Source organism: Alnus glutinosa, chromosome 9 (genome assembly GCF_958979055.1).
Source record: "Alnus glutinosa chromosome 9, dhAlnGlut1.1, whole genome shotgun sequence".
NCBI classification, from domain to species: domain Eukaryota; kingdom Viridiplantae; phylum Streptophyta; class Magnoliopsida; order Fagales; family Betulaceae; genus Alnus; species Alnus glutinosa.
In genome coordinates, this window is record NC_084894.1 from 8,344,507 (window position 1) to 8,416,365 (window position 71,859).

Sequence of the window (71,859 nt, forward strand, 5' to 3'; positions counted from 1 at the left end):
ATATATATATTATTTTAACAAGTGATTTATCATAAATTACGTCAAGATTAGGCTTTGATTCAACTTGGGAATTTCTCGTCCACAACTTGTTCAATAACTTGTTCAAGAGGCTATTTAATTCAAATTTTATTAAGTGATAAGTCTTAGACGTGTCTTGGGCCTATTGAGCCAAGTTGGCTAAGTGTAGTATACTAATTTAAGCTCATTAAGTGAGTTAAGGGCCTTAGATGATTAACCTAGTTAGGAGAAAGTTCAAATGGGTCATTCTGACCCAAGTTCCCATAAAAATATTTTTGAGATTTTTGAAAAGAAAAAACAAAATCATTTTCTAAGTGAAATTTCAAGACTAACCTTACTTTAATTACTTTATTACAAATTTAATAAAAATTAAGTTATACTATAATAAAATAAATTATAAGAAAAGTGAAACCATAGTTTTCAAACCAAAGGTCAAAAAAAAAAAAAAACTTGGGTTAAGCCCTTAACTTATTTAAAAAATAAAATTTATATAAGAAATGGGTGAAAAGGTCAAAGTAAGTTGGGATTGGCTTCTAATTAGGGTTTATGTGCTTAGCATTAGACTAACATAGTTGAACCTTATTTTTTATGTTTTAGGCCGTGATGATCACCTACTTTCTTAAGTGTATCATTGTGACGTCTCATATCGCATGTGAATGAGGATGTGCTTATATGTATATTCGTACCCTTCTTGATACAACGCGTTTTAAAGTCATGATGGCCATGAACCTATCAAAACTCCGCAGTTAAGCATGCTTTTGTGAGAATAGTACCAGGATGGGTGATTTACTAGGAAGTCTAATTCAGATGAGTCAAAAGCGGATAATATTATGTCGTTGGGGTGGGTCGTTACAAGCATTGATGTAAGTAGTATTCTTCATCCCTTCTAAATGGAGTTTTGAATTATCTAAATACTATTTTTTGATTATGCATTTATGAATAAATTACATTAAATGCTTAATTTATGCACAACTTATTGTTTTGTAATTAAGTACATATTAATCCCTACCTATTTGAAGTGCTTTGAATTCCGAATGTTTATATTGACATGATTTACTTAAAAAATGTCTTCGATTTTGATATTTAGTTTATCATGCCTATTTCATACATTTTCTCAAATTCAAATCTCTATCCTACATTTGTTGTATATTATCAAATTCTTTTAAAGTGTTCTAAATGTTTGAAATGATAAAATATTTTTCAATTGAGTTTGTCACTCACACATGCTCATTATAAATGAATAAAGTTTTATGTAAGAAAATGGTACAGCTCTACATATGCTAAGTTATATAATTATTGAAAGTTTAAGGAAATAAAAAATTAGCATGTGTGTGGTGGAACCATTTTTTTTTTTTAAAAAAAAAAAAAATTAAAAATTAAGATGTTTGACCTAAGAAGTAAGAATTAAAGAAGCATGGTATCAGGCTTTGATGTAGTGCACCATATAGAAGTTACGCTTACGCGAAAGCATGGTCATCACTAAGTTTGTCATGTTGTATGCAAGTACAAGTTAATCAATTGGTCAGGAAGCATCCACAATCACTAGTGTTGCTAAATCCTCAAAAGTTGGATTGTATAACTCCATGCATACATGGTGTAATAATATGTGACGCTTTGAGTAATATGTGAAAAGATAAACTTTTATTCATTAGAGAATTGTGATTTATGGCAAGTTTGATCAAAGCAATTGATTTATAAACTCTTTTTTCATGACATGTGTTTTATTAAGAAAGATTAAAATAAAGTGTTTTTAGTTCATCGAGAAAATTTATGTTATATATCATATGTTATCTGAGTTCTTAACTTTTTGCTTAAAATATTTTTGAGCCAACAATTTTTATTCAGTTTGGAATGTTCCATTGAGCCTTTTACTCGCTATTTGTTTTCCCCTTTACCAGGAACTAAGGCGATCAAGATTGGAGGTCATAATGTTTATGATCTTTTTGCATTCACATATTTATTTATAAGTAATGTTTATTGCACAATTTTTATACAATTCTAACAACTTTTTTTAAGATCAACCATTAGATATTTAGGCCCCACATGTAGGAAAATAGATCCAGTGGTTAATCATAAAAAAGAAGTTATTAGAGTTGTACAAAAGTTAAACGAAAGTTGTACAACAATCATTTCTCGTTATTTATTATGCCATGTTATGACTTTCACAAGTGTCTTAGGGCACCTATGGAAAATCACTGTGACTATTTTAATTATGTTAAGAAAATATTAATGTACTTTGACATTATGCTTCCATAAAATAATTTGTCATGACATGCATGATAGTGATTTATAAGTGTTATGAATTCATAAATCCTAATAGGTAACCTATGCACCTCTGAGACTCTAGGATTAACAAATCAGGCCATTTTAAGCTTGGGCTGCTACAAAATTTCCTTGATATATTGATAAAGTAGTATTTGTTGTTTCTATTATTGGAAGTAGGTTCGAAATTCGAATGCACTTTAGTTAATATTATGTTTTATTTGAAGCCAACAATTTTATATAATGGCAATATCCTACCTTCCAATATGAGGTTTGCTAATGCTAGTGAAAAAGTTTTGTGATAGTAAAAGAAAACTAGATGTTGTTAACTTTAGGAAAATTATATTATGAACCCTTTGCTAATCTCTTGCCCTTTTTCACATTGAGACCTCAATTTTAAATTTAATAAAAATTAGACTCGTGCTTCGGGTATTTGGAAATTGAGACCTCCATTATTTTTTATTTTTCGTTAAATAAATAAAAAAAATATTATAATACAAATATGCCTCACAAATCAAATTTTATAGTTCAAACTTAAGATTCGGGGGCCATGGCAAGGCAGTGTCTAGTTTTTTTTTTGTTTGCCATTCTCTCTCTCTCTCTCTCTCTCTCTCTCTCTCTCTCTCTCTCTCTCTCTCTCTCTCTCTCGATTTTAAGGGCATAATTTTATTTTCATATCATTTATATTATATATTTTACAAAAAAAAATACTAACAAATGTTTTGATTTACAAAAGTTTGAAGCACAAGTCTCGATTTCATTGTATTCTAAATTATAGTCTTAATGTCAAAAAACACGAAAGCACTATGGGGTTGTGACATAATTTTCCTTAATTTTATAAAATATTTTAAAAGGAATAAAATGTTAATAATATATATAACTATAGAAGTGGTTGTCTTAACAAATATCTCAGTTATTTATATTTAAGTCCTGTTTGTTTCGGCATAAAATGTTTTCAGCTATAAACATGTTTTAGAAAAAAGCTGGCTATTTTACGCTATTTGTTTGCAACTCTGAAAAAAATGGTACAAAAAATATTTTAAGGTGTTTGGTTTGTACAAAAAACAAACTAATATTTCTTATATTTTTAGATAAACATTTGACATATAATAACAATTTTTCATTCACAATATAAACTATTAAATAAAAAAGTAGAAAAGTATAATAAAAATACATATATTAGTTGATTTCCATCTTTATCCTCTGCACCTATCCCATCGGACCAATTGCAATCGTCCACCATTCCATTATCGGACAAGGCTTCATCAATGTTGATGGTGGTGATGATAAAAGACCTGATAGGATAGGGGCGGGGTCTTGGAGAGCATGACGATAGAGCGCAAGTGGACAGGCTATAATTTACTAAGAGCCAAGGCTAGGGCTCTCTAAAGCAAGTATTTCGAGGTGGACGATTATGAATGCCATCTCCTTGTGTACCCCAAAGGCAACTCGCGGTCTCTGCCCAATTACATCTCTGTTTACCTTCAAATCATGGTCCCTTGCAGCACATCATCGTTCAAATGGGACTATTTCGCCATCATCAACCTTCTTAAACGATTCCAAGACCATTCACCACAGCTATTTGCACATGCATGAACTTGAGAGAGAGAGAGAGAGTGAGAGAGAGAGAGAATGAAAGTGCGATGAGGGAGATATAGTGCAAGAATCAGAGGTGTGCGGTGAGAAAGAGGGATGCGGAAAATGGTTTACGATAATGAAAAGTGTAGACCATTTTACGTCTAATTTAGTTTATTTTTCGTGGTCAATTGAAAATGTTTTCAGCTTGAGCAAATTTTTAGCTGCCCCAAACACCCGAAAATGAGGAAAACATTTTTTGGAAACAATTTTACGCTAAAACAAACTAGGCCTTAATTAGATGCATTTTTCCATACAAATTCAATGTTACTTTAAACTCCTTATGATATAAAAATGTTTTGAGAGCTCCATGTGGTATGGAAAAATAACAAATAATTTTTTACTATAAACTCCCGTCCAAAATGTTGATGAATTTCGTTAGTGTGTCACGTCATATCTAATTATATAACGACATGTGTCACTCATAATAATAAAAAAAAAACTAAAAATTTCAAACCGAGATCGTCTAATGTATTCAAGATCAAAACTCTTAAAGAGGAAACCATAGTCATTTGCGGTTTGAGTGAACATGAATTCCTATTTTTCAATGATCAAAAGCTATTCACTGCATTCTGTCTTCATTCAATGCAAAAGCTCATTTGATCTTACCAAGTAGATGCTCCGGTTTAAGGGTTTGTTTGGGATTATGTTTGAAAATAGCGCTTTTATAGTAACAAAAAGCTTTTGCGAAAAAGCTTTATTTTTAAACTTTTCATAAAAGTGCGTTTTTGCATTTTTTAAAGCAACAAAGTCAAATAAATACTTTTTTAAGTTTTTACCAAAGAGACCAATTTTTGTTTTATACAGTTTTCTATGTACTAAAAGTAGTTTTTGAGTTTCTAAACACAATCCCAAACAGACTCTAAATCTCATGCGATGCTGAGGTCGAAACCTTGAAGATCACCAAGGTTTTTGAAACCCGGAGCATTAGTGAAATACTTGGGGAAATTGGGTTTGGGACATAATGCAATCTTGGTTTAGTTCTTTCTTCTTCTTCTTTTTTTTTTTTTTTTTAAGTTTTTTTATACATTTATATATGTTATTATTATTATGAATGACGAATATCCTTTTATAATTGAATATCACATGGGATATTAATGGAATTTGTCAAGATTCTGGACGAAAGTTAATAGTAGAGAGTGGAGACTTATTTGTTATTTTTACATACTATAAGGAATTATGAGAATATTTTTATACCATAAAAAACTTATTGCAAATTAACCTAACAATAGAGTAATTATAGACGTCATGCCCATATATATCTTGTGTCCCTCTAATAATGATGTGTCTTTTAAAATTACTAATAGACTTGTAATTAATCATTATTAAATTTTGATAAAATGATAATTTTAAAAGCCATATTATTGTTATAAGGATACAAGAAAAACATAAATATGACGTATAGAATTACTCATAATCACGTAGAATGAATTTACATCTTTTCCTAATTAAAAATCACTTATCCAAAATCTCTCTGTTAGTAAGGCCAAAGCTTATTTACAAAAAAAAAAAAAAAAAAAAAAAAAAAACCCTCTTTCGAATCGGGAAAAAATATCTTATTGAAATTCGAGTGTTCTTTGACTCGGACGAGTTGTATCAACTCGGTCTCAGTGAGCGAGTTCCGAGTCAAATGTACCATCCGACTCGCTATAATAAACTTGGTAGAGGAGTGAAGAGAGGCTGCAGTTCTCTCCTATTAGGGCTTTCCCTCTCTCTCTCTCAACCCCCAATAGCCGCATAGACATCTTCAATGGCAGTTATCAAATCCTAACCAGGTATTTTCGATTCATTTAGGAGCAAAACGTTTCGATATTGCAGTCTATTATTCGAAACGTCATGTTTTTATTCAGATAATAAACTGTTTTTTTTTTTTGGATTATTAATCGATTAAATTTCATCTTTCCTTTGGTTTATAGGAGCTGCACAAACCCTAATTCTCGCAGCAATTTAAACGAGGTATTTTATTCTTTTAGGTAAAATAGATGAAATAGAGATAGAAATTGGTTGCGATTGGATTCAAATTTGGGGTCCGATCAGATTTAAGCTTTATATCCGTCAAATGGAGCCTCCGGTGGCGAGATCGAGGGGTCGGCCCAGGAAACGGCGAAAAGAGGACGAAAACAACGCTCTGGGTCCCGACACCAAGAAGCGGGCCGTGGAGACGAGATCGGTGGTTCTGGTGGGACGGTACGTGCTGAAGGAATTCGACGGCAGTGGGATTTTTCTCGGGAAAGTTGTACATTACGACCAGGGGTTGTATAGGGTCAATTACGAGGACGGTGATAGTGAGGACTTGGAGAGCGGCGAGGTTCGAGGGTTTATGCTGGGCGATAATGATTTCGACGAAGATTTGGGTAGAAGGAAGGATAAATTGGATGAATTAGTATTGAAAATTAGGGCAAACAATAACAGCGCATCTGAGAAGAAAGCGTTGGGCTCGATAAATAGAGGGGATAAGGTTGAAACATCTACATTGAGTGAGGTAGAAAATAATGGGGGAGAGGTTGAAGGCGATGCTGATTCATCGAGTGATTCGGGTGAGTATGTGAGGGATAGGGATTTGGGGTTCGATGAAGAGACTGCGCCTATCCCACCACCTGAGCTACCACCTTCTTCGGGAACCATAGGTGTGCCGGAGCAGTATGTTTCAAATCTTTTCTCTGTTTATGGTTTCTTGCGGTCCTTTAGTATCCCTCTGTTTTTGAGCCCGTTTACTTTAGATGATTTCGTGGGATCACTTAATTGTCGTGTTGCAAACACGTTGTTGGATGCCATTCATGTCACATTGATGCGTGCGATGAGGCGTCATCTGGAAACGCTGTCATTGGATGGCTTGGTGCTTGCCTCAAATTGCTTGAGGTACGTGCTTTCATCTCTTTATGTCTTCTGTTGATAAAACTAATATCTTTAACTTCTGAATTAAATTACAGTGAAGTTGTTGTGTCAGAATTTTTGCACTAATAATGTTTGGTGGAATTAACTACTCACTAGTTTTCCTCTTGTAGTGTGGATGTTGGTAGTAATTTTTTATTCTGTTATGTTTGGTTGCTAAGAAAGGTAGGAATAGATTAGGTTTTTCGACATCTGGGTTTTACAAAACTGTGTTACATACTTAACTGTGCTTGATGCATCTATTTCATTCAATTGGGCACTGTATTTTGTTATTTTAAAACCAGAAGCACTGATCTCATAAGGTAATAATGCATATATTCCTTTCTCTGTTGGCAAGCAATTGAACAGATGGATTTTATTGATCTGTTCGTTAAAATCGATGTTGGGATTGGGGTTTCCATTCCTAGTATATCTTAAGTGATTTTATGAGATGTCCTTCATTTCTTTTCCCATGACTCCCTATTATATATCTTATATATTATAAGATATAAATTTGGTTTGTCATATCATTATATACATCTATGTTTTTATACTAAAACTATGTATGAAACATGCTTTTATTTCCAATTCCCACTGTTATAACTTCAGTTTTGTCCCTTTTTTTTTTTCAGAAGCATTGACTGGGGCTTGCTTGATTCATTGACTTGGCCTGTTTACTTGGTCAACTATTTGACAGTTATGGGATACACAAAGGGACCTCAGTGGAAAGGATTTTATGATGAGGTTTTGGTCAGGGAGTATTATTCCTTACCTGCAGGTAGGAAGTTAATGGTTTTGCAAATCCTATGTGATGATGTCTTAGAGTCTACCGAGATAAGAGTTGAGATTGACATGCGTGAAGAATCAGAAGTTGGATTAGATTGTGATACAGAAGCAACCAATCCTCCTGAAAACGGGCCTAGAAGAGTCCACCCTAGATATTCCAAAACTTCTGCTTGCAAGGGCAGGGAAGCTATGGAGATTATTGCAGAAACCCACCAGATAAAGTCACTTGGTAACCCAAATTTTTTGGGTTTCAAAGGTACTAAACAGGATTTGGATGCTGCTGATGTTGATGTGGATCGAAATGGTGATGAGTGCCGGCTTTGTGGCATGGACGGGACCTTGCTTTGCTGTGATGGGTGCCCATCAGCATACCATTCAAGGTGTATTGGCGTGATGAAAATGTTTATACCGGAAGGGCCATGGTACTGTCCAGAGTGCACTACTAATAAGATTGGGCCAACTATTGCAATGGGAACATCACTTAAAGGTGCAGAAATATTCGGCATAGATTCATATGAGCAGATCTTCTTGGGTACTTGCAACCACTTACTGGTGTATGTCTTCAATGTCTTTGTTTTAGCCCCCTTCGTTATTCTTAATCACATTATACTGAATGTTTGATAAACCAGCCTATTTGTTTTTAGTGGAATCATTATTGTTGTCTAGCTTTGTGAAGCACTTGGTTTTTGAACTTTAGTCCTTGTCCACCTTATCTCAGACTTGTTCTTTAATCCCATCTTTATGTGTTGCTTTAATTTTCTCATTTTTTTTTTGGTAATACCATTAACCCATTTGTTGGCTTATGATATTAATAATTGCAGGCTTAAGGCTTCTATAGACAGAGAACCGTGTTTCAGATACTACAATCAGAATGACATTATGAAAGTCCTGCAAGTTCTTTGTTCATCTGTGCAACATAGAGCTTTATACTTGGGGTTTTGTAAGGCAATTTTACAATATTGGTCCATCCCAGAAAGAGTCTTATCTCTTCCAGTGATGAATGAAACACGTATAAACTTAGCAAGCATAAAGAATTATGCCAACTTTCCTACTCTATCATTGCCACCTGGCAAGGAAGACCAAAAAGTACTTGATACGCTTGAGAATGAAAACTATTTGTATAATGAAAATCAAAGCGGTGTAGATTATGTGGCAGTATCATGTCTGCAGACCTCCTTGGATAGGACTACTCAGACTGACCTTCCTGGGTCTTGTAGCAGTAGTGGCACAAGACGACGAGAATGCGCACTTACGGATATGAAGCTAACTGAGAGGATTAAAATGGACTCTACCATTTCTAATGGTTCAGTTAGCCAGCAAGCTCATCCGTCTCACTTGAGACACCAAATTTTGGTTGACAGATCAGGTGCAGTGGACCTTACTACATGCACCTCCAGAAACAGCAATGACAGTTATAGTGGGCATATGAATGGTATTTGTTTTCCTGTGAATTTGGCCTCTCAAAGCAAAGAAGGTAATCGAGCAGGTTCTGGAAAGGGTGACAGAGATTCAGTTGATGATTTTTTATACTTGGGTTCTTTTTATAAACCTCTTGCTTACATAAATAACTATATGCATGGAGAGTTTGCTGCATCTGCTGCTGCTAGACTGGCTGGTCTTTCATCAGAGGAAACTCAGGTTTCAGACGCACATACTTCAGAAAATTTGAGGAAAGTTGCATCTTCCAACAATCTTTTGCAAGCAAAAGCCTTCTCATTAACAGCCTCCCGTTTCTTCTGGCCAAGTTCTGAAAAGAAGCTTGTGGAGGTCCCAAGGGAAAGGTGTGGTTGGTGTCTTTCTTGTAAGGCCCCTGTTTCAAGCAAGAGGGGATGCATGTTAAACCACGCTTGCCTGTGTGCCACCAAAGGTGCTATGAAGATCCTTGCTAGCCTTCGTCCCATTAAGAGTGGAGAAGGGAGTCTTGTTTGCATTGCAACATACATTTTGTATATGGAGGAGAGTTTACATGGTCTGATGGTTGGCCCCTTTCGGAGTGCGAGTTACAGAAAGCAATGGCGTAAACGAGTTGAACTGGCTTCAACTTTCTGTGCAATAAAAGCTCTTTTACTTGAAGTAAGTTCTTACATTTCCTGGTCTACTTCGTTATTTGGTGTATATTCTAGTTGGCCTATATCTTCTTCTTCTGTTTTTTCCTCAACTTTTTATTGCTGGTTTTCATGAAAAATGCGTGTTTACTTGATTTTCATCTGAAGTGACCATAATGGTTCTTCGCAATTGATATATTGAATTAGGGGCCAGGGAGCTCAGAGAATATGTTTGAGGGGGTTTAATATAGTTCAGTGTTTGCTTCATAATTCAGCGTTTGTTTCATAATTCATGATTTTCTTTCCCGACTCTAATTGTCATTCATGTGTGTGAATGCAATTAGAGCATCTTGGGGACCTGCATATATATTTTGGAGGTTGACTGCATCAGGTTTATGGTGAATTTTTTCTGTCCAACCATCTACAGGCTTTAAAATTACTCAAATTCCACGGTTGTCTTCCAAGCTGATTTGCAAAAGGATCTAACTGATTGTATATTAAAAATAACCCTTTAAAATTAGAAGATGCCTGCAATTTTTTGTAGCTGCTTTACCCACTGCCATGAATATGCAAAAGAAGCTCTATCGATTAGTTTTTTGTAGTACCCACTTTCATTTAGCTCAATCTCTTGCTTATTGGTTTCGAGCCCAAGCACTGAAGAGATTTGGCTAAGTGTGAGGGGAGTATGCTGAAGTCCTGAAACCACTGAGGAGCTAGCAAGTGCTAAGACTTGAAGTACTAGAAATCTACAGTTTAAGAAAAGTGTAAATGAAAATTTTTGCCCTTTCTAGTTAGGAAGTTCCTTTTGTATACTTTTTGTGTACTTAGGGGTACCGTACGCTTTGAATGAGATTGGTTTTTATTACTAATCTAAAGAAAAGAAGGTGGAAATGAAAACTTCTTGTTGAGCAGCCAAAACCCTTCTAAAATATCATATTTTACAATGTGAAAAGCCTGCTCAATCCCATTGATTCCCTTTAAAAGCTTAGCTGTTCCTCTCTTGCCAGAATATCCACATAGTGTTTCTGTTTACTGAGCCAGGCTTTTTTTAGCACCAAATTCCCATGCCAGCTCGCTCCACCTTCTTCATTGCATATGGAAGCCTCCAGTGCACTGCAAGTAAAGTGAAAACTAAAAAGCCAGTGCACTGTGATAAGCTCCCTTGCTAAATTACTAATGTTCTGTCAAGATAAGTTTATTTGTTACTATCTGAAAAAAGGGATATGTTTAGCAGGACTATACTAATTTGTTTAGTATTCTCTTCCAACATTTTAATTTGTTTCTCCATTGTGTTTTCCATCTTGTTAATTATTGTTTATTCCATCTTCACTATCCTTGTTTTGAATTTTGATTCAAATCTTTCAAGCTTAATGTATACATGTATGAGTTAATACTTATTTGTTTTATGAACTTCTTAAAATTTTGAAGTTTTCATAAATGTTTTTAGGAAACATTTCACAAACTTGAAGTTCATACTGGCATGTTATTACAGTTTTGGTGGTGTTCCATTAATCACCCTCTATTCCCCCCCCCCTTTTAGATACGTTATTCTATTGAATTGCCTTTATTTCTTCTTTGTGGAGTATTCTCTTTTGTACTTAGGCTAGTGTCTCCCTGACGTAGTGGATAATGAGGAAAGAACACGAACATGAGCACCTATGTCTCTTGAAGAAAAGAAACACAAACACAGACTGTAAATGATTGAAATTCTTCCAATTGATTCAAAACCAACTATTATAGAGCTCGCTGAATAAATAATAATTAAAGGCAATCCAAAAAGGAAAATAGAATCACTTAAAAATTAGAAAAAATACTTACTAAGGTAAGGATAAACTAAATATGGAGTATAGAAATCAAAGATATTCTTTTTTGAGAGATATTTTGGTGTTGACAAGTTGTAATTCCGCAATTGTCCTTTCCTTATTGGTGAAGATCGCATCTGTAACTCCAGGGAATCTCGTTTGCAAACCTCTTGAGAACAGAGTTTGCGAACGAGAGAATCTGCTTTCAAAATTAGCCCAGGCAGAATTGCTTGTTTGAAACCTCGTCCATATGAGTTTGCAAACGAGTGAACCTGCTGCCTCTTTCACATCGATCAATTTATCTCATTTGCAAACCTTGTCTAGACGAAGTTTGCAAACGAATGGTTTTGCCCCCCTGAAATTTGTCCAACTAGATTTGCTTGGCTGCAAATCTCGTTCGAACGAGATTGTAGCTGAGTAAATCCGCCTTGTATTCTTACTTATCAAAAAAAATCCGCCTTGTATTCTTAGCTTGGGACTATGCTACATTAGTTACCCCCGCTTGAAATGAACTCGTTCTCTAGTTGTAATTGGAAAATGTAACATCCGGTGGTTGATATAAGACCACATCCCATTGCTGGAAAATTCGTGAACAACATCGCTTGTTTGAAGCTCTCGAAGACTTGGTTTGAAACTCTTGAAAATACTGTTGGACTGCCCCCCCGTCAAAAGGACTAATTTCATGGGGACAATCCCTCCTCTTTCATTGGCTTCACCACTAGTTTCCTGCCATCTTTGAAAAATATGTACACGTTCTCCCGTCCCTTATATTGAGCGTCGACATCAAATTGCCATGGTCTCCCTAAGATCAAATACTAGGCGTGCATGTCAACAACATCACAAACGACCACATCCAAATAACTTCTTCTGATAGAAAACAGAACTCGACAGATTTCATTTACCTCTATTTCAATGCCCTACTTGATCCACCCAATTGTGTGGTGATGGGTGTTTCTCTGTTTTCATCCCCAACTTCGCTACTATAACCTTGGGCACAATATTTTTGCCATTGCCGCCATCTAAGATGACATCACAGACCTTCCTGTTGGCAGTGCAATGGGTATGGAAAAATGTTGTGTTGTTGTGATTGCTTTTGGTGTCGGCAACAATTTTCAAACTAGCACTGATCGAGAAAGCAGCTTGCTTTCATCCAGTCTAATGGCTTCGCCTTCGTCATAGGTGTGAAAGTTATCTTCTGCAGTACCATTCACTCCGCCTTCACTCCCTCCGAATTCGATCTCAATGAGGTTCACCATTTGCCTTCTAGGACATTGATGTGATCGGTGCCTAGGTTGGTTGCACTTGAAACACATGTCTGGATTGAGCCGTGGGCATGGATTGCTGGTTTTAGGCATTGCAATGGTGGGCTTTGGTGTACCATCCTTGCTTCTCTTCCCTCTCAACAGGAGCTGAGGATTGCACCTGTACCTTTTGCGTGTACGTTGGTTGTTTCCCTTGATCTAGTGCCAATCGCGTTGTGTCAGATAAATGTCGTTTAGCTGCTGACACTCTAGTCCGTTCCAACTGCATCTTTGCACGGGTCGTTGGATTGACAACTTTTTTTAAAGTGAACACGGGGTGTATAGACACCTTATCCTGAATGGCTACACGCAATCCCCCAACAAATCTTTGCACTTGTTGTGCCTTCGACTCCATGAGATGGTCATGGGCTCAAAATTCGATAGTAAGAACCGTGACTTGAGGAGTTGCTTCAGTTTTAGCCATGACATCATGAGCCCCTTTTCTTGTTGAGTACATGAAATCTGCAGCTGCTCCCACCAGGCAGAAGCTCTTCCTTTGAACTTGTATGCCACCTGAGATGCACATATACTCGATGTACCTCTCGACTTCTATTAAGTCTAGGAAATCTTCAATGTGAAGATGCTTGTTGGAAGAGGGGAGATCAATTTTCATCCAGTAGTTGTTGGACTACTCGCCAACGTATCTTGGCGCATCGTGTCCTCCATATACACCTCGATAGTCAGCACCTCCATAAGGTTCCTCTCCAAACCTGGCGCCGCTGCCCGCAAAGCCTCCATATCCCGAGCCACCACGCCTTCTGCCTCTATGTTCGGCACCCCCTCGGCCCAATCTGCCATTCCTTTTGAATACCACTCCAGTGAAGTCTTTATTGTCACTGAAATTTTGCTCATGAGTCGGTGGCCGAATTATAGGACCAGGAATATGGTGATGAACTAGATGCACTTGGATTCTGTCATCATCTTGGGCCCCGTCATTCTCATTTTCGAATGAATGCTTCTTGCTGTTGGTGCATTGATTGTTGTAGTTCCTGCTGCAATCGCACAATTGACTCCTCAATTGATCACTGGAATTTTGCTAGTTCAGCTCGCCAAGGAGCCTCCCTCTCTCAATAGGTGTTGTTAGAGGGGTTGCTACCATTGCGTTGTTTGGTCATCTAATCCAGATAAAGCTGTCTTTGATAGATTAATACTACTTGATGTAGCGGGTAGCAAGAAAAGAACACGAACTAGAGTGAATTTGCTTCCAAAATTAGCCCATGCAGAATTATTGCTCGTTTGCAACCTCATCCATACGGGTTTTGCCAAACGAGTGAACCTACTTGCTCTTTCACATCGATTAATTTGGCTCGTTTGCAAACCTCGTCCGGATGAAGTTCGCAAATGAGTGGTTATGCTCCCTCAAATATGTCCAACTAGATTTGCTTGGCTGCAAATCTCGTTCGGGCGGGATTGCAGCCAAGTAAATTTGCCTTTTTATTCTTTGCTTGAGACCGTGTTGCATCACTCCCTTCCCCCCTAACAAGTCATATACTCTCTTTCCACTTTTTAAGTTACTATAAAGATGTTATGTGCTTTCTTATATGAAAGGGAGAAATTCAGGGAAGAAGCTGATAAACAGTAGATTAAGGCTCTTCAAGAGGCCTATCTCTCCTACAAACTATGGGCTCTTCGAGAGGCCCGAGCTCTCCAGGAAATCTAAGACTCAATATTCTCTCTTCATACCTTCCTTCTCCACTCTATGGGTTCTTATAGGGGAGTAACTTTCGCCACCTCATCCCCCTTCTAGAGCCTTCATCCTAACATAATATGGTTAGCTTCTAGATACCTCCAGCTCACTACCCTTCTAGAATACCCCTTACATTGCCCCTCCCTTCAAATGCACCTTGCCCTCAAGGTGCGGATGGAAAAATACAAAGAAAAAGAAAAAAAATAAACCAGTCTAAATACAAGAGACCGAAAAAGCAACCCAAAACCCCATTTCTGGTGGACCCTACAGCATCCACACAGTAGCCCATGACTTCAGTCGGATGGGAAGGATGAGCACTGGAGGCCAAGGCATGAGCAAAGCCCAACTCATGCCGGTGAGAGGACGAAATACCAAACCAACTTCTGTCGCGTGGACCGCCACCTGTCCAATACCGATACGCCCTCCAAGTAGCCTTGAACCTTGCCTGCACGCTGCTGCATCCAAGGCCATATAGGCACCCAAAGTCTCCCGACAAGGAGTCATGTGAGAACAAGCTCCACACAGTACACGTAAAATGGAGCAAGGTGCTGGGAAACATTTTGCCACATTCATCGTAAAACAGGGACTCTGCAAACACTTTAGTCAAAGTGGTGCTGCTTCAATGAGCTTTCCTTGAGAATGCAATTTCCAACCCCAGTCCACCAACTTCACCATATGCAGACCACCCGGCTTCCGCTCAAATGGTCTTCGTCCATAAGCCACCTCAAGTCTAGCCACCCCAAAGCTGAAAACAACAGTCTTCTCATAACCTTTTAGCACTTGAGGGGCTTCATCTACTAAACCTGCATGACCAAGATGATCCACCCTACGTATGGTAAACTTGACAACCACAATGCACAATTTTAGGAGTCAAGGAAAAGACACGGTTTAGGCTATCCAAATATCGACGACCATTAGCAATTGGACCAGCATGGGGTACACCCACAGAGAGGGCCAATGAAAGTGATGGCCTGCCAGACAACTTTTTCCATCATCCCGTTGAAGGCTTCCCAGCTGTGAACCAAGCTCCCAAATGGTGCATACATATCAATCAATGCTGTACTCAGAATAGCGATAGCCCAAAAATCATTTCTATCCATTAATTGACTAGTCCAGTCTCCTAACCCGGTCGCTCCTAACCTCCTACTAGTTATCCAAAAATCATAATAGCGATATGCAAAATTGGAATTTGTATCATCCAAAAACCTTTTAACTAGTTTTGTTTATTATATTTAAGTACATTTTACTAAGATAGAGCCCCTTTCTCCATGTCATAACGTCAATTCGGACTCTTTACATCAACATCTTCTTCCTCACATACCTAGCCTGCTCCCACATTTTTACTTCTCTAGTTCTCTCACCAACATCAATCATAATCGTCAGCTGTTCTCTGAGTAGCTTGTGACACCGTAGCTAGCGGCCATGTGAATCGTCATGTGGTGGCGTAGCTGCTGCTTTCCCCTTCGGGGATTGCCGTGTGAGGTTGGGGATGGAGAGACGTTTCTTTGTGGAGGCTAATTTTTTTTTTTTTTTTTTTTTCTCGGTGGTTAATGGGTTAGATGAGTTGAGGGTGGTGGAAAAGAGGAAAGGGTTTTCTGGGTTTGTTCTGTTGGGATTGCGATACGCTGCTTGGTTAGTTTCTTTGGTGGAAGAGGTGCTGCATAATACTGTTTTTGAGGATTTCGTTAAATCTTTTAGGGAGGGATCGAAAGTGACAATCGTTCGGAGAGGTGGGAATAGATTTGGCCGGTTTTTGGAGGTGGCGGTCTACGTCGTGGACGGTCAGAGAGGGATGACCCTGTTTCCTGAAGGCTGGGATGTGCGGGGCTGGAGCTGTGTTTTTGGGGAGCCGAGTAAAGCTTTGGCTTTTCTTGAAGCCATGGTGAAGGCTCCGTCTTCTCGTGGCACTCCGGTGGGAAAGTTTTTGGGAAAGTTAGCGGGCCCTTTGTCGTTTTTGGAGGTGGCAGTTGGAGAGGGATGACCCTGTTTCCTGAAGGCCAGGATGGGTGGGGCCGGGTTTTTGGGGAGCTAAGTAAAGCTCTGGCTTTTCTTGAAGCCACGGTGAAGGCTTCGTCTTCTCTTGGGACTCTGGTGGGGGAGTTTTTGGGAAAGGTAGCGGGCCCTTTGTCGTTTGCGAAGGTGGTGCGTTCGCCATCAATCGTCCTTATCTTATGCAGCTGATGTTCTTTTTTGTTTGATGAATAATAATAATTTTATTAAAAAATATAAATTCCTCGTACACGAAGAGTACAAGAGAACCAAGAGTACCAAAGTACTAGCTGCTATTACAATCTAGAAATCAAATCAAATTTACCAAATTCCCGGATGGGAAGTTAGAACATGAACAATGGCCCAATTTAGAAGAGATCTTAGGAAGGAAGATTTAAGAAGAAGCACATTGGTCTCACTATCATCAAAGAACCGACGATTCATTTCTCTCCAAATGCTCCACATTAAGAGGGCGAGAATAACTTTCTAGATAGCTTCTCTATGATGTCCATGCCCAAAAAAATTTCAACAATGGAGAAGCTGAAGAACGTTACCAGGCGTGACCCAAGAGACCCCAAAGCTGTTAAGAACTAAGTGCCAAATGTCAACGACATACAATGAAGGAGAAGATGATTAATAGTTTCCTCATCCTTCTTACAAAGGTAAACACCGGATAATCAGCTGAAACCCCGCCTTCTAAGATTGTCCACCGTGAGGATTTTACCCAAAGCCCATAAGAAGAAAGCAATGCGAGGAGGGGCCTTCACCTTCCAAATGCTTTTCCAGGGGAATGAACTAAGCTCTTCACTGTCAGGGGAAGTTAACATCGTATAGTAGCTCTTCACTGCAAAACCATGGCGGCTCGAAGGAGTCCACACCATAGGCTGATCTGTGCTTCTCTATGCACGTGGAATGTGTTGGGTTGTTTGCTCCGACCAGTTTAGAAGAGCTTATAGACGTTGAAGCTGCGATCGTGTCGTCAACGACCGCTACTCTTATCTCGTCTGTTTTTGGGTGTTTTGCAGGTCCGGTGATCAAGTATGGGTCGTTGTCGGCAGGGTCTGGGCATGTTGTTTCGGTTGGGCCTTCTCCTTCTGCTTCGTTCTTCGGTGTTCATTTGCAGGCTTGTAAGGTAGGCAGTGGGTCAAGATTTTCTGGTGACCTTTTAGGGTTGGCAGTGCTGGGTGATAGGATCCGCTTCCCACGTCCCATGATGTCGGAGTCCGTCGGATTTCAAGCCAATGTTGAGATATTGTCGGAAGATGAAGGATGCGAAGTTGATTGGATTGACTGTTGAGTCAGTGGAGGCAACCACTGTCTATCCCTTGGCGAAAAGGCTTTCTTTAGCGGGGGTTTTCTTGGTTCGAGCCCCGCAATGCAGGTTATCTCGTCTCCCTTTGAGATGGGAGAACCATTGCAAATGGATGATCTAGATGGGGCTGGCGTTGGAGAGGAGGTAGAGGTGGGGGTTATAGGGTACCCCTAGGTTGTGTAGGACGCAAAATCGTGCTACCACAATATGGAGATCTCTTTCGAGGGTAATGAAAAGGGTTTTTTGAATTGCTTGACTTTAATTAATGAGGGTTAGTGTCAAGAGGATTCTACTTCCGTTCCTAAGCTTAAAGAGAGTAGAGAGGTTAAGAACTTAGAATGTTCGATTAACTTTGATGCTAGGGGTGTTCGTTCTTGTCGAGGTAAAGGCAAAAAGACTTGATGTTATGTAGTGTAGGGTATTTTTGGCGGGTTTAGGGTTTGGGCTATCGGTCTTGGTGTCTAGACTGTTTTTAGGGTTTTGCGGGTTTTCTCTTTTGTTTTTTTTTTTTTTGTTTTGTTTTTTGGTTGCTCGTGTTTGGTTTCCTTTGTATACTTCTTGTATGCTTAGGGGTGTCTTACGCTTTTTATATATTTCTTCAATTTCCTATAAAAAAAAAACATTTTACTAAGTCGCAAGTGCCTTTCATGTACTTGCCATCCCCTTTTTGTGACGGAACTAATTGTAATTATCTGGGTCTTTGTAACTTGCCCCTAAGAGTATTGGGCAAATGCATGGCATGCAAGTGATCAGGCGTTCCTAGGCGTGGCTTGGTTTGCATCATAATCTGAATACTAGTTTGTAAAGATCTTGCGAAGCTTCTGATGCTTGTAGCCAGATTTAAGTGGCAGTGAAGGATGACTTTGTGAGTTTCAGTAGCAATCAGCTGTGCTTTCAGTATTCAAGTTGTATAATTCTTGCTTGCTGCTACATGTGCATGTAAATTATTTTTTATTTATATATTTATTCTGATAGGCAAACATGACCTTACCCTCCACCTCTTGTTTATGGGGAGAAAATTCCATTTGGTGCAAATTTATTTTAAGGCATGTTTGTGCCCGTGGCATCAATAGTTTGGTTGATGATCTGGGTCTTTTACTTGCAGCTTGAGGAACACATCAATATAATTGCTCTTTCTGGGGATTGGGTTAAGCTGGTGGATGGCTTGTTAGTTGAATCTTCTGTGATTCAAAGTGCTACATCCACTGTCGGAACAACACAGAAACGTGGATTTAGTGGAAGGCGAAATAGGAAACAGTCTGCTGCATCTGAAGTGACTGCTGATGGTTGCCATGACCAGGGTTTCTACTGGTGGCAAGGTGGGAAGCTATCGAAGCTTATATTCCAGAGAGCAATTTTGCCCCGCTCGGTGGTCAAAAAAGCAGCTCGCCAAAGTAAATAAGACACCCCTAGCTTTTCCCTTCCTGAAAAATAATCTTTGTTGTATTGGTCCTTTTTCTTTTTCCTTTCTTTGTCAATAAAATTATTATTCATTAAAAAAAATATTACTGTAATCATTTTTGAATTACAGATTGTTATGAATGTAAGGGAAAGAAAGATATGTACTAATGGTATTCTGGCACATTAGGTGGCTGGAGAAAGATTTCTGGGATTGATTATGCTGATAGTTCTGAGATCCCTAAAAGAAGCAGGCAGTTAGTTTGGAGAGCTGCAGTTGAAATGAGTAAGAATGCATCACAGCTTGCGCTTCAGGTTTGTTCTTGTTTTCCTATATTTTATTGCACGCTCCCCCTCCTTTTTTCTATTCCCCCCCCTCCCTCCCTCCCTCTTGTTAGCAAATTCTGTAGGTTTTATAGCATGTTGAATTATCTTTTGAAGTTTGTAATTGCATAACTTTTTTAGTATACATTTGGAATTTGCATCAGGTCAGATACTTAGACTTTCGATTGAGATGGAGTGATCTTCTTCGTCCTGACCAGAACCTTCAGGATGCAAAAGTTCTAGATTCAGAAGCTTCTGCTTTTAGAAATGCTGTCATTTGTGATAAAAGGATTGTTGAAAACAAGATTAGATATGCAGTTGCTTTTGGGAACCAAAAGCACTTTCCTTCACGTGTCACGAAGAATACCATTGAAATAGAGCGAAGTCAAGACGGAAATGACAAGTATTGGTTTTCTGAATCTCGCATTCCTTTGTATTTGATCAAAGAGTATGAAGAAAATGTTGACAAAGTACTCTTGGCATCTGTTGAGGAGCCCTCGAATGTTTCATTCAAGTTACAAAGAAGAAGGTTGAGAGCTTCCCATAGAGATATATTTTTCTATCTTACTTGCAAGAGAGACAAATTGGACGTGTGCTCTTGTTCCTCATGTCAGCTGGATGTTTTAATTGGGTAATTATTTTATAATGTTTTATTCTTTTTTCCTTTTTGTTCTCTACAGCCTACAGTAACTTGGTCCATGCTCATTAATCTTTTCCTTTGTGTGATCTTCAGGAATGCCGTCAAGTGCAGTGCATGCCAAGGTGCATTAACCCAACCTGAATTTTTTCCTTCTCTCCAGAATGCTTTATTTTGAATTACTAAAATGACCTAAAATGCTTCTTCTTTTATTTTTATTTTTTCCGAATGCCCTATAATACTCACTTCTAATCTGTGTCCATGTCTATATCAAGAAATCTTATATTCACATATAAACATACATATATGTGAGTGTGTGTTGATCATGTATCAAGTTCTAGTGATGTGCAACATTGAGGAGCAACATCTACATGCAGATGGACAATCAGTAAAACTGTAGTGTATTTTCATTTGAATAAAACTTGTAAAAGTTATATAAATTCTTGTGGATTTGTGTGTGAAAGTATTCTTTTGAATCTAGTATATTTAGTGTACTTCGGGATTTCGCTGTCATCTTTCATGTTGTTTAAGATCTTGAAAAGTTGTATTCTATGAAATTTCTGGACCAATAAATCGTATTTAATATTTATGCCATATTGTGGTCAGGTTATTGTCATGAAGGCTGCTCCATACTTTCAACAATTTCCATGAATGAGGATGTTGAGTTCTTGATTACGTGCAAGCACTGTAACCGTGCACATGCTCTTGCTCAAAATGAAAGCAGTAAAGAATCTCCGACCAGTACTTTGGCATTGCATGGGCGAGAATGTCATAACCTACTGACTGTCCCTAAGGGTGGAAGGCCTCCGTGTAATAATCAGCCATTAGCATCTGTCAGAACTCATGATACTCGTTCTGAGTTGAAACAAGCTAGTTCGGATTCTAGTTTGGCGAGTAAAAGCCGTCACAGGCTGTGTTCTTGGGGTGTTATATGGAAGAAGAAGAAGAAGAACAGTGAAGACACTGTCAAGTCTGGCAAGTCTGTCAAGTCTGGCATTGATTTCCGGCTTAAAAACATTCTTTTGAAGGGCAGTTTTGATATCCATCGGTTGGAACCTGTTTGTCACTTGTGCCATAAGCCATATAGTTCTGATCTTATGTATATTTGCTGTGAAGCTTGCAACAGTAAGTTTGCTCTAGATTATATGTTCTGCATTTTTTTCACTGAAAATTCTTCTCTCTGTCTCTCCCCCCTATTTTTTTTTGATGCACTGTATTTGTGGTCATTGGCAGAATGGTATCATGCTGAAGCTGTTGAACTTGAAGAGTCAAAAATTTTTGATGTAGTGGGCTTCAAGTGTTGCCGGTGTCGTAGAATAAAGTCACCAGTGTGTCCTTACACGGACCTTAAAGACAAGCTGCCTGAGGGTAGGAGGACACGTACAAAGGATATAAAGCAAGGACATATACCGGTGGACTCTGACTTTGGAATAATTTCTGAATTTAGAGAGTGGGAACCTGCCACAGTGTTTCACATGGAGGAAGTTTCTAATCAAGAATCTAAAGAGAGTGAACCTGCGACTCCAGTGTTTTCCATGGGGCAAGTTTTGAAACTAGAATCTGTAGATTGTGAATCTGGTACTCTGTTTCCCATGGAGGAAGTGTCAAAACAAGAAAATGATCCTCTTCTTTTCCCTCTTACCAAAGTTGAGCTACTTACTGAGCATAATTCTGAACTGGATATTGAACAGAATACTGCTTCTGGACCATGGCCGCAGAAACTTCCAGTCAGAAGACATGTGAAGCGCGAAGGGGATGTAGATGGTGTAGCTGAAAGCAATCTTTTTCATGCTGAATTATCAACACACCTTGAAACAAACAACTTCCTGGAACCTACAGAGAAAGCATCACCTCCTCAGGCGGAGTGGGATGTTCAAAGTGAGATGATGTTAGACTATGAAGGTTTTAATTATGAAGATATGGAATTTGAACCCCAGACTTACTTCACTGTTACTGAGTTGCTGGCATCTGATGATGTTGGTTCATTCGGTGGGGTTGATGATCCATCTGGGGATTGGTCAAGATGCATGGAAAATCCATCTTCTACAATTTCGCAGGATGAAGTCCCCGAACCGTACAAAGTATTGGATACTTCTAATGACCAACTAGAACCTGCAAATTCTGTAAAGCCTTGTGTTAATATGATACACTGTCAGAGGTGTTCACAGACAGAACCAGCCCCAGATCTTTCTTGCTATATTTGTGGGTTGCAGATACACAGAAACTGTTCACCTTGGGATGAGTCATCATTTGGGGCAGAGAGTTGGAGTTGTGGTGATTGCCGTGAGTGGCGGTAGCTGATCTAGTTGGCCTCTTGAGGTTTTGGATATTTATCTCCTCGTAGTGACTTTCCAAGGGAGATCTTTTAGGTGAGATAGTCGCATACCGAACCACGTTTGACAATTCATTGATGGGAAAGATCATTATCGGAAAGTTCATTCTCCTTGCTGTTGAAGTTAGGAGAAAATCTTGTAAATGCTATGGTTGATGTTTCAAAGGCCAACTAGTTTCTACTACTGCCTGGGGTTTTGATGAGATGGTTGCTGCTTCCCGACGAAAGTGCCCTTTTTTCTGACGGATTCAGTTTTCTCGTTGGGAAGTTTGGAAGAATGGCTTTTTGAATGTAGATTGGTGGGTTTGATTGATGCTAGGAGGTCGCCATATTATCATACAAAATGGATAATTTTCAACCTAATCAAATATAGGAAATATGCCGTGAATTAACAAGCCACAGATATTTACACTGATCTTGGAAGATAGGCAGGCGTTTTTTGTGCTTGTCTCATTGAATTGCTTGTATAAAGAGTATAGTTCTATCAATTTTTGCAATCAATCGGAGTCGACAGTCTTTACCATACCATTGAAGAGAATACTTTGGTTCAATTTGAAAGCAACCAACTTCTGGCAATAGGCCTTCAGTCTTATTCGTTGTAAAATAGCATATTTTTAGGGCAGCGTGGTTTGTCAAGTTATTATTACAAGTGAACCACGAGGGCTACTAAATCTAGTTGGATGAGCATTGAGCAAGGGTGGGAAGGAAATGAAATCTTCTTATTCGTTGATATTATTTTGCAGTCCGTGTTGTAAAGAAAGCGGGAAAATTTTAGAACTCCATTACAGATACTGTTGTATTTGGACTGATTATCCTCTTCCTCTATTGACTTTCACAGCTTGCTAAGATAATACGTGTGTGTGTACTTAGATTTTTCTTTTGGACTGATTATCCTCTTCCTCTATTGACTTTCGCAGCTTGCTAAGATAATACGTGTGTGTGTGTGTACTTTTTTTTTTTCTTTCGCTCTAAAAAACAGCCCAAAAATTTGTTCTAGAAAAATCTTGAAAATGAGGTTGCCGCACCCGCACGGTTGCAGGGTACAATAATGAGTTTTTTCATTGAGTTTTGGCTCTAGAGAGGGGCTTCTTTTTTCTTTTCTTTTTTTTTTTTCCCCAGAAATGCGTAGCTAATAGAAACAGAAAAGGAAAGTACATTCTGCTTCAGTCGTTGAAAGTTACACATTTTTTCTTTAGTAATTAATAAGCTGCCTGATGCAGCCATTTGGCAGCTCGAGGATTGGCATTTGATCAGTTGCAGCACGTCCAATGGCATTAGAACATAAGGAAAAAGGGGAAAGAATCGCAAGTCTGTTTTATCGTCCAAATAAAAATGCTCTTATTGAAAATATTACTATATGGATTACCAAACGAATGCAAACTATTACAACTGGTTCTACTTCATGCAAAATATCTTACATGGGTCAAATATTATGCTACAGAAACCAATCCAGTGAAACTGGGAAGGGGAAAAATGATGAATTATAATAATAATAATATTAAAAAAAAAGAAAAAAAACCCTCACCCCAAAAGAGAAAAAATCTCACCCAAGGCACAATTACATTTGTGCAGAAAGAATCTGAAAATCCCGACCAACCCCTGGAAATTCCCACTCAAAAGCACTTAAGCCGACTACCAAATTAGCTCAACCCTTAATTCCGCCAGCCCTTGCATCTTTGGTTTCTTCATCCACACTTTTAACTTGAGGGACATATGGGTGGGCCCAGCTGTATAAATCAGGTTTACATGCGTATAATGAACAAATCCTCACACATCACTCACCTTCACTGCTGTCACAGTAAACCAGCCAGCATAGCCCCAGGATCTGTCGCTGCTGCCGCTGGACTGGTTGGTTGAGGTACTGGTGCTGCTGCTGTAGGAATATTAACTAATTGTTCTTTCATGAACTCCTTCAACCTGCAAAATCGACCGTCAGCAAATTCCACCAAAGCTCTAAAAACAAAACTTAGGCTACCACTACACAACTGTCAATTTCTAACATACTCATATGTTAATGCCGGCTCCCCTGATGCAACTGTCATTCGCAACTGGCTTCTGTCTGCTGGATCTGTTTCAATTCTAACCTGAGTATCATCAAACCAAAAACACAGTCAAAACAGTGACCTTTCACAAATTCTAAAAACCTTAACAAAAAGGCATTATCTACATCAGAAGAGTTTTTTTTTTTTTTTTTTTCCAATCCTTGGGAAGTTTTCAATTTGCATCTTTTCCCAAAATACTATGAATACGTCTTACAACAACATAATCAATTTGACAAAAATGTCAACAGCAGAACCACTATTTTCAACTGACTATCCCTGCCCCCTAGCCCACTTCCTGTGTTTTCTCCCTTAATTTTTCAGAAGCCCATCTCTATTTTCCTCTCTTCAAATGAGCTCCTCCCCACCCCCCCAACAATTTTTTTTGTGCCATTTTGCCAGTATATACTTTAAAAACTGGGTTCTTAGGTGTGCTAGTACATATATCTCATCAGTTTATCCAAGAAAACCTTACACTGAATACAGTAGCATTAATAATTTTGGGTAATTACTAAGATAGCAGGTAGTTTTCCCACGCTCCCAATCTCAAGGAATAGTGATTCCTTAAGAAAGCTTTCCTGGATTTGTACAGTATTGCTTGTGTTAAGGATGCTTTTGTGGCAAATAATGACACAAATCTCAGGTATAACTTACCCTTAAAAACCGGCTTGCAAGGGGAGGGTGCTCAAGAACTTATATACATATGGTTAAGCTTGTACTTAAGCTATGTGGGACACTTAGGATCGTAACATACCACAATGCTTCTGAATCTGATGTTCACAACGGCCCACTCTATTCCATAGGTCATCCCCTCCGTAACTCGAACTCGAGATGTAGTGTTTGGCTCTGATACTAAGTGACATAAATTTTTGGGTAAAACTTACCCTTGAAAACCAGCTTGCAAAGGGAGGGTGCTCAAAAACTTATATGCCCATAATTGGAATGTAAGCTTTCTCAGAGTGACTCACAATTGGGAGGTGCATGCCTTTGCCTCATTCTTTAACTTCTTGTACTCCCTTAGATTGAGATGGCAATGGGATGACAAGCTTGGCTGGGCCCCTTCTAAGAGAGGGATGTTTATTGTTAGATCTTTCTATAGCGTCCTTGTACCTCATGATAGTACTCCCTTCCCTTGGAAATGTATTTGGTGAAATAAGGTCACCTTGAGAGCAGTGTTTTTTACTTGGACAACTGCCCACCCTAGATAACCTTAAAAAATAACATATCATTGTAGTTGACTGGTGCTGTATGTGTAAGAGGAGCGAGGAGTCTATGGATCTTTTACTTCATTGTATGATTGACAATGCTTTATAGAATTCTTTTTTCACCCTTGTTGGGTTAGTTTGGGTTATGCCTAAAGACTATTAGATCTTCTCGCTAGTTGGAGAGGGGTGTGCAAAAGTCCTCAGGGTGCAACAATGTGGAAGATAGTTCCATCTAGTCTTTTGTGGTGTCTTTGGAGGATAGAAATTATAGAACTTTTGACGATCGCAAGAGGACAGTGATGAAACTAAAGTCGTTCTTTTTCAAAACTCTTTTCCACTGAATAGCTGCTCTAGAGCTTAATGTGCTTACTTTCATGATTTTCTCAACCTTTCTTCTATTTCTATCTAGGCGTTTCTCTTGTATACATTATGTGCACTTGGGTTGTGCCTTTGGTACTTTTCAGTGATATCTTGTTTAATTTAAAAAAAAAAAAAAAAAAAAAAAGGTTCTCTCTCTTCTTTGCCAGAATTACTTTCTTCACTTGTGCATTGCGTGTTTGGATGGTACTTAGCATGTTTGTGTGTGTGTGTGTGTGTGTGTGTGTATAAACATGGTTATTTCCCCAAATATTGACCAGAAGATTTCAAAATTTATCTGCAAGTCTTACAGACTAGGTAAGATTCAATAATGAAAATGGTGGAAACAAATCCAATCATAAGTGCTGAAACTGGATGAATATTCCTTACCAAGCAGAGCATGGCCCGTGTACTTTCTGAATAGAACGTTGTGCTTGCAACAAGATTGTTTGGATTTGGGTCCTATAACAGAGAATTAAACAAACAGCTTCATATAACTGACAGATTTCCAATAAAAATTCAACATTTTTCTCTTTCTTTTAAGTACTTACAAGCCCTGGACAAACTATCAACCGGAAACTGTTCAATAAATTTGCCATGTCCAGAAGAGGCATTGGTCTTACGCCTCTAACCTGCACAATTGACAGGAAAAAAATGAGCATCTAGATATTAATCAAATATCATTAAACAGAGAAGGTAGCTGAATAAGACTGCAACTTGCGATTGGCAAATACACAACAAATAGAACAATGCCGCTTATTGACCATAAACCAGTGAGAAGAAGGCATGTTATGGCGATAATACCCAACATCTCATCACTATCCGATTACAATTGGATGGTAACGGAGAGCTCCAACAGTTCAACAAATGGAAAAATGGTAAATACTTAAAAAAAAGTTTTCCCCCTTCTCTAGCAATGAGATGATGAGGCTACATATAACTTATGAGCAATAATAGTGTTAAGTAATCCTTTTACTTGAAGTTCAGTTAGTAAATATAAAGAGTAATAATGGAAAGAAAGATTGGACTTTCATGTAAAGAAAATTTACTCTAGTGCTAAAGAGAAAGCAAAATGTACCATACCACTTCTTGGAGCTTCAAAGGTGGTCCTGAAAGTGATCTCCATTGAGGGAAAAACTCTTCAGCTGTCACTGCTATAGGCTGAAAAAATTTATTCAAGACAGCAGGAAGGCGAAGCTTGACATTGATCTATGGCAGGATAAATAAGATACATTAAGTCACAGATATAACCTAGCTTCATGTTGATTGTCAGGAGAAAAACACATAAAGTACAGATATATGAAGTACCATATTGTTACCAAACTTGTATGAGAAATCAAGGACTGCTACATCCCTACTAGGACGGAGATTCACAACTTCAAGTGGGCATTGCACCTATACAACCAAATATTAAAAATGTAAAGGACAATTAATGAATAAGGACAAAAGATAAGAGTGCCCACTATATACACCAACAATAAGTGATCCATTACAAGAACAAACAGTCTTCACCTGTGCTCTGGGAGGAATAGTCTCTGGTACTAATGAGAGCTCCATCTTTAAATGGGATGGAGGCAATATTATAGCCTGAACTGAAACAAGTGGAGAAGTATTCTTGTTTCCCAAGAAAAGAACAAGTCGCCCATGATGTGCTCGCCACTCTGCCTTAATGCCAATCTGAGGTAATATTTAACAACAAAATTACCACAAGCCTAGTAAAAGCTTTAACCATCTTAAATATTGTAAGGTAAACACAAAGTATTACAACGGGAGGTATCTTATGGTATTATATATAACAGGTGAAGAAAGAAAATTTGGAGGAAAGAAAAAACCTGGATGTAAGGATCTTCATATAAAACACCACTATCCTTCAAGCACAAAGCATGAAACCTTTCAGCAATATTTCCTATTGGCTACAAAAATGAGTAATGGGATTAGCTAGTTAAAAGTTTGATTAAGCACAATGAATATCACTATCTTACAGGACATAGCAGCCGAGACTAGACCATGTTTAGACCATCTTGCGTGGAAATCAGTAAGTTATGGGAAAGGATTGGAGAAATATGAAAACAATTTTTATTGAGGCTTCAGATTATTAGGTTAGTAAAACAAGTAGAGCTGTTCAAGCTTAGCTCCGATTGACACAATCAGGGCTGACTCAAGAAGCCTCTAGCTTTTGTAATGCAAATGAGACCGTCTTGTGCAACCTTTTACTCAACTTGACATTGGTTTTGAACTCGTAAAAAGGTCAAGCTACTTGAGCTTAACCAAAGATAGCTCAAGAATTAAGTGCGTCAAGCATAAGCAATGTAATACTCTGCTCGTTTAGACTTCAACAGACTATGTTAAATATATTGAATATTCCTATTTACACTACAGAGGTTCACTGCGTATGAAACATCTTATTCAACCCACCTCTTCAAATAAGCAATGCAGAATCTCATAATAACAGTTAGTACCTGAACAGAATTTGTCTGCTCTCCAAAAGGAACAATGGCTGCGGCTTCGATTGTATTTGGAACATCTTCCAATCCAGAGACTATAGTTTGTTGAGACTGGACATCCGTACTAGGAGGGCCTTCAATAGCCAGTGGACCCAAGAGATCACCAAGGAGATCGGCTGAAGGAGGTTGGGGATCTACTTTACTCAAAGTCCCATTCTCATGGGACAATCCTTGCTCTGCTAAATTGTGATCCTGTCAAGATAATCAAATATACATCAATTTCCAATTAAAACAATAAACAAATGTAGATTCAATCCTAAGACTCCAAAATTAACAGGGAGAATATGCTAAAAATGTTAGAGCTCAGGAAAAAACCACATACATCGAATAAAAGAAAAAGAAAAAGGAAGAACTTACTGCAGTACTGCTCATGCTGGGCACCTTTACCAGCGTAAGCTGAGTGCTGGATGATAATGGTGTCCCATTAGCAGGACGCTGATCAGTTACAACCAGAGCACTTGATGTTTGCTGCTGGGTCCGCAACTTTAAAGCACTTTGCTCCGCAGTATCAACTTCAGTATCAGCCTTCTTGATCAATGACGACTAAATTTTAAAGGAAATATTAAAGTTAGAGCCAAAAACCTTCAAGTGAACCCTTTTATCGAAACCATCCATGAAGTGACTCATCATACAAAACTACGAGTATGTTGCCACTGAACTAATCTACACCAGAAGTACCTGTCGCTCAGGGAATTTGGGCATTTCAGCCAATATATCCATTAGAGCTGCACCTTTTCTACTCAAGGCAATATATTCAACAGCTCGTTGTTGTATCTCAGCATCAATGCAACTCTCGTATCTACAAGAATAAAAGAAAGTGTTAAAGAAACCTACATCATTCGATGGCATTTTAGACAACAGGTGCAAAGGTAAAAATCTCACTTGTTAAAAATTGCCCAAATCTGATTCTGTAGTTCTGGGTCTGGGGGTTGAGTGTGCATTAAAATCTTAGCATATGTTGAAAGAAGAATAGGAATGGTAGAAGGCCTGCAAATAAATAATTGAACCTAAGATATACTAGAAGGAATGAAAACCACATAGTAAGACATGGGGTGAACGTTGAGTGCCCTTACGATACAGTAGGAAGCTTCTCATGTATGACGCTAAATATTTCCTTCGGACTACATGCTGGCCGTCTGGCCAAAAGGTGGCCAAATTCTCCAAGAAGATATGCACTGACCTGTTGCACACATGCCAATTATCAAATAAACTAAGACATTTATCCTAATTAAATTGTTATTTTTTGACGTATCATGATATGTTTGATTTACTTGTAAATAATTCAAATAATTATTAGTGCCTCATGTGGATTAACCAATATATGGCTTTGGTACATGATCATACATAAAGAAAAGAACCTATCAACATTCACAGACTTCATTGACATGATATGAAACTGGAACTCTCAAAAAATTCAAGTACAAAATTGACAAGATTCATTTGTGGAACATGACATGCAACTATGATAAGTATTATGGTATTGCTGTGCAAATTCTGGGTTCCTCAATATTTTTTTTATAGGTTAATTCTGGCTTCCTCATTAAGCCAATTATAATCATGCTCAAAGGTTCCTTCATTATTATTATTATTATTATTATTATTATTTCGGTTTTGACAAGTATAGAAATCCAAAAATTTAATTTTCTAAACAAGGATTGGCAATGGTCTCTTGCAAATACTTATAAAGCATTCTTCAATAATAGAAAATTGGCAACCCGATGTGCAATACAGAGGCAAAGAATAAAAGAAAGCAGAAAAAAAAATATATCTCTAGTAAAAAAATAATCATCATAAAACCATTGATACACACCTTCACCATTGTCTCATGTATAGCTGGCTTGTCAAGATACTCTCTCGCCTTTGCTGCGGCATAAGGCTGATCAAATGCATAAAATCTCATTTGAACAGTACGAATATGAAAACCTTTATTTGAAACAGGTAATTCATCAAAAAGAAAAAAGAAACAGGAAGCAACAAAGCATAAATACAATTATTTAATCACCTGTAGGTCTTCATTGTTTGTAACAAACTGCACAACACGAAACCATATGTCATCGCTTACAAAATCCCCAGCCTTATCAATCAATTGAAGAATCACATCCACATACCTGTGTCACATCAAAAAACTTTATTTGAAGGCCCATCATATAGTAGAAGAAAATGCCCAGAATGCTTTAGAGAGTTATTTATTACCAAATAATAAAATTTACTACTCAGTCACAAACTAGAACCCCAAAGTTTTAATTCTCAGAATATACAAAACAAAGAACAAAAAGCTAATTAGGAATTAGCCCATCAATTTACATCACGTATCGGGGAAAAAAAGGCATGTAGAAGAGAGAGAGAGAGAGAGAGAGAGAGAGAGAGAGAGAGAGAGACTGTCCTAGCCTCGCCATTTCTGTAGGCAGAAAATCCAAAACCATCATCTACATTTAATTTGTCCAGTATACAAAAGCATTTTGATACCAAACAGTTAACCATCTTAACCATCAAAGCGCCCTTTTCACAGGTCCCCAGACTCCTAAAGACACTCCAGATGAAAAAGTGGTAATTTGTCTTCTTACATTGTTTCTTCCCTTTTATCTATTTCTTTTTCCAATAAATTACTTCCTACATCTAAGTCCAGCAATTACCTCACTGGGTAACATTCAGTTCTTCCATGAAGTTTTAGCATGCTAAATCCTGTATTTAGAACTTGCTACTGGAGAATTATAATATATAATCTAGGAATGGAAAAGACTTGAGTAACTGCACAGATAAATCAAAGTTTTTTTTTTTTGATAAGTAATAAATTTTATCTGTGCTGCTTTGAAAGCCTAAATGGTCTCAAATAAAGCCATTAATCTTCAATCCCTTTTTTTCAATCTGCCTAGTTTTCACTGAAAAAAGGATTCAAGAAATGGCTATGCTAAATCTTCTACAAGAAGCATCAAGCATAAGATTGAGGAAGTCTTAATTGCAGGTGTGGCTACAACTCTCATATTTAGTTGAATTAATGCCGATCATGGCGGCATAACAAAATAGAAACACAAGCCCTAGTTATTTCAGTATCTTTTTAGCTTGTATGTTAATAATAATCTGGATATCCTGCTTTCAAATAGAGTTTGGTCTAATCCCACTTGCTCGCAAACAAGATTCACACTTACCATGATAGATCAGGGGCAAACTTCTCTGCAAGAATAGCAGCTTTAAGTGACAATTCCTCACGCATTGTGAACTCTGCTGTACTGAGATACTGAAAAGCAAGTGAAAATAGCTTGCTCATTTTGTGATTGAAATGGAAACTATCTGAGCATGCTAATATTGGGAAAAAAAAATGATTCAAACACATCTTTATGTCAAAATAATATAAAATAAATAGTCCACATCCAGCACTGGTGTACCTGCAATAATTCTTCAACTATGTCCTTTGCGTTTGTAACATCACACATACCATAAAGCAAATCGAGAGCGCGTCTACGGATACTGAGGGCAAATATTGATTTCAGTTAGCAAAATGGATTTTAAGAATATAAAAACACACATATATCCATGCAAACATACATATATACATGCGTACAGACCAACACAAACACACACATTTGGGGAATGCTAACCTCCCCACCTTTAGATGGAGAAGTGGCAGTATCAAGATTTCTAACATTTCAGAATGTAACAGAACAAACTAAACCTGATATCTGGATCCTTTAATGAGGTTATGATCTGAGCCTGGTGTCTTTTGATGATGTCTTGCACATCTGTTACCAACAACATTCGGGTCATATTCTCCTGCACCAGAGCAATGCAACATCAAATTATGCAGTTACAAAAAAACAATTAAATTTACCCTTCTGTGTTTAGAAATAGTAAGTCTTCGCTTGCTATTGATCATAGGTTGAGATAAGAAAATGGGGGTGGGGGGTGGTAATTAACAGTTTAAGCTATAGTGTTTCTACAACTTACCAAACCAAGATATCGAATATTTGGTTCACGCACAGCAATAAATTTTCCAAGAAGGGCAACACACTGAGACATCATCTCTTTTTCAGCATCAAGATGCATGACCTGAGATAGGGCATTAGAACATGCAAAACACAATAAGAGAGCCCCTAAATATCTTGAAAAGAGTTAAATTATCTTCGTCCTAATAAGTAGATGAATAATGTTGCCCAGGCAACATCACTTCCTGAAACCAAAAGCGACCATGCTTTTACCTATTAAAAAGATGAAAGTTCCACATGTATGTACATAGATGCATGTATGCATATACATCATGAAAGTTTCAAGAAACGAATCTCCAATCCTTCTCCCCAGAAATGCACAAATAATTTGTTTCCATAAGAACCATTCATAAATACTGGAGTTCCAAAGGTTTCATCCTCTTGTGAGTTTCAGCAAGTTTTCTTCACAGTAACATTGTCTCCACACACGTGCACACAAGTGGATGAGTGTGTCTGTGTAGATATATGTGATTTTTTTTTTCTACTCAATACAGGGAAGGGGATATACATGTTTGTGTGTATCTATGAACTATGAATGTGCATTGGAAGTCCATCCAGTGGCTGTTCTAGAGGGACAGGAACTGCCTGAGATAGTTTCGTGCGCCTGGGTCATTGAGAGGGTGAAAAATTTCTGCAATGTGGTGGGCTTGTCGAATGAGGGGTATAGGAGCAGATGTTGGCACTATTTACAGTTATTGAAGCAAGTAGGAAGGAGAGTAGTATGGCTAGTACTTGAGATGTTTTGGCAATGATAAATACCAAAGGAAAAAAGATAATTACAGCGATTGGCATTTTCTATCAACTATGATGCAAAGAGAGGGCCAGCAAACAAAGACAAAGGAAAGGGGAGGGGGGCTTTCGCATGCTTAATGAAGCCTAAGATTTTATCTTGGAATCTGAGGGGGCTTAATGGGGAGAAGAAGATGATGAAGACTAAGGGACTCATAGGGGAGTGGAAGGCAGATATTGTATGCTTACAGGAAACCAAACTTCAAGTTATTAATAGGGAAGATGGTACGGAGTTTGGGGGGTTGCGATCATGTGGATTGGTGTTTTTTAGGGTCGAGAGTAACCTCCAAAGGTATTTTGCTGATGTGGGATAGAAGGTTGTGAAAAAGATGGAGGTTTGTGTGGGGAGATTTATCATTGTGTCCTCCTTTCATTGTGTAAGTGATAATTTTGTATGGGCATTTGCAGGTGTGTATGGTTCTAATGATGACCACGAAAGAAAACTTTTGTGGGATGAATTGGTTGGAATTATGAGTTGGTGGACTTTTTTTTTTCCCTCTTTTTTCCTATTTTGGTGTCCTTTTTGTATACTTCTTGTATGTTTAGGGGCGCCTTTACGCTTTTTATAAACTTTTTTGCTTACTAATAAAAAAAAGAATTAAAAAAAAAAAAAGGAATTATGAGTTGGTGGGAAAAGCCTTCATGAATTGGAGGAGACTTTAATGCTATTCGCTATCTGAACGAGAGATCATGAGATAACTGTTATTCATCATCTATGGGGGAGCTTTCAGACTCCATTTTTGAATAAGGGCTTATGGATAGTCCTTTGGCGGGTGGTAAGTTCACTTGGTCTAATAATCAAGATGTGCAATGCTGGTCAAGAATTGATAGATTCTTATTTTCTCCAAATGGGAAGAACAGTTTCCTAATGTAGTTTAGAGGAGACTTCCTAGACTTTTGTCGGACCATTTCCCTCTAATGCTTGATTGTGGGGTGACGAATAGAAGTGGTGGATACTTCAAGTTTGAAAATATGTGGCTGAAATCTAAGGGATTTGTGGATCAGCTGAAATTATGGTGGCAGTCTTATTAGTTTCATGGCTGTCCAAATTGCGAATTGGCGTGCAAATTGAAGACTTTGAAAGTTGACTTGCAAAAATGGAATGAAGAAGTTTTTTGGGCATGTAGGGCAACGGAAAAAAGGTTTTGTTGGACGGTATTTGAGAATTTGATGTCATTGGGGAAGGAAGAGCGTTGACTGAGGAGGAAAGGGTGAGAAAGGATGATTTTTCATGGGAGTTGGAGAGGTTACTGCTATGTGAAGAGGTGAAGTTGGAGACAGAAGTCTAGGGCTCTTTGGTTGAGAGAGGGGGATAAGAACACCAAGTTCTTTCACAGGGTGGCAAATTCACATAGAAGAAATAATATTGTTGAATCTTTAATTGTCAATGGGTTTTTGTCGTCAGATGCTACAGCAATCAAGGCGCATATAGTACATTTTTATACACAATTGTATTCAGAGCAATGTAGCTGGAGGCCTAAGCTAGATGGACTCTCTTTTCACTGCATTAGTGTAGACGAGGGTTCTTGATTGGAAAGAGACTTTGAAGAGAGTGAGGTGTTTGAGGTGGTTCGAGCAATGAATGGAGACAAGGCCCTAAGACCCGATGGTTTTTCTTTGGGTTTTGTTAAATCACGTTGGGAAGTTCTTAAAGAGGATATTATGGCTGTTTTTAGAGAATTTAACAACAAAGGGAGTTTTGAGAAAAGTCTTAATGCAACATTCATAGCACTCATCCCCAAGAAAGCTGAAGCGGTGGATCTTAAGGATTTTCGACCTATCAGTATCGTGGGAGCTGTGTACAAAATAATATCTATGGTGCTAGCGAACAGATTGAAACATGTGTTGGAAAAGATCATTTCAAAGTCACAAAATGTGTTTATACAGGGGAGACAAATTTTAGATTTGGTTTTGATTGCTAACGAGGGCATTGATGATAATCACCTCAGATCTGGGGTACCAAGCTTATTATGTAAACTGGATCTAGAAAAGGCTTATGATCATGTGAATATAGAGTTTTTATTATATGTGTTGCAAAGAAGTGGTTTCAGGGGGGAAAATAGAGAGATTGGATAGCCTTTTGTAATTCTACAGTTCGCTATTATGCTTTGATTAATGGAGCCCCCTCTAGTTTCTTTAGTAGCAATCGGGGATTACAACAAGGGGATCCATTATCTCCTTTGCTTTTTGTGGTTGTTATGGAGGCTTTGAGTAGAATGATGATGGTTTTTCAGTGGGTTCAAGAAATAATGCAGGTATGGTTGTGTCACATTTGTTGTTTGCAGATGATACTTTGATATTTTGTGGCGCTAATGGTGAACATATTCGTAATCTGCGATGTCATTTTTTATGCTTTGAAGTCGTATCAGGGTTAAAGATTAACTTGTCGAAGTAAGAGATTATTCCAATTGGTGAGGTGGATGATATAGAATAAAGATATACAAACAAGAACCAGTCCCAACGAAAAAGCAGAACAAATTGTCATTCCAAAGACCCAGCATGCTTTATTTACTTCAAAAAGCTCATAAACGAGTAGTTTAAATTCCATTTAGGTAAATGGTCACATATTTGTTCTCTTATGCAATTAGGTGGTTTGAGAATTCGAAATTTGTGCAAGTTTAATCAAGCACTAGTGGGTAAATGGCTATGGCGATTTGCTACGGAAAGGGATGCGTTTTGGTGTTTGGTTGTGGAAGCAAAATATGGTTGTTTGAATGGGGGTTGGTGTACTAAGGAAGTTGAGGGGCCTTTTGGTGTTGGGAGTGCGGAAACATATTAGGAGGGGGTGGGGAGTTTTCTCGAAATTTATTAGATTTGAAGTAGGAGATGGTCCTCAAACTAGCTTCTAGCGTGATGTTTGGCGTGGGGATCATTCTCTGAAGGATGCCTTTCCAGAGTTATTTCGTATTGCGCGATGTAAGGAGGCGAGGGTTATGGATAATATGCAGGGTTCTAATGGTGTTATTCAATGGAATGTACCTTTTTTATGAGTTGTACAGGATTGGGAGGTAGAGGTGACGCTTGCCTTTTTTGGGATGTTGTATTCTCTCAAATGGAGACAAGGTGGGGAGGATTGTATTTGGTGGATTCCTTCAAAGAGGAAGAAGTTTGAGGTGCAACTGTTTTTTCACGAGTTATCTATTTTGGGGGTTTCTTCTTTAACTTGGAGCAGTATCTGGAAAGTTAAAGTACCTTTGAGAGTGAGTTTCTTTGTGTGGACAGCAGCTCTTGGTAAAATTCTGACCTTGGATAATCTGCGAAAGAGAGGATTAATAGTGGTGGGTTGGTGTTGCATGTGTAAGAGGAGTGGAGAATCTATAGATCATCTTCTTCTTCACTGCGAAGTGGCACGGGACTTATGGACTGCACTCTTTACTCTTTTCGACATTAAATGGGTTATGCCTGAAAGGGTGACAGATATGTTAGCTTGTTGGAGAGGTCAGGTGGGTACTCGTTCAGTTATTGCTGTGTGGAGAATAGCCCCGTTGAGCTAGAGCGGAATGCAGAATTTTTAAAGATCATGAAAAGTCAAAGGATGAGCTAAAAAACATTTTAGTCAAATCTCTTTAATTGGACAAGGGCTTTTAATATTTCTTCTTTTTCTAACTTCTCTCAATTTAGGGAGTTTTGTTCTTCTTTTCACCTAAAGTGGAGCTTTTCTTTGTATACATCATGTGTACTAGGGTTGTGCTCCTCTGCGCTTTTCAATGAAATGAACTATTTATAAAAAAAAAAAATGAACTATGAATGTGCATATAGACTCGTTAACAATAAAAAGCCTTAAACAATAAATACTAAAACACTAAAAAATTTATTTGGGCTGTGAACTTACAAGAGCAAGGGCTTCGAAAAGAACAGCATGTGATGCGTTGTTCTTATTTACATTTTTAACAACATCAGTCCCCATTAATATACGTTGTAAGACCTGAAATTACCGAATCAAGGTTAAATAGAATCACAGAATGTAACAAGAGAAAAGATAATGCCCTTCAGAAAAGAACCTCAAACAATGATCTTCTGGTATTTGGATCTTCAATAGTTGGGAAATACTGAAGAGCCCTCATTGTCTTAACCTGCAGTAACCAAGTGCTAACAAGCATTAATTTAATTATTAACCTATTACAAATCACCAACAGTCAATCACCCACAAAGGGTTACTTATTAAGAAAGAAAATTGAGTAAAACTAATTATAGGTAACATAAATCCATACCATAGAGTATAAAAAATAAGAAAATTTCCATTCTAAATGAGTAAAAGTGTGTTTTTCACGCATTGTACTCATACAGTAAAAAAAAACATTTATTTCTTTATGTTTTGCTGAGAAAAAAATTTCACTTGAAGATATAAAATTAATGATACTAACGTGAGGAGAAGCCATTCTTTTTCTTGCTATGGTTGATTAAGATTGAAAGCAGTTTTTTTAATAAAAGAGAAGCAATAATGATTTATTTCATTTGCATAAAAACATAGAAGGTCCATGCTTGCTAAACCATGTACTAATTTGGAATTGATTACATACAAAGAAGTTGAGGAAAAAAGAACACAAACCTGAAGCCAGGGAGATGGGATACCATAGTAAGTGTATTCTTGTGGAATGTCCTGATTCCTAGCAAGCCGCTCTAATGTTTTAACACACTTTGGAAGACAACTCCAGTATGCCTCATGGTTATTTGATACTAGAGCAACAAGAAGGCTCATAGAAGATGTCAAAACACCAAGATCACGTTCATCTAATAGCTGTGCCATCCGATCCGCCCTAAGACATATGGCAAAAGAGACTAATGAATAAGCACAAGTAAAACTATCTCATGAAAACAGCCTTTTGCCAGAATAGGAACCTTCAAACATACCAGCCATCTACATTGACAACATCAGGATTTTTCCTAAACAAGCGCAGCAGACAGAGTGCAGCTTTCTTCCTCACAAGCGGTCTGCAGCTGCTAGAGATCTAAATCAACAGACTTGGTTAAATTAATCTTTTTCTGTAACTACCAATTAAGATATATATAAGTTTACTTATCAAAAGATATATATAAGTTTAAAAAACTCTCTTACAAGTAACTTTTGAACATCAGGTGCTAACGACTCAGCAAATTCTCTCCCACCAATGTTGCCAACCTGCATAGATGAAGACATGGGGTCATAAAAGAGAAATAACTTAGAATATATAGCACAGGACATGATATGGTATAGAAGAAAAAGAAGGAGCACTTTTTGGCAGCAACAAGTTAACAAACCAATTATCAAACAAATAACCAGGCAAAAGGATGCTTGTTTCAATGTTAGCTGATGGAAAACCATTAAGCAAACCTTCCATGAACCTAGCCATTCTCTTTTCTTTTCTTTTTTCTTTTTTTTTTCTGATGAATAATAATAATTTTATTAAAAAACGCAAATCCCTCGTACACAAAGAGTATACAAGAGAACCAAAGTTTTAACTGCTACTACAATCTAAAAAACAAATTAGACCTACCAAATTCCTTGAGGGAAAGTTAGGAACATGAACAATAGCGCAATCCAGAAGAGATCTCAGAAAGGAGGATTTAAGAAGAAGCAAATTGGTCTCGCTATCCTCAAAGGCATTCTTGAGGTTATGCTTATGCAGGAGTAAGGCCCTATTGAGTTGAAACAAATTGCACATTTACTTGTAAAAAAATTGCACATTTGCATGAAAATTTCTTTAGCCTTTTCCTTGGGAGGGATTCTTCCAAAAAAAATTCCAAAAGCTGTGAGGATTTTGCCAAATAAGAAGTAATTGCAATATTATGCTCCCATGATTATTGAAAGGAAAAATTTAGAATCTGAAAATCAAAACTGTGCAGGAGAAGATCACGGCATGATCTCAACTGTTTCCCTATGACAAATAATGAATAACTTCCAACAACTTTAAGTCTCAGATGGTTAAAAAGACACAGAATCATGCTCAACTTTTTATTTGTAAATATCCATGAATGAAACATTAGGATAGAGTCAGTCTTGTCCAATAAAATATACACCACGTATCCCCATGCCATCGTTCAAGATGGACTGGTTTCCTAAAAAGGAGCTCTCTAGCTTTCGAAACAACTTCAGTAAAATGCTACTAAACCATAGATGTTTTGCCCATTCATAATACACTGACTACAGCACATACCTCAATAAAAGTGCTTCTAAAATAAAACATTGCACATGTGAAATTGGACACCAGATATCTTGGAATAAGGTAAGAGAAAAGAACTACACAAAAGGAAAAGAGTATTGTTGCATATAAAGCATCAGTACTTAACAGCCCTTCAGCTACTGATGGTAAGGGCCATGGTTGTCATCATGATAAGCAAAGCATTGAAATATGCATCAAAATATGAGCTATAGTGCAGGATAATTCAAAAGCATCTTAATAAAGTAAAACAGGAGCTACTTTTGACAGATAAAACAAAAGACAAATACTAAGCTCTTAAAATTTTAGCAGCTTTCCTATTGCCATACCATAGTCAATGCCAAACACTGGAAGGTTTCATTGCGACCAATAATATCATTGCGCACAGTATTTATTGCCAGTCTCAAAAAATCATGGTTCTCATTTAGCAAACATGCCGTCACAATGTACCCAACCTGCATCCATTTTTAGCACAATAAAATCAATCATACAGTTGAAAATGAAGTTACTTCTGAACAAAGAGCACAAGGCACTATATGAATAGCATCGAGCATTAAACCACTTCAAGATAAGAAATATGTCTTTTGAGCATCCAAGTTAAATAATATGACAACGCCATCAAGATACAAATCCAAATATTATGGTCTTCAGCTGTTAAGTACGAACCTTGGGTACCAATTCTTATACCAAATATTCCATATATTCAGATCTATAGAATTATTTCTAAGAAATGGCATAGAAAATGTAGTTGATACCCTTACTTTGAGTTATTCAACTTATACCTCCCAACAACACACCAGCCATGTTCTTATATGAGAAACCAAGAAATGTAAAGAGAACTATTTTTTTTTTTTTGATGACTGTAACGAGAACTAAAATGAGTTCATATCATTAAAAAAAAAAAAAAATACTCCTTCTAGCTAGCTAGGTGTATGCATTACGCTTTTAATGATATTTCAATTACTTATTAAAAAAATTAATACCCAATGATGGACTTACCTGCTTTTCTGGATACTTTGGTGCAGATATTAAAGAAACAGCTTCCATGTGACCAAAATCCACATCATAACCGAGCATGTAAATGTAGAGCATTTTCCAAACATATTTCTTCTTCTCATACGGTGATAAGCCCTATTGAAAGAAAGAAAAAAATGTTTCATAAACAATAGGTCACTTCTCTAAATTAGATATTCTCAATGTTTTGTGCAATAGGCAGCAATAGACCAAGAAGGTTAATATCGAAAAAAAAATACTTTCAAAGTAACAAACATCCAAAATAATACAGAGAACCATAATTGAAAAGGTATTAACAACTAAACAAAGAGAACACGAATGAAGCAGAAATTTTTGAGAAACTAATCCGAAGCAGTTGTGCAAAAGGATTTTTCTTGATAGTTAAATACAACTCTCGCACCCACATAGGATTGAACCCGTGAATTTCACCCTTCCCTCTTGATTTATGAGGGGAGAGGAGATGCCATTTGGTCCAAGGACTAGATGCAAAAAATATAGGTAGAATCATAGTCTCACTGCCCAATCCTGATATTTAACCAATTCTTTTGACCAACTTAACTCACCTACCCCTCTTTATTTGTCTCATTTGAGGTGGAGAGTAATTTCTCAGCATTGCATGATCTAAGTGGCCAGGAACATTCACAGTCCAACCATGCAATATATATAGATGGGCATTTTTCTTTTTGACTAACTCCTAAATGATTGATGTAATGATACGAATTTCGCAAGCAGTTCAATCACCTTGCTGGTGACCTACTACAGACACAACCAGAATAAAAGAGATTCAACAAGGTTTGAACGTGTGTCTGCATAAAACTGTAAATGTAAAAAAATTCCCGTACATAACTTCTAAAATTAACTGCTGCTGATAATCACAATCTGACTAGCTGGTCTGGAGGTGGACAAGTTGCCTTCACCTAGGATGTTGAGGATATTCAATATCTTAGCACCTCATTGCTTGAAATCTTATTTTCATTTCATCCAAACTTGATATATTCGTCCAGAATTATTTTAAAGTTAACGAGAATGGAATAAAAACAAGAATGAATATCTGACAAGATCCTTATCTCCTTATGCTTTAATCACTACAGCTAAATTTAACAAAATTCCAGGGAAGCTGCTAAGCAGAAACCAAGAACGAATATCAGGGGATTAGCCAAGGTAGCAAGTTTAGGTAAACCACAATTTCTTAGAAAACGAAAGATCAATATTTATTCAAATTTAATCCCTCAAGTAGTATCCACGAAAATCCTAAATCCATCTGCTCACTCAATCAATAGGGCCCCTCTAACTTTATCCGAAACAGGATCATCGGTCCTCAAGAATGTCTTCAAACTTTTGCAGTGTAATGACACATAAACATCTTTAGCCATTTTAGCACCATCCAAGCATAAGCTCCGATACACAACTTAAGTTTCTGTGACTTGTATCTATGGTATATATAAAAAATTTCCTTAGCCTTGTTAGTGAAACCCTTGGTGGAGAAAGGACCCATCCTCCATAAATTAGTCTAGTGGCCATATACAATATCTACCTTCCCACATCCTTTATAGCAAATTCAAGGGCATGCAAGCAAGATTGAGCCCACATGTTCCCCTAACTCTGAAATAATAGGAAGCATTTTCCCATCTTATTCGATTTTTTTTTAGCATACCAAATCTAATCTTACAAGACCGGTGGACAACATACACAATTCAAGTACATCTCAAGTCCCTATTGCCTCCCGTAATAGCAAGCCATTCCAAAGACAATTTTCAATAAGCCTGAAAACCAAAAAGCTCTCTCATGCTCATGCCAACACTCCCCACTCAAAGAATTAAACAAGGGAGCATCAATAAACTCTCTATGTTCAGTTGATCACCAAATAAAGGAAATAAACCAGAATAGAAATTAAACCTAGAATTACTAGTACGCCATGTAGCTGAATGATGCTTAGCTTAGTAAACACCATGACCCAAAATGTCTTTTCGTATATGACATTTTCCGCTATCCAAACACAAAAATAGCCACAAATCCTAACCTAATCGATCAAAACACCGAGCAACTAAACAAAGCCGATTCAAAATTCAAGAAAGTAACGAGCAAAACATACAAATGCACACGTAAAAACACAAAAACAAACGCTTAGAGACCCTAACCTTCTCGTTCTTGAAGCGCGTGCGGACGTTGCCGAGCTCCTTGTCGACGCGGAGGCGTTCCTGCTCTTTGTTCTGGCAATTGCGGATGTCGCTGATGAAGACCGAGAGCCCTCGCATGCCTGACAACGCCATCTCCGCTCAGATCCACTTTCCCTCACGCGCACACAGAGAGAGAGAGAGAGGAGAAGATAAAGAGAAACCGCAAGTTTCCTCCTGAGCTCCACAATCCTAGATCCTCTCCCGCCGTGGCACCGTTTGGATCTCAGGCCGCCAAAACAATAGAGAACAATCTTCGCAAAGATCACTCCAATTCAAAACCAAAATGCCTCTGATCTAGAGCGAGAATGAGGTTTTTTAGAGAGAGAGAGAGAGAGAGACAGAGAGAGGGAGAGGGAGGGTGGACTGAGAAAATTTGGAAAAGCCGTCGGGGAGTGCAGGGTCAGGTGACGACTTTTATTTACCATATGCCCAAATCAAATTGCATTCATTTCATTTTCCACCCAATGCTTTCCATTGTCTCTGGCCAATACTTTTTTCTTTTCTTTTCTTTTATTTTTTATTTTATTTTATTTTATTTTTTTATCTCTTCTTTCTTTTTCCTTTTTTTTTCCCTCGTCTGTGTTGTTGCCAATATTTTATTTCATGGCATTATTACTTCTCTTTCTGTTATCTTTTATTTTTTATTTTTTATTTTCTTCTTTGCCAGACTGTTGAAAAATGGCGCCTGGGATTTTGGCATGTGCTTATGGTAATTTTCTTTAGAATTCTGTTTCATAATTTTTCCTATATATACAGAAAACCATTTTTTAAGTTACACTTTGATGTATTAGATATGCACTTGGCCAATCCGGGTCGAGAATGCGGGTTCGGAGCAGGGAGTGGAACAATAGTTTTTTTGTGCCGAGGTTTAAACATAAATAAATAAATAAACACAGATTAATATAGTCTCTTTATGCGTGTCTTGTTTATGTAAAAAATAAATAAATAAAATAAAAAGACAAATTTTAAATTTAATTTCATACTAAATAATAATATACTTGCGTTTTTTAAAAGTTAAATTTATGGATGTTTTGCTTTCAAGCCGAAAGCGTGTTCAAGGCGCATCCCAAGTTTAAAATTAAAAATATTAGACATAAGAGTAAACCTATCATATGAGGGGTGAAGAATTAAACATTTGACGAGGCCGAGGTATATATTAAAATGTAGTAATTTTGCAAAAGTTTTAATAATTTTTGGGGTTGTCAAAGCCCCCAAGTACCAATGTAAGTCCACTCCTATTCGAGAGGTCACGATTTGGGTCAAGTTGATCATGTTCAAACCACGAGCGTCAATCAACCACAAAAGCTAATGTGCCAAGTTGTCAACACAACAGTTGCTTAAAGAATACTGAGAGTGAGGCGCGAAGAATAACTGCGTCGGTTTCATTTTGATTGCCAACGAACATATAAAACTTCACTTGTAACCTCATATCTTTCATCACTTTTACAATTAATTACTCGAACTTTAAAATGTGCTAATTTAGGACATCCATCTTTCACTTTTTTTTTTTTCTTTCCAATTTCAACCATCCGTTATAATTTTTTATTAAATTCTGTCAAAATTCTCAAAATACCCATATCTTTTTTAGAAAAAAAAAAAAAAAAAAAATTATAAGGATTTAAGCGTTGATTATAATTTAACGGAATTTGCAAAAAATACTCATGCATGAATATTTGAAATTTTTTATAATTTTTTTTGTTGAAAAAAATATAGGGGTATTTTAAAAGAGTAATGATTCACTACCACCTAAATATACAACTTTTCACCACATTGTCTATGTGGCAAGGTGGTCCCCTACTAACTTTAGAGTTTTTTTATTTTTAAAAAATAAAATAAAGTGGGGGACCACCTTGCCACATAGACAAGGTGGTGAAAAGTTGTATATTTAGGTGGTAAAGAATCGTTTCTCATTTTAAAATTTTTGATAATATTTAACGAAAAATTCTAACTGAATGTTGAAATTGAAAAAAAAAAAAATAAAAAAAAAAAATGAAAGATGACTATCCTATATTGACACTTTTTAAAGCCTGAGTACTTAGTTACAAAAATAATAAAAGGTCAAATGTTACAATTGAAGTTTAACATAGTCATAATCTTTGTCTCTATATTCAGGTTATTGATACATCGATCTTCTCAAATTTTAATTTTACTCATGGAATTAAGGGGACAGTTGGTTTTTGAAAGTTACCTTTAAGAAAACTGTAAATTTGGATATTTTGGTAGAAACATTATATTAATTGTATATCCAAAAATGAAAGAATTGGTTTGAGTGGGTGCTCATGATTTATAAATTGGGAAATTATGCGACACGACTTCCATAAAATCGGAATGACGTGTAATTAAAATTAGCCTTTAAATCAATACATATAAAAAAAATAATTAATAACTAATTTTTATTATTATATTATTCAAATTATATATCAGTCTACTTAATAGAAAAAAAAAAAAAAGAAAAGAAAAGAGAAGGTGGGGGGGTGGGGGGGGGGAATTCAAACCCAATTATAAAAAATAAAAAAGAAAAAAGAAAAAAGAAAAAGGAAAAAGGAGAGCATTTGAAACAGAGATTTTGAAATGTGTAGCACGTGAACAATTAAAAGAATGCTAATGCGAGAGAATTATTTTCATTAGCAATTGGTTACATATAATATAATAGCATAAGATTCCGGTTTCCTGGACATCCCATGGGCCATGATTACAGACCGAATCATAATGTTTATCTAAGGCAGACGGGATATAATTTTAAATTAAAATTTCCTATGACTTATTGTAGCTATTTTCTTAAGAATTTTGGTGAATAATAATGTCCTCATATTTTTTTAAGGAAGACATTGACAGATAAAAAATAACCAAAATTGATAAAATATTTGCAGCATATATAGAACTCGCAATATACATAGCAAAGTGTAAATAGTTCTTCTTTCTTTCTTTCTTTATTTTTTTATTTTTTATTTTAGATACATGAACAAAATTACAACAGGAAATAAAATACTAAGAAATAATATACCACTTCCGAAGAGGTGGGCTCTTAAATTATATGAAATATTAACTTACAACTAAATGCACTTAAAATTGTGCTAAAAAAGAAGATTTAAAGTTACAAGAATTTAGGTTACGATTGGTATGCGAGACGGCTATTTCATTAGGAAAAGAAAAAAAAAAAATTATTGAAAATGAAAGAAGAAAGTAGAATGAAATAACCTTAAAATAACTATTCTCATGGCCCATAAAAGAATGATATTTCTTAAATCGAGGAATAGTCATTTTCATGGAAATGACTATTCGAAGTATCAAAAGTATATGATCACTTATTATTATCATGTACTTTAACACTAATGCTATTCTATTTTGCCTTCTTCCGTTCATAATAAAATATATTAATTTTTCTTAATAGAATAACACTTTCACTTACCAACAATATCTTAGGGTCATGTCCCCCATCTTTCCTTTGTCTGTTCGTTCTTGAATGCTTGTCATATGAAAAACAGGCCATCATAAATGAAAAAATAAAATTTAGATGGTCGTGTGAAATGAGAATAAGCATTATTTAAAATTTCTAAATGATGTAAAATTATATAAGCCGTTACATACAATAAAATAAATTTTTAACTATAAAATACCCTCTTTTTACTTTGAAATAGAGATGATCATATTCTCCATAATCCACAATGAAATTTTAGTGAGATTAAAACAATAAAATTCACATTACAACTTTCTTGAGCATATATTATGGAAAAGGATTTTTTTTTTTTTTTAGGTACATATAATTCAAAACAAACAAACAAAAAAGTTGCTAAAAATAAAATTACAAGAGGGGAGGTGGGTCTTTTGGTCTTTCCTACTAACAATTTGGATAGAGGGAGGAGGAGGGGGAGGAGGATAGATAAGAATGCGGTCAGAGTGTGATCTGCTATGATCATTTTTTTTTTTTTTTTAATTTTTTTTTTTAGTAGGCACAAAAGTTTGAACTTCTATTAATTTTCAAGCTTCTCAAGATAAAGATACTAAGGTAGAGTTGATGATATCGGAGATTAGAGAAAATATCCTCCGGTCTTAAATGATAAGAGAATTTTGTAGAGCCATAATAACAATAATAAAATCTTCTTCAAGGATGAAATGATTAAGCTGAAGCGAAGCTGCTAGAGAGGTAGCTAACTGTTTTATTTTGTCATAAACAAATTTCTGAAGACGTGGTTGCAGATTATAGCGAGCCAGTGGTTTGGGCCTTAGCCCAAAGTTGCGGTCTAGTTCGGTCATATGCTCGGAGAGGGTTGGGTGAGCGAGCATACGGTTAGCCTATCAAAATTTAGAATCCAATCTGGAACAAAATTTATCATCTATTTTTAATTTTTCTGTTTGGCTAAGAGCTGTCAAAATTCATTTATCTTTATTTTTTCAAAACTATTATTTAGTAAGAAATTCTGATTGTCGAGTTATAAGACAAGACAATTCAAGGTCCGCAATAGAGTTCCGTTCAAGATCATATATTTTAAGGAAAAAATTATATCTATGACATTCGAAGAGAACACCAGGAGAATACCAGGAGATGTTCTAACATTTTTCATTTTTTTTTTAGTCTCATTATTTCACAATCTAATCCTTTTGTCGATTATCTCTTATCTTGAATTCGGATTGATAAGTGCATTGTTGTGGCGGTGGTGGCTAATGGCTATAGCAAATGGTGTCTGTGTCATGTAGGGCATGATGTTTGAAGAGGTTGCGCTGACGCCGCTGATGCCATCATGATAGTCGTGGGCATCGTGGCTTACCACTGATGGCTATGCTAAAGGCCGAAATTGCTAACCAATATGATTATATGAAGTAACGGAGGCGTTTGCGGGAGCAATTTTTTTTGTATTATTTTTTTTTTCTTTTTAATTTTACTCAAAATTATGAACACAGAAGAAAAAAAGTGTAGAAAAAAATTTGAGTTGGGTTGAAAAGAAATTAAGTAGAAGGCAAACATGATTTGATTTCTACAAAAAAAAAAACACACAAAAATAATTGAGTTTAGAACCGTTTCCAAACAGCCCCGAACCTTCTAATTCCAGAAAAATATACTTTTAAAGTGCATTGTCATATCGATTGTAACACTAAGACCGACAATTTGACATGTCCCAAAATCAAATATGAAATTAACATGTTAAGATTAAGAGGTTTGATCTGTTTAATTAAATAAGTCGACTTGAAATTGTCCTATAGAATTTTATACACATGCCTCAACACGACTCTAACTCAACACGTAAACACAAATTATTACCCCTACTGAACGATGCTAATGGCAGGAAAGAGCACACCTGAGAGGAGCCAATATCTGTTTATTAAAATAATTCAGATAAATTCCCTACTTTGGTGAGCCTGTTCACACAATTCAGCATAAAGTTCTATCGGTATGTCGAACTAAAGAAGAAAAAGAGAAAAAAAATTACATGTAAAAACAAAAATGATGACTATAAAATAAAAAATAAAAAATTGAGCTTGATTTATTGATCGATTATTTAAGCACAAACTCTCATCCTTGTAATATAGTAAGCCAAACTAAAAGGGGAGGCTAATACACAGAACTAAAGCTAGACTTTGAAGAACCTACCCTTAATTTGACAAATGAAAATCATTTCATAAAAAAAAATTGGCAATTGAAAAGTAATTGCTGTAATAGAGACGTGCTTTTATTGATATCTAGATTACTTCTTATTTTTTGCTGTATAGAGATGCTATTGTACCCCGCTCCATTTAGCCCAATCTACAAACTGCATACCACCATAAATATTGTTGGCAAATCTCACACCTACGGTAAAAGCCATTGCGACAGGTGGAACCTGCTTTGCCAAAGATGATGTTTCAACCAGACGTTCCAGTCCATTTAGAATTTGATATCGTGTGTTGGAAGACACGGTAAGAAAAACACCTGAAAAAGGGAGCAAGCTTAAGTGATTCCAGTAGATGAAAGAACAATATTCCTCCCCCCCACCCCTCCATCATTTACGTATGATTTGATTTCTCGTAAACTGGGCTCGCACTTAAAATTGTGTACTAATTTTTATAAGTTGTAGAGGTCAGAATTAGATGCATGCGCATGTTACATAAGAAAGGAAGAACAATCCCAAGAATGAGCATTCTATGTATACCAAACAAAATGCCAGAACTGCAGATATCTAGATTGGAAATAATCTATTAAGAAATTACAATACAAATTCTGAAGACGAGATGGTGAGTATCCATGTTTGCCTTAGCTAGCAGTACCAACCAACCAAAAGTTGTCCACGTGCATCATTTCAGCCATCATCTTCTTTAGTATAGATTACGTATCTCAGTCCATCCCAAATATTCTATAGCAGCAACTACAGGTTGCCCAAATCCAAACAAAACTTCTCACCAAATAGTCTATTCTATTCTATTCTTTCTTTTTTTATATAAAAATAAAAATAAATAAAAACATTTACTAAGAGGAAGAGCAAACCAAGAAGAACTAATAATGTGTATACTTCCAGACAAGAGTTGCCATACTTCATCACTATCAACTGCTATTCACGTTGTTGAATCTGAAACGTGGTACAAAATCTCAATAGACTAATTTCAGTGATTCAACAAGTCCCCTCTATCCCTCTCATCTACAAAGTTTTCTGGGAAGTACGAAAGCTACATTTATGAGATTTTCACTCAAGTCTACTATAACACTATTTTTCTAAGCAAACAATCTATTATAATTACATAAACCTACCTCCGTCTCTCCAGACCGTCAGGTAAGTGGTGTTCCCATTGTGCATATTACAATGATTTGTGTACTAGGTAACTTACTGCCTGCCTTTGACTAGGGTATCTTCCTCCGGATTAATCAAATGTGCAAGCCAACAGATTGTGTTTCACCAACCAAAAATAAATAGCCTCCGAATTTATGTATGCAAGTCAGCAAGTCCAATGGCCACAATACATATCTATCCACTTCATTATGAATTAGAATTTCAAGCTTTCCAAATATGAATAGAGGCTTAAAAGGTTAAATTTTTCTTTGCAATTTGAAACCTTGTATCTTGCATATATTAGGAAAAAAAAGCTAATATAGACGATAGGCAAAAGCCAAAGAACCTTCTTACAGTGAACACCTTAGCACCATGATTTCATACTCAAAAGCAACTAAAACAGAAAGCTAATATAGACTACAGAAAGTAGCTGTCAGGAGCCTGCTAGTACAAAATTATAAATAAAATATATTGGAATATGAATAGAAGGGTCATACATACCCCAAAGAACAGCACTTTGCACAAGAGGAGGCACAGGTATGTCCTCTTCCGATTTCTTTATACTCCTGATCACACACAATTAAAAAGACAAGTTGTTATTTCTTTCAAAAAAAGGGGGTAAAAGGCAAGGCTAAAACAGCCCACATGTATTCATTTAGATTAAACACCAAAGCAGCTTGGGCGTAATAGTAAGAATTAATAAAGAGGAAATCATGTTCGTGACAACATATTATAAAAAGGAAGATCTTAGAGCTTGCTTTTTTAAGATAAATTTCTGAGATTAAAATCTTATTTCTACAGTTTGGCTAGCAACATGATGTGTTCCATCAGTAAACTTCTCCATAATACGTGCAATCATGCATCATTATATAAGAAGTTCCATTAAATTATTTTTTAAGAGGACCAATGTCCATATGAGTAGAAAGATGGCATGTGAGTCTCATTAATAGGAAATAGACGAAATCGTATTTATGTAAAATGTAAAGCAAATACAAGTTATCAGATGTATGTATATACTCCCCAGACAAAAATTTCATTTCAAAGATATGAACGAGTCATGTCCCAAAGCGTGTATGTGTGATTTTTTTGGGAAAAGTACACATAACCCCCTCAAACTACCACCTCATTGTCAATGTACCCCCCAAACTACCAATTGTGTCAATGTCCCCCCTTAAACTACCAAAAAATGTCAATGTCCCCCTAATGACAAAAATGTCCTTCATAAAATTATTAAAATAAAATAAAAACAAAAAAAAATTATTAAAAAAATACAAAATACAAAATTTTATTCCAAAAAAATAATAAAAAATTAAAACTGTTTTTTATTTATTTTATTTAAAAAAAAAAAATTAATTTTCAGTATTTTTTTTCGTTTTTTTCTTTTAAAAAAAATTGTTCTTTTTCGTTTTTTTAATTTAATAAAAACTGGGTTTTTTTTTTCATTTGTTTTAAAAAAAAAATTTAGTTATTTTTTGTTTTTTCGTTTTTTTTTTCTTTAAAAAAATTGTTCTTTTTTGTTTTTTAATTTAATAAAAACTGGTTTTTCTTTTTTTTTTTTTTTTCATTTTTTTAATTTTTTTTTTAAAAAAAATAAATTTCTGTTATTTTTTGTTTGCTTTTTTTTTTTTAAAAAAGAATAAAAAAATTGTCCTTTTTTATTATTATTTTATTTTTCGTTTTTTATTTGATTTTTTAAAATATATATATATATATATATTTTTTATTATTTTTTTTGTAAGTTTTTTAGTTTTAGTTTTAATTTTTTGAATTTATGAGGACATTTTTGTCTTATTCAAAAAAAATTAGGGTCCTTTTTGTCTTTTTGTTGGTCTTAGGGGGGACATTGACATTTTTTAGTAGTTTAGAGGGGGAGATTAACACAATTGGTAGTTTAGGGGGTACATTGACAATTGAGTGGTAGTTTGAGGGGGTTATGTGTACTTTTCCCGATTTTTTTTCTTCAGAATTACCCGTGACTAAAAAACAAAAGACAAAATGCAAAGTATAAATTTGAAATTTATGTTTGTTGATCTAATCCAAATTATTATCATAGTTTGTTCATTAATGGAATTAAAAGCTAATGCCCCTTAGCCAAAGCGGTAGATTGTTCATCATAACAAGTTAGACATCTTCTCGTGTGTGTGTGTGTGAGAGAGAGAGAGAGAGAGAGAGAGAGAGAGAGAGAGTCATCAATGTAAGATATATTCTGGAATAATACCTTGAGGGTAAGACAAAGAAACAACAATGAAACAGAAACAAATATGGGGAATATCCAAATAGAAGCTTACCGTTTGGCATTCATGATCATATTTGCAATACCTTGGCCAATAAGACCACATCCAAATCCAACTGATCCATACAACACACCCTGGATCCAGAATGCGCCAACCAAATTAATTAAGCATAGAAAATAATTTGCAATATATTGATACTTGAACCCATCTTTGGGCATACAGACAACTTAAAATTGTGCAAGAAACTGGTACTAAAAAGTCAGTTTTAAAGGTAATATGAAACAAGATATCACAATGAACACCAAGGAGGGAGCCAAGAACTCCACCCCACCTTTCGCCTAGCAGGTGAATTTTCCACAAGATTTATAGTCCAGAAGGCAACTAAGTAGTTCTTGGTTCCTCAAAAAGTTCAATCACATACGGTACCTTATAGAAGTATGTGGCAATCCGCTGCTTCACTGAGAATTTACATCCTGGCCTTTCAGCTTCAAAAACACTGCATTAGAGGAATATTTTGCCATGAATGAAGCACTCACAATCATCTAAAGCTTCACGCAAGAAGAATAATATGAAGTTCAGTACATTTAAAATTCTGCTAAAAGAGATACCAAGAAGAATATTTATGAGGTCCCCACATACTATCTATGGGTCCTGGGGTTGGCCAATGAGATTCTACCCCTTCAGTGTTACTAGTTTATGAGGATATCAATCAATACTATTAAGGTTTTTCTTACTATAATGTATAGATTTAACCTTGTTGGTTATTCATGATCTAAGACACTAGGACAGTAATGTTTTACCAGTAGGCCCGGTGCAATTCTTGAATGCTCAAGACATTACTTTTAGTGTCTGTTTGGTTTAGCTGTTCTAAAACGCGTAGTTTGAATATTTTCAAAATGTAGTTTATGAAAACTACATTTTGAAAAAATTCAAATTGCACGTTTTGGTGAAATCATGATTGAACCCTTAAAATTGTGCATTTTTAAAATACACCCCTTGCCAACAGTTTGAAAACGTAGAATTTCAAACCGTCATTTTTTTCAAATGCACTCCCAAATGAAACACTTTCAACAATTTTGTTTTAAAAACTCACTTTTCGCCTCCGAAATTGCGGGGCCAAACGCACTCTAAGTTTAAAATCACGGTGTTAAAGATTATATTGTAGCACCTAGGTTTGAAGTCTTGTCTATATCCATCAATCAACTCTTTTCCATAAACTCCATAACTTAGCTTCTAAGCAGCTAGATTTTGTATTCAGCTATACTACTACCATTTATTTCCGTTAAAAAATTATCCAACTGTCAACCATCCAAATCACTTATCCCACGCCTTCATACAAACTAAAGCAAACTAAAACGGTTACACCTTATATCTAAACAACCACTGATCTAGTATAAAAACTTATCTTGCACAACAAAGCAAGGAGCATACAGCCAAGGACAAGCAGAAGTATGAGATCAATAACTACAGAATTAAAATTTAGCTGGATGAAATGAAATGAAAAACTTCACAGTGCCAGTATGCAACAAACCTGCTGGGAAGAGCGGCACAAGCCTGTTGCACGCGTCCAAGTAAACCTCTTGATGTGGATGGCTTCCCAAAACGAGCATACGGTGCTAACAAACCAACCAAAGCAATGTCCACGACCACACCAACTAAAAGATCTGCAGCATACAACTCAAACTCTGACCAGAAATCCTTGCCTCTTTTCTGAACTTCCGCAAATGTTGCACAACAAGAATCTATGACTATCTGCACGGCACCAAATAAACAATACACACAGTTACAGTCCAAGTGGGGATGTTTTTAGGGCTATTCCCACTGCAAGCGATCAAACTAAATGAGTGATGTAGGAGAAAATCATGCATAAGTTTGAAGATTATTTCTTGAATAACATCAGCCCAAGAATGGAAAGAATTGTACAAATTATTTGAATATTATGTTTAGAGTAATATATTTTATTTTCTGTACAATAATTTTACTTTGTCTCCAAGTTTACGGTTATGTTTTGTATTTTTATTTCTTTCTTTTTCTCCAAGTATTCTGCTTGGCGAATACTCAAACTTTGCCTATATAAAGGCACATTTGTATTATTTTGGAATTAAGTTTTGAAGTATCAATTAAATTTTAAGTTTTTCAGAATTATTTCTCTGTTTGCTTATTGGGGCAATTAGGGGTTATTTCTTCCCTATTTGTTATTTTCTCTCTTCCTGAATTCTCTTTTCTATTTTCAATTCATAGTTTCTGATGCTATCATACGCTGTCAAAACAACCTTAGTTCTGCCCGGCGTCAGTTAGTATCAGAGCAAGCGTCTTCTTGGAGTGAATTTTCATCAGTTTTTATGACTAGTGATCGTGGTTGGCATAGACAAGTTCCAAATGAGGAAGTCTCCTACCATGAATGCAGTGTAAAATACGTGATAATTGAAGACTTGTAGAGGTAGGTTGCAGAGTTAACCTAGCGTCTAGCGGCGCAAAACATGGAGATGAATTGCGATATTGACGATCGCAATTCAGAATCCAGTTTTGAGAACTCGTATTACAACCCTGTTCTGTTTTGGGAACAGCGTAATCGAGATAAGCGACATGGAGACTTAGGCTTCCGAGTTGAGCTTCCTGAATTTTCTGGCACTTTCACTGCCTTGACCATTGTTAGCAAGTCTCAAGCCCATCTACCAAATTCATCTTATGTAGAGGAGGATGACAAATTTATTGAGGAAGATTTTTCTGTAGATTGGGTCTCTCCACCAACCTATGACATCTATCCTAACGAAGATGATTTATTGAATAAGGTAAGTTTTGTAGTTGATGCAATAAAATTTATTGAAGAAAATAATGACTACCATGTGTTTAATGAAAGTCCACATAACGAGGGATTTCAGTTGAGTAATGAGGAAATTAGTTATGTCGATTTCTTTGGGATTAATTTTTTTTATTATCAAATTCTCATAGTAATAAGTTGGATGTTGGTTTCAACGTGTTGGATGACAATTTTAATTTGTGGTTAAAAAAGAATTGATAATTCTTTGAAGACTTTTATGGAGCGTGAATTGGAGAAAATAAATGAAAGACGCGAGAAGATTGATTTATTTCAAGTTGGTGTGAGAATATTTATATCTATTATTTATAATCAAATTGTGATGGGTTGCAACTTGTTTATCTTCTTGTTTCAAGTTATTTTGGTATTGTGAATTACATGATGGAATAAATTGATCGGATATCCAAAAGATCGAGGCAAGGATTATTCGAATTCAATGATGAATTCTTTCCAACCCGGTGAAATTGATGCAGGAGAAAATCAGGCATAATATTTGAAGATTATTTATTGAATAAGATCAACCTGAGAAATGAAAGAACCGTACAAAATATTTGAAAATTATGTTTAGAATAATATATTTTACTTTTTGTACAATAATTTTACTTTGTCTCCAACTTATAAAAAAAAATAAAAAAAAATAAAATAAAATAAAATTTACTTTGTCTCAAAGTTTACGGTTATGTTTTGTATTTTTTTTTCTTTCTTTTTCTCCAAGTATTCTGCTTGGCGAATACTCAGGCTTTGCTTATATAAATGCAGGTTTTTATTATTTTGGAATCAAGTTTTGAAGTATCAATTAAATTTTAAGTCTTTCAGAGTTATTTCTCTGTTTGCTTATTAGGGGCAATTAGAGGTTATCTCTTCCTTACTTGTTATTTTCTCTTCCTGAATTCACTTTTTTTATCTTCAATTCATAATTTCTGCTGCTATCATTCGCTGTCAAAACAACCTTAATTCTGCCCGACGTCAATGAGTAATGTTATAATGTGGGTTAGCTTAAGAGAACAAGTGAATTTGACATAGTGGAAGCAATAGAAAAGAAAAGAAGATCAATGCCTTCAATTCTAACACTTAACAAGCTAAGGTATTATTTTTGAAAGCAAAGAAAACTTGAAAGGCCGATGGAGGAGATTTTATCTTTATTTTTTAGAACTTTGTATCTGTGGACAGTTGCTTATATAACTCCTTTGTTGATTGAGAAATGCTACATGTACTTAAACTTTTACAAATGAAGCCTTACTAAGATGATGTGGAGCTTATTCATTAGTATTCGTAACATTTTTTTTTATTAATTGTTTTTATCATCTCCAATGAATAAGCTACACATCAATTAGTAAGGCTCTCTTTGTAAAAATTTAAGTACATGTAGCATTTCTCTTATCGATTAGTTATAGCGTTTTCCTTACTCTTTTTGCTTCTTCTAATTAGGTGTTTTCTTTCGTAAACTCAATGTGTATTTAGGGGCGCCTTACACTTTTAATGATATTATCGATTACTTATATATATATATATTCAATAATTCATTCTTCCAAAACTTGATTTTTCAATACAACCAATACCTTTTTTTTTCTTTATTTCTTCTTCTTCTTCTTTATTTATTTATTTATTATTGTTTTTTTTATAATAGTAAATACAAGGCTTAAAAAAGAAAGAAACTAATGCTAGAATCAATCTAAAGATGGACATTTTCTAAAATATGGAAAACTTAACTGGGCATTAATCTAAAGATGGGAAATCATAAAGTTGGAAAATTAAAACTTAAAAGACAAGTCCTAATCTAGTACGAGAAATATTTTTTGATAAGTTGATTTCTTTTGATAAGTAGGAAATATTAATGCTAAGATTAATTCAAAATAAGAAAAGATCTCAGTTGAGATGGTGAGCAATTAGGAAAAAGTTCCCATATGAATACAGCTGCCCAAATCTGCTTGAGCCAAGCTTCAAGCAGGCTCTCTTGTTGGTGCTCCGCTTGAGTGCCCCTCGATTGGTGCTCGAGCAGAGCATTTTGTTTTGCTCCGCTTGAGCGGGCACTCAAGCGGAGCACTCTATTTCGGCTCCGCTCGACTGCTCATCAAGCGGAGCATTCTGTTGCTCAATCTCTTGCCACCGCTCAAGCGCTCGGCGCTCGAGCTGTGCAATCTGCTTGCACCGTTTTCGGGCAGCCCCTCAGGCGGTCTAAAGGAACCGCTCAAGCAGTGCGCGGAGGCTGTCTTGCATCAGAATTGTACAAATTATTAAATAAAACGAAATAAAATAGAAGACACCCAAAACAAACCTCTGTTCCGACTTTGAAAAGAAAAGAAGGATCAGCCAGCATTCGGTTACGAAGCATAGAGCAACACTTGATCAAAAAGCCTAGTGGCCAAACCGACCCCTGCAACATGAAATGCCACAATCAACAAACATCAAATATTAACTAATGAGGTTTAATTCTTTCTTCGGTTTCAATATGCCAATTTTTCTCAGCAACCAAACGGAGCCTATTAAAAGAACAACAAAATTCCCAAACTTTCTGCCCCCAATCGCATGCGCACCTGCAAGTCCAAGTACCGCTCAAGAAGCAGTTGTCGAATCCCAGTGGTCTTGGCGGCCTCCATCATATCCAAAGGAAGCTCAACCCCTCGAGCCTCCGTCTCCTTCATCACCTCCTCGAACTTCAATATCGGCCCGAACTCCCTCTCCTCCTCTTCGTCACCACCACCACCGCCGCCACCACCATTTCCAAACGAATCTCCACCACCTTCGCCGCCGCCGCCGCCGCCACCATCAATCAAATCCCTAACCTCCTCTCTCAAACTATCATTCTGCCCCTCCTCGGACCCGGTGATCGCCTTCGCCACGGACTCCGGCCCGACGCGTCGGAGGCTGAGCCCGTGGCTATTGAGCGGTGAATAGTGTCGTTGTGAGTGGAAAGCGACGAGCTTTAGCGGAATGTTTGTGGAGTGATCGGCATTAGGGTTCTGCTTGGGTCCAGTGAGTCTAAACTGGAGGGCGAGGATGTGGCCACGTGGCGACGTCGGATTGGTGGTGGCGATGTCGTCCCAGAAGTTGCAAACATGGGAGGTTGTGAAGCTCGGAGAACAAAACGACATACCGTTTGGGGCCGCGTAGGGAGACTTGCGAATGGAAATGGAGGCTACCCCAAGAAATGTTCAAAAGAGAGGGGTTTTTACGAGGTTTTTGTATCGCAGCAGCGGCAGATGGTTAGGGACTAGGAAGGGTCAAGTGACTCAAGTCAAAAGAAATGGCGGCTAGCCCAAGAAATGTTCACAAGAGACGAGAGAGGGGTTTGGAATTCTCATAATACACTCACAACCCTACATAATTCCTACTTACATGTGTGGGACTCATGTGCATGTGCGTGAATTTCATGCACATGGTCCCACACATGTGAGTGGAATTATGCAGCAATTGTAAAGCAAGCAGGTTTTGGCGACCTTTTCCCCTATAAATGTTGACAAGAGAGAGCCATTTCCCCGAGAAATGTTGACATTTTGGCGATCTTTTTGTAGAAAAGCGGCGGCAATAGGTAGGGACTAGGTAGGGTCAAGTACAGGGAGATGAAGAGGCCCAAGAGGGTGATCGGTATGAAGTAAAGATTTTTTTTTTAAATAAAAAAAAAAAAGACTTTATATCCGTCGCCTGAGAGATTCGAACTCTCGCGGGGAGACCCCATGTACTTAGCAGGCACACGCCTTAACCACTCGGCCAAAGCGACGGTTTATGTCTAACCACAATTAAGCTAAATATATAAATGTGTTTCTTTAGATTCCTCACCTAAATTTACCAATAAACGAAATTATCTCTATTTTTTTTTTTCACGGTTCCAAAAAACACACTTTTCAAATACATTAAAAAATAATTAAAAACACAAAAACACTCTTTTGTAGGGGTAGGACCTAAACCACTTCCACAAACATCTATTTATAGTGTCAATCTTACTTAAGCCTGTGTTTTTTCAAAATAAATAGATGTAACCCACATAAAACATTTTTTAAAATGTGAACTCTACCAAAAAAGAGGGGTGGGCATTTTGGCTGCCTACCAAGCTTCAAGTCCATCACCACATCGCCATCGTTGGTTGGCAAAAGAAAGAATTCAGACATTGTCCAGTTGGTAGGCATAAATGATCCTAAAATGTCGGTATTCCAACCTGACCTGACAAGGGATAAAACAAATATTTTAATAGTTTACTCAAATGTCATCGTTTTGTACCAACCAAAAAATGGTGATGTTTTACATGGGTATATATTCATCACAATCAAACCTTACATCACTTCAATCACTCACCACTCTTCACTAGAGTTCGAACGCCCATTTTTCTCTCACTCTCTAGAAGCTTCCCCTTCTCCCCATATCACTCACTGGTCACTGATGCTCACACTGTCGTCTATGACCTTGTCTCTTCATGACTATTTTCATGTGTCGTGAGCCCATATTCCGCCTATCGTCATCTACCGCTATTGACTTGGCGATAGCAGTAAACATAAAAAATGCCATTCAGTCGAAAAAAGTCCATGAAATTTTTGACTTTTTGGCTTTAGTGGTGGTGAGGGGTGACAATCCCATTTCCACCACCAAATTCATCGGTATCGAGCCCTACTAGAAAACACTTCTCAAAATACTTTTCCCTTTATGCTACATTAAAACATTTTTTCAAAAAAGAAAAAAAAAAAAAAAAAGGACTTGCCCGAATACATTCACAAACATATCTTTTAATAGTTGCCAAATTGTATTTAAATTTCTTGAATCATTGTGAATAAATGAATCACAACACTAATTTGGTATTTTCTTAACATGCATTTCTTCTTCCTCTTTTTTTTTTTTTTTTTTGTCTTTATGTTAAATCATCAAGATAATTAGGAAGTCACGATTTGTCGTTATCCGAGAAGCTCAATGAAAAAAGTTAACATACCATCTTCAAATTACTACTCAATTGATAATATCTCCCAAACTACTAAAAATTGTCAATATCCCACAAAAATACCCTTAATAATAATAAAAAAAAAAAACTAAATACACACACACACACACACACACACACACACACACACACACACACACACATATATATATGAGGGAGGTTGACCTCAAACTACCACCTTGCATATTTGAGGCCATCTTTTGTGTTTATCATTGTGGCCGGTAACAGGTAACTGAAGGCAGAATTGGTAATGGATGAGTCGGCGATAATGGTTCCTACTTCTTACCCTTTTGCCTATTAGAATGTTGGTGCCATCTTCAAGGGTTTCTTAGAAGACGATCTTTCCTTATACTTCATATGAATTCATGAAACCTTGAAATAAATATCTTGAAATGTATGTGTCAGCACCTACAAAGTAGTTTGCAGCATCTCCACCCCAAATCAAAGGAAATGATTTTCCAGTGAGGTTGAAGCTAATAGCTAAAGAGTTTTGAGATATGAAAGTTTTTAAATTGTACTTCCCACGATTAACGATGGGAGATGATGCTTGTATTTATAATTGAAAACAAGACAACTAAAAATCATTTATAAAATTCAAAACTTAAACTACACAATCTTATCGTGAGCTAGAATCTGGTATCACTATCTTGTATTTGAATTTTGAGTTGTTAAATATACAACATTACCTTCATTTGAAAATTGCTAATGGATGATCTTGGCCCTGTTTGCTAACCCCCTCCCCCTCCCCCACCTTCGGCCCTTTCCCCCATAGTACGATGCAGCATGTTGTAAAATTCAAACAGAAACAAATGATGAAGCTTCATTTTTTCAATTCTCATTTTACCCCCAACCCAAAAACATCAGAAAATTCACAAAAAGCTCTTGTATCCAACTCCTGATCTCTCACAGAACTTTATGCAGATGGTAATTTCCACTTTTACCCCTCATTTCCTTCTCCATTCTTGCAATCCATATTTCCCTGCACAATGCTTAGACCTTCGTACCCCTAAAAGTTATGCACCCCAAAGTGAACGGACTGACCGAATCCATCTCCTTCGTCTAAGCACTTCTCCCCAAACCTCTCACACCATTGCATCCGTCTACCTCCATCAATTACCCAACGTCTCCTACATTTACGTCTCAACCACTCTGGGATTCTCAACTAGTCACTATACGATACGCTCCAGCCGTTTTTCCCATCGCCGGTCGTTTCAATCTACTCCCTCATCAGACCGTGCGAATCAACCTTGGTATTTTGATTTTCGCAATCTTCCTTCATTTGCCTATAAATGGATCTAAGCTCTTCCTCAAGGCAGCAACAACCGGTGGTGCATAGTGGGTCGAAGGGCTTTTGGTTTGCACGGGAAACCAAGTGCTTTGCCTCTGGCGGTGCATGCCTGGCCCGACGATCGACGACTTCTGCAACCACGGGTCCAACTACCAGATCAAGTTCACAGGTGTGTAGCTTAATTATTCTTTTCGGTTCATCTCTTTCTGGGCTGCTCTTCCTCATGATTTGGGTATTTCGTGAATTAACTTGTTTTTCGGTGTTTTGGGTTTGGATGGGCGTTTCGCTTTTTCATTATGTTTTTTTTTTTTTATCTGTATGCAGTGTTTTGTGATTTCACTGATTTGGGTATTTCGTGAATTAACTTGTTTCTTGGTAATCTGGGTTTGGATGGGCGTTTGATTGTCGGGCTATTTGTGTAATGACATAATTTCTAAGAAATAATTATATGGGTTGAGGCATATTCAAACTTGTAAACTGCTTGCTTTTTTAACAGATTATTTGCAAAATGGAAGAATGCATGAAAGCTAGGAAAAACGAAATTATGAAAAAGCATTTTGATAGGACAGAATAAGAGAGTGGTTTATATGACTTGAGGGCTGCAAATCTAGGAAAAATGAAATTATGAAGCTCAAATGAAAACTCAGTAGCATCAATATATTGAACATATGAAATAAACATATATCTAATATGAGAAATATGTAGAAAAAAAAGAAAGAGAGCATGAGATCAATAGCATCAATATATTGAACATATGAAATAAACTCAGTAGCATCAATATATTCAATCCCTCTATGTAGGAGCATGCATTCCTCACTGTTGCATCCATATGCTTCTACCTATTATCTTGTTGCAAACTCAGTGTTGTGTTTCACTACAACCTAGATCAAAACAAATAAAAGGCAATTGACAACAACATAAGAAGGAAACCCCCAAAAAGAAAATATCAAGCACTTCTTTGATACTTCTTTCTCTATGTCTTGGTAAAGGGTGCCCCCACATGCAACATTTAATAGAAATCAATTTTATCAAAGGGAAGAATGAACATGAATTTCTTGGGGTTCATATATAGGATATGTTTTTGGATTGCTGGTAATTTCTCATACCCATAGAGCATTTTAGGTATAGATTCAATTCATTGATGGGTATTCTAGTATATATATATATATATATATATCTTTCCTACCCTGCAATTACTATGGAGAAAGCCAACGGAGACTGATAGAAGAATCTCCATTACTGTTGAAACCTTTCCTTCCTTTTTTTTTTTTTTTGATGAATAAAAGCTTTCATTGATTAACTCAACCATATATAACTCTCCAGTAAAAACTGGATGCACACTCCCTACACTGGAGAAAACAATCACACTGTCCTTAGGACAGGAACTACACGCTACAACCCAAGTCTATACACAAAGAGGAAACTAGCTATACAGAAACACAAAGAACACAACCTACTACAGAAAACAGATAACCTAAACAGCAAAAACTAAACCAAAGAACTCAAATTCCATAGTTTAGCAAGCTTCTCATTTTGAGCAGTCCTCTCAAACCTCCCTTTAGCCATCACCCTAGTCCGGACCTCCCATCTAATATTCTTCACCACCACATCTTCTGTCCTAGGGGTGTTTCCATGACAAAGATCATTTCGGAGCTTCCATAAATGGTAGATTGATGCAGCTAAGCATAATCTGCAGAGATTAGCCATTAAGCTTCTGCCGGTGAACTTAGCTTCATACCAGTCCTTCACTTTCTCCCATTCAATTTCAAGTCTTGTCATACATCCCTCCATACTCTACAGCTGAAACTAGATTGGAAGAACAAATGCTCAACATTTTCCTGAGTGCTATAGCAGAAACGGCACAGAGTGTCTCCACCAAATCCCTAACCACACATTTTTTCTTTAGTGACAAGGGCACCTCTAAAAACCAACGAAAGCATAAAAGCATGGCGAGGTATTGCCAAAGGAAACCATACAACCTTAAACCAAGTAACTTCAGGTCTTTTTTTTTTTTTTTTTTTGTCTAAGGAACTCCCAAGTTTCAGTCGATGAACGTAAGCCTTTCTTGGAATTCCAAATAGGCTTATCAAATTCGCCTATAGGAATCTCAAGCAACCGACTTTGAATTTGGACAAGTTGATCCGAACGAGCAGCCGGCCAGTACCATTCTCCATTTCTAATAATAGAAGAGACATGGGCATCCACATGACTACCTGCATCATACATTGGTCTGTAACCATATTTCTCCAAAAGACACCCATCCGGATGCCAATGATCCCACCAAAGAAAGACTCTGCTTTCCCTGCCTATGGAGAACCGACTGAGCAAATTCTCTAAGCTTTAACAAGTTCTTCCAACTCCAAGAACAAGTGCTTGGAATGGGGATATGCCAAAAGCTTCTCCCCTTAAACCAGGTTGTCTCCACCCAAGCCACCCATAAAGAGCTTGCTCAAGTGAACAAACTCCAGATGTGATTTAGCATAGCTGCCCTATTCCAAACCTCCAAATGCTTGATCCCCAACCCTCATTCTTTCTTAAGAAAACAAATATTATCCCAAGACACTTTAGCATTTTTTTTTAAAAAAAAATAAAAATGAGAAAATAGAAAATTCCAAATAATTATTTTGTTTGAACACATCATACGTTCTACATGATTTGAGTCTGTTTATGAAGCAGAGAACCTACATTGGACATTTTGTAAAGGCCTGTTAAAGATAGAAATGCTGTATATATCTAGTATGAGAAATATATAGAAAAACTAAATAGCATGAAGGTGATATTTGCAGACAGAAAGATGAACAAAAATATATTGTAATTACAAAAGTTAACATATATTTTTGTTCTTAATCTACTAATATAGAAGACAAATTAATACATTAACTATTGAAAATGTATTTGTTTGTCTTCCTTATGTGCCATTGGTTAATATTATTAGGGGTGTAAATTCGGACCGTGTATAACCAGCTGGGAAACCAGATCCGGGAAACCCGGTTGCAACCAGGGTACCCGGCTCCGGGAAACCGGGTACCCCGGAGCCGGAGCCGGGTATTTATTTACAAAAACCCCGGGTATACCCTGGTACCCGGATCCGGGTAGCTTCAGCAATTAAAAAAAATAAATTTACCCCCTTACCCTTGCATTACATGGCTTAGGAACTTAAATAGGAAGGGGCTTTTTAGTCTTTTTTCCAAACATTTGGTTGCCCTACCTTTTCTGGTTTTCCCCCAAGCCCGCAAGCCGCCGTTCTCACAAATCTGAAATCACAAATTCACAATCTCACTTCTTGCTCGATGCTCACACAGTCACACGGTCACGGACTCATGAGTCACGGCTTCTCGTTCGGCGTTCGGTCACTTCGCCGGCTCACTCTTCTCCTTCGCCACTCACCGACTCGTCGCCTACCAGGTAACCGACCTTGTTCTTAGTTCTTAGTTCTTCATTCTTCTTCTTCTTAGTTCTTCATTCTTCTTCGTCTTTCTTTGTTTCTTTACAGGTTTGGCATTTTCGAAGTAGAAACTAGAACCCAGCAGGCTTGAAAGCTTTGTTTATATGCTTTCAAGTTTCAAGCTTAGGTCTTGAGGTTGGTCAGGGAATTTGTTTTCATTTTTATCCCTCTTGTCCATAAGCAAAACAAAATCACAGTTGATGTATTTATTATTCAAGTTTGTATTTAATTTGTTAATTGGATAGGAAGGAGATGCTTCCAATTTCTTGTTAATCTAATGGTCTTTAGATTAGAGAGATGGTGAATGAGAGGTTTCACGTTCAATCATGGCTGTGTGAGTTTTCTTTACAATTATATATAAAAAATAGTGTCAATTGGATTAATCACTTCAGCATCAGTTGCTGATAAAAGCTTGTTAGTGAAGGAGTGGTGTTCGGGTTTAGGAAAGGGTTTTGGGAAAGGGTGAGGGTTGATAAAAGCTTGTTAATTTTTTTTTTTTTTTAAAAAAAAAAATATACCACCCGGACCGGGTAAATCCGGGTACCCCAGGTAACAGGGGTACCCAGGTCCGGGGTCGGGTGTTTAAAACAAAAAACCCGGGGACCCGGAGCCGGTTCCCGGTTTTTACCCAATACCCGGGAACCCGCTCCAGGTTTACACCCCTAAATATTATATGTAGATCCAAAAAAGACCACTTTTCAATCTATTCAAAGTGAGAACATAAATTCATTCACCTTCATTTGCTGGATCATGAAGAGAAGTAATATCTATGATCCCGTCTTATTTCCAATAGAGTAAAAACATGAGCATTTTGTATTATGGAAGAACAAAGAAAACATGATTAGTTGATCAGCTTTGGTTTGCTTTGGTTCTAATCAACACTGTCATAGACATGTTTTGTTCATATCCAATATAAAATTATAAGGGTTTTGTGTCTTGTACTGATTATTGAGTACCAAAGAGTTTCAAGTTTGGAGTTGAATTAAGTAATGTTCTTATGTAGCACTAGAAGTTTTAACATCAAAGATAGGTACTTCAAATCCTTTAATTACATATGCTTCCTAATATTTCTAACTAGGGTTCACAAAACCAACTAATTTTCTTGGCAACTGCTCTATTCGTCCACAACTAGTAAATACTTGAGCGGTAGGTTTTCTATATATTATGTTTATTTTATAGCGTTGTTGTTAATATATTGTTTTATATTTTGTTTGTTTTATAGCTTTGTGCACATAATTAAGCTACTATGTTCTACACTTGTGATTTGTAATTGATTGTATATTTGTGTTTGTGATTGTTCACTCTGGCGCCCAAGGCACTTCTTACAACCACGTCCAACAACTAAAAAGGTATGATGCTGTTCAATATTTCAACGGTTGGCCATCTGTTTTAAACTTTGTGATGTGCTTTCATGTCATTTACACCTTTACATCTATTGTGTTAAAAATTGTTGTACATGCATATGAAACCTTTTCATAGATGTCATATATCACTACCCCACGAAAGTCCCCAAGGAAGCACCTGGTACCAACCCCATCCTCCCCACAGTTGAATCCCGGTCCTTTTAAATGGACCAAAGAGCATGAATTGGCACTCATTTATACACTGTTGGATCTTACCACAAAAGGTGTGCGACCGTCGTTCAAGGGCCATTACTCCACCATCACCGAGAATTTGAACAAACGTACTGAAATGGATGGCATCCAGTATAGTTGAGAGCAAGTTAAGAAGAAGATAGAGAAATTGAAGAAAAATTGGAAGGAATTCACTGACCTCCTTACCGGCAACATTGCGACTGGGGTGGTTTGGAACGAGGTGGACAACACGGTCGCGCTGGATGAGCGTCAACGGGAGCATCTGAAATCGGTAAGTCTCTCACTATCATTTGTGCAATTACTCTATGAACTTGACAAATGTTATTCATCCCCCAACACATTCACAATGTGTTGCAGCAATACGGCACAAGTAAATATTACAGATTCAGGAAAGGCGCACCGGCAAACTACTCTCTCTTGAACAACGTCTTTGCAGGGTCAACTGGAACTGGTCGATATAGATATGCTAGCACATGGTCCCCACCAAAAAGTTCTAACAGCGACGACATTGCCTGCATTGACCTGAACCTCACACCGGCCATAATCGACCCCTAACAGCCTCCCCTACGGAGTCACAAGAGGAGGGTAAGAGGGTTGCTTCCCCGATAGACCAGTTGCCGCATAGCAGCAAACGGTCCTTGAAAGGAGAGGCGGTTATGCATGACCTCTCAAAGGAATTCTACAACATCGCAGATCACATTGAATGTAAGCTGATCAAGACCGAGACCGCTGGATCCGTTGGGGATGTAGGTTGTAGCATCGGCTGTAGACGTGATTGGGTCATTGACGCAGTTGCCATAGTAAACACATTGGCCACTCAGACTGGATTGAATGTTGGTTAACAACGTAAGTCGTGTGAAGCCATGTCCAACAATAACGTCGCGAAGGTGTTCGTAGCGATGACAGATGCTTGCTAGAGACTGGTTGATGAGTTTCATTCGAAGAGATGATGATTGAACCTTATTTATGTTTTGTTGTTGGTTGGCATTTCCCTAGACATTTTTAAATTTCTATGTTGTTTGTAGTTTGATATGCTATGACTAATTCCAGTTTATGTAGGGATATATTTGACTTTATGATATTTATCCAGCGTACTGATTTCTATTTTGTTAGTCTGATTAGTTGATCAGCATTCCTCATGCAGGTGATATTATTTGCTTCGATTAGTTGACATGGATGGCCTTGGTACATCCAGCTCAAACTTCGACCCTGTAAATTGGGTAGATATTATAGATGGCGAACCCAATTTGGAGAACGACATGGCTGATGATGAAGACCATGGGCAAAGGTACACGTAAGAGGACCTTGAGGAGTTAGAGACAACATTTTATAGACTGTTCAGGGTGCTTCAAGAAGTGAATTATATGGTGCAACACTTGGACCGAGTTGTGCGTATTCCGCAACGCACGTCTTCCTTGACGGGCCCAATGTGGATCCACTGGGTTTTGAGCAATCCTAACCCGAATACATGCTACGAGCGCTTCCGAATGTTTTCCCGCATGATAAGTCTTGAATTACTCGATTCAAGACCCATTAATTTGCATTTGCTAGACCTAGTTTGTGTTGTATATATAACGTTTTTTTGTAGTTTTGTATTTTGTCTTATTTTCAGGTCTTAATTGAAATCTAGTTCAAAACACTTGAATTAGACTTGAAAATACATCAAGGGCAATTTGGTCATTTCCAGAGGTCGAGACTGATTCTGAAAAGATGGAATATCATCCAAGGCATTTCGATCGATCGATTATTTGTACAGCCAATAATTTGATCGATCGACTTTCAGTCGACTCAACTTCGATCGATCCAGATGCGATCGATCGATTTTCAAAGCAACATATTTTCGATCGATTGACATTTATTCGATTGATCGACTTCGCATCTTCCAGAAGGTTTAGATATTTCCAAATCTTTGTGCAATCCAAATTGAAAGTTGGGTTTTATGGACAGAAATGGACGGCAACCAGCTCTATTTGTGCGGCTTGAATTGATCCTTGATTAGTCCTTTGTAAATTAAATCTCTATATATATGAGATTAGGATTTAGGGTTTAAACATGCATCTTTTGGGGATTAGGATTTAGTTTCCTTTGATGTAACTCTCTGGACCGAAATCCAGAGACTTAATTCATTTGTTGTTCTTTCTTTAAATTTCATGTTCTAATTTAGTTTTGTATTTTCTTTTCTTGTCTTTCTTGTAATCCGAATTTCTTAGGTTTTAATCTACTGTTTTAGTTCATTTTCTTCTTGTTTATTTATTGTTTTCCATAGATTTCATGCTTAGATTAGATTTAATTATGCATAGCTAAATTAGTTCTTAGGGTTTGATCAAAATCCTCTCCAAAAACCATGAAGTGTTCTTGATGTTCTTAGGATTTTCTAGATGTGTTTGATGATTGTGAAGGGTTAGAGAATCTCAAAACTCATGCTAAAAGGTTTTGTTTTCAAGATTCCAATCTACTTATTCATGAAAAAGAGTTAAAACTTGTCTATGAGTTTTCTTAAATTTCTTGAATAAAGTCAACGTTCTTGAAAGAGAACGATGTCTCTTGCAATGGTTCTAATTTGACATGATGTGTGTTTACTTGTTAGAGTCACCTTATAGGGTATGCTAGAGAGCACCGGTCATTTTATACATTTGGTAGTGTAAAATGTCTTTCTATTGTAATTTAATCTTTTACTTGGAATAGATCGGCGTAAAACTAGATACCTTATTATTGTGGCCTAATTAGGGTGTTCATGCATTGTGTATGCTTATTAGGATGTGTTATAGAGTAGTAAGCTAGGGAGCATCAATCCCTCACACCTTTGGTAGTATAATCGTTTTTCTATTATAGTTTAAATCTTTATGTGGTAAGTGTTTAATGTGAAACTAGGTGTTTTATGATTACGTTTTAACGAAAGTATTTTCATGTTGAGGTTGTCGTAATGGTTGACGCCCATCACGCGTTCATATCATGCATGTTAGGAAGTTCCATATAGACTTTAAGCATTTCATTGGTTGAGGATTGGATGAGATCAATACCCTAAGTTTCCTTTAAGTTGTTTTCATTTTCCGCTTTCATTTCTTCACTCTACTTGTTGTAGCTTCAATTCTACAACCTTTACTTTGTTTTTATTTTATTTCAAAGTTAAATTATATACACTCTTTAGATATCTCGTTACGCAAACACAACCCCTAATCTCTGTGGTTCGATAACCCTTACTATAGTACAATTGATTCATACTATTGCGAAGTGGTTCAATATATAAATTTAAAATCCACGTATTGTGTCGTTGAGACACGTACCAATTTTTGGCACCCTAAAACATAATGGCCATCTGGGAACTAGCCGCTATGTTAAAATCACAGAGCATGTAGTTGCCTTTTGCCTAGTAGTTGCACAGTCACAGTCACACTCACAGAGGACTGTGTCTGACAAGCTGCAACGATCAACTGCCATTATTAGCATATATGCTAATCGCGTATGTAAGACACTTTGCAAATTGGAAAAAATGATCATACAACCACGTAGCACCGAGATTCCTCATCCTTACATCACCCATAATTTGCGATTTTACCCGTGGTTTAAGGTAGTCAAATTTTATTATGTGTGTGTGTTTGTAATTATCCAAATTTTAACCGTTATCCAATTTCAATATTGTCTAGGTGCTATTGATGGCACACATCTAATGGCGCGCGTGACGAATCACAACGACATCCCTTTTCAAGGCAAAAGCTCAACCTCGACACAAAATGTGATGTGCGTGACGGACTTCGACCTTTGTTTCACGTTTGTCTGTAGTGGGTGGGAGGGCAGCACACACGATGCACGAATTTTCACTTAGACAATAAATGATCCAACCATGAACTTCCTAACGCCAGACGAAGGTACTTTTAGTACAACGATCGTGTTTCCGAGCATAATAGTTTATTATTTAGACAAGGGTATACTTACAACAAATGGAAAAACATGTATTTTGTAGGTTATTATTATTTAGTGGATTCAGCTTATGGTTGCTACAAGGGGTTCCTGCCCCCATATCGAAACGAAATATACCACTTGGAAAACTTTGGCTGGGGCCGACCCCAACCTAGGACTGATAAAGAGTTGTTTAATTACCAACATTCTTCACTGCGATCGATGGTGGAATGGACGATCAGGATTTTGAAGAGTCTGTTCCCAATTTTGGAAAATATGCCCCCGTACACAATACCGAAACAACGATTACTTTTGGTTGCGTGTTGTATTATACACAACTTCATCTGCAAGGATTGTGGGGATATTGATCCATTATTTAGACATTCTCTACAACAACTATACAATGAAGCTTGGATCAATGTCTCACAGCGGGTTAATATGCTAGGTGAAATGCATGTAACACCTAGACAACGACTAGATCAATCACAGTCGAGTGCAAGGTACATGGGGGCATATCGGAATACAATGAAAAATAGCATGTGGGAGTGGGCCAATACGGCATAAACGTCAACAAGATCAAAGTTTGGGTATTAGGTGATGGATATGTTTGGTTGTAATTTTATAACAACTAATTTGGTTGTAATTGTTTTGATGACTAAGGTCTCCGTTATGTTCGGTTGTAATGGATTAGAGATGGATATGGTATTTGACCAATGATATTTGACTTCGGTGATGAATATGTTCAGAAATTAAGCTTTGTTTATTGAACATTTTTCACAGTATTGAATACACAAATTCTTATTTTGTCAATACATGTTTGGAATGCTCTATATTTAATAACACCATGACTAAAAGATGTATATAACATTCAAAATACAGAAATGCTCAATTTGGTGCATATATAGACATAACATTCAAAATCAAAACATACAACTGAACTGCTTCCATAATTGTCATTTTAAAATTAACTTAGTACTTTTAGTTCCACTATAACCACTAACATAAAACACTAAAAGCAAAATGACAATTAACAACGTAGCCCTTAACATCTTCCAATTATTTTGACCCAACCCAAACTCCCGCCATAGTTTATCGTAATGTTTCTTGCATTTTTTTTCCAATCAATGCATTGACTTTGTCATTTTGACCCAACTCTAAGTCCCGTCATAGTTTGTCGTAATGTTCATTGCATTTTTCTTCAATGAATGCATCGACTCAATCATTATCAGCAATCATTTTCTCCTCCATTTCTCTCAAATATTTCGTTAATCCCTTCTCGTAAGGTGACATTTCCTTATCAGCCCATACAAAAAAATCACAATCATCGACCTTCTGCATGGAAAGAACAAAAATGTCATAAACCAAAATGGACGAAATATAAGACAAAGCTAATTTCTGAAATTACCTTGTAGTTAATACATCCATACCACTTTTTACCGGGATTGGTCGAGGTTCAAGAGTACCTTATTCATGCAGGAACTCCATATTTACATAACGGAGGACCACTTGATAAGTTGCTAGTTGTAGACATATTTACGCGTGCCTACATCGTGAAGCATATGTGATGTGAAGTGAGTCTTCCCCAACTCAAAGGGAAAGAACTGTAAGCACAAAAACAAGCACATTCCTATAATACAAGGCTCTTGTTTTTTTTTTTTTTTTTTTTGAAACCTATTATAAGGTTTTGTTGACCTCAAGTTATACTGACAAACTCTAAAAGTTCACATAAGGTCAGATGAACCCAACAATCTGTACTAGAAGAAAGTCCATAAAATCCTACCCAAAGCCCATTTAGTTTTCTTCTCAAATAACCCCAAAATTTTTATTTACCCGAAAACCCTCAAGAGCCATTTTTAAATTTTCCCATACTCGCACGACTTCTCTCAGAGAATTTCTACCTAGAAATTCAGTACCCATCAACTGGAAATCAAAACTTGAGAATCTACTTACCCAAAAATTGGATCCCCACTGTTTGGGCTCCGAAAAAAACGCTGGGAAAAATTCCATATTCGGCGTCGCCGGCTTCTTCTTTTAAATTGGATAAAAGTTCACTTTATAAAAATTGTTGGTAGATTACCTTTTATCAACAGGGATACTAAAGCAAGCATGAAAGCTAAAGGGCAAACCAACTTGCATCAACGTTATAAGTGATCAACAATTTCAGTTATCACATTAGAACATATTTAGAAGATCATGCCTAAAGAGCACACTTTAGATATAAAATCAGCCAAACATCAACACCACACCACGAAAATCTCAAGATTACACCATCAAACACCACAATTTCACTAGAATCGGCGAAGCCAATTGAAACCCACAA

The 71,859-nt window shown here is 36.9% G+C and overlaps 3 protein-coding genes and 1 non-coding gene across 6 annotated transcripts; 1 reads left to right on the top strand and 3 right to left on the bottom strand.

Moving 5' to 3' along the window:
• The first annotated feature begins 5,536 nt into the window (after positions 1–5,536).
• On the top strand, positions 5,537–23,224 carry LOC133877282 (DDT domain-containing protein PTM-like). Of its 3 annotated transcripts, none has more exons than XM_062315523.1 (10): positions 5,537–5,690; positions 5,832–6,774; positions 7,419–8,126; positions 8,394–9,645; positions 18,814–19,102; positions 19,297–19,421; positions 19,595–20,061; positions 20,164–20,192; positions 20,674–21,192; positions 21,301–23,224. In XM_062315523.1, the coding sequence occupies exons 2-10, from the start codon at positions 5,975–5,977 to the stop codon at positions 22,362–22,364; spliced, it is 5,253 nt and encodes a 1,750-aa protein (XP_062171507.1). In that variant the 5' UTR covers positions 5,537–5,690; positions 5,832–5,974; the 3' UTR covers positions 22,365–23,224. The 3 variants fall into 3 exon arrangements, with proteins under 3 accessions (XP_062171507.1, XP_062171508.1, XP_062171509.1); XM_062315524.1 differs by having other exon boundaries at positions 5,631–5,690; positions 5,889–6,774; XM_062315525.1 differs by lacking the exon at positions 5,537–5,690 and having other exon boundaries at positions 6,420–6,555; positions 6,636–6,774.
• A 547-nt stretch (positions 23,225–23,771) lies between these two features.
• Positions 23,772–43,038, bottom strand: LOC133877283 (AP-2 complex subunit alpha-1-like). Its single transcript, XM_062315526.1, has 27 exons — positions 42,563–43,038; positions 40,410–40,541; positions 39,740–39,865; positions 38,330–38,392; positions 38,125–38,222; positions 37,823–38,030; positions 37,275–37,346; positions 37,106–37,198; positions 32,447–32,548; positions 32,175–32,272; positions 31,888–31,969; positions 31,651–31,739; positions 30,507–30,612; positions 30,315–30,380; positions 29,578–29,684; positions 29,387–29,491; positions 29,183–29,303; positions 28,862–29,047; positions 28,460–28,696; positions 27,833–27,913; positions 27,513–27,677; positions 27,309–27,395; positions 27,084–27,209; positions 26,552–26,632; positions 26,391–26,462; positions 24,404–24,483; positions 23,772–24,316 (listed from the first exon to the last, which is right to left on the bottom strand). Exons 1-27 carry the CDS (start codon positions 42,692–42,694, stop codon positions 24,193–24,195), a joined length of 3,039 nt encoding a protein of 1,012 aa, XP_062171510.1. The 5' UTR covers positions 42,695–43,038; the 3' UTR covers positions 23,772–24,192.
• A 4,858-nt stretch (positions 43,039–47,896) lies between these two features.
• LOC133878451 (protein RETICULATA-RELATED 1, chloroplastic-like) lies at positions 47,897–57,780 on the bottom strand. The gene is made up of 7 exons (XM_062317010.1): positions 56,925–57,780; positions 56,666–56,764; positions 53,104–53,324; positions 51,999–52,068; positions 51,627–51,706; positions 49,840–49,904; positions 47,897–48,506 (listed from the first exon to the last, which is right to left on the bottom strand). Exons 1-7 carry the CDS (start codon positions 57,480–57,482, stop codon positions 48,313–48,315), a joined length of 1,287 nt encoding a protein of 428 aa, XP_062172994.1. The 5' UTR covers positions 57,483–57,780; the 3' UTR covers positions 47,897–48,312.
• Positions 57,781–58,026: 246 nt separating this feature from the next.
• On the bottom strand, positions 58,027–58,108 carry TRNAS-GCU (transfer RNA serine (anticodon GCU)). The gene has a single exon. It is a non-coding gene; the product is annotated as a tRNA-Ser (tRNA).
• Positions 58,109–71,859: the final 13,751 nt, after the last annotated feature.

Bases quoted from the DNA above. Each gene is read 5' to 3' on its own strand.
- LOC133877282 (XM_062315523.1), top strand. From the start codon at position 5,975: ATGGAGCCTCCGGTGGCGAGATCGAGGGGTCGGCCCAGGAAACGGCGA. The intron at 8,127-8,393 runs GTATGTCTTCAA...TAATAATTGCAG, and splicing joins ACTTGCAACCACTTACTGGT to GCTTAAGGCTTCTATAGACA. The intron at 21,193-21,300 runs GTAAGTTTGCTC...GGTCATTGGCAG, and splicing joins TTGCTGTGAAGCTTGCAACA to AATGGTATCATGCTGAAGCT.
- LOC133877283 (XM_062315526.1), bottom strand. From the start codon at position 42,694: ATGGCGTTGTCAGGCATGCGAGGGCTCTCGGTCTTCATCAGCGACATC. The intron at 32,273-32,446 runs GTAAGTTGTAGA...GCTCTGGTGCAG, and splicing joins ATATTCGATATCTTGGTTTG to GAGAATATGACCCGAATGTT. The intron at 31,970-32,174 runs GTTTAGTTTGTT...ATTTGCCCTCAG, and splicing joins TTAAAGGATCCAGATATCAG to TATCCGTAGACGCGCTCTCG.
- LOC133878451 (XM_062317010.1), bottom strand. From the start codon at position 57,482: ATGTCGTTTTGTTCTCCGAGCTTCACAACCTCCCATGTTTGCAACTTC. The intron at 51,707-51,998 runs GTACCGTATGTG...TTCTGGATCCAG, and splicing joins TTGCCACATACTTCTATAAG to GGTGTGTTGTATGGATCAGT. The intron at 49,905-51,626 runs GTAAGCTTCTAT...GTGTGTGATCAG, and splicing joins ATGATCATGAATGCCAAACG to GAGTATAAAGAAATCGGAAG.